General features: G+C 43.0%; 5 protein-coding genes across 7 annotated transcripts; 3 read left to right on the forward strand and 2 right to left on the reverse strand.

Annotated features, from left to right (window-relative positions):
* The first annotated feature begins 3,039 nt into the window (after positions 1–3,039).
* On the forward strand, positions 3,040–17,387 carry stip1 (stress-induced phosphoprotein 1). The gene is made up of 15 exons (XM_063203461.1): positions 3,040–3,070; positions 3,412–3,525; positions 5,180–5,389; positions 7,959–8,100; positions 9,510–9,651; positions 10,273–10,438; positions 10,701–10,827; positions 11,430–11,532; positions 14,247–14,367; positions 14,730–14,826; positions 15,531–15,655; positions 15,792–15,828; positions 15,945–16,048; positions 16,406–16,578; positions 17,037–17,387. Exons 2-15 carry the CDS (start codon positions 3,517–3,519, stop codon positions 17,107–17,109), a joined length of 1,629 nt encoding a protein of 542 aa, XP_063059531.1. The 5' UTR covers positions 3,040–3,070; positions 3,412–3,516; the 3' UTR covers positions 17,110–17,387.
* Positions 17,388–21,904: 4,517 nt separating this feature from the next.
* Positions 21,905–33,841, forward strand: im:7154036 (fermitin family homolog 3). Of its 2 annotated transcripts, none has more exons than XM_063202521.1 (15): positions 21,905–21,988; positions 22,752–22,887; positions 24,221–24,454; positions 25,155–25,268; positions 25,742–25,910; positions 26,759–26,861; positions 27,045–27,152; positions 27,729–27,860; positions 29,353–29,402; positions 29,751–29,875; positions 30,202–30,308; positions 30,715–30,930; positions 31,188–31,312; positions 32,084–32,225; positions 32,801–33,840. In XM_063202521.1, exons 2-15 carry the CDS (start codon positions 22,764–22,766, stop codon positions 32,978–32,980), a joined length of 1,929 nt encoding a protein of 642 aa, XP_063058591.1. In that variant the 5' UTR covers positions 21,905–21,988; positions 22,752–22,763; the 3' UTR covers positions 32,981–33,840. The 2 variants fall into 2 exon arrangements, with proteins under 2 accessions (XP_063058591.1, XP_063058592.1); XM_063202522.1 differs by having other exon boundaries at positions 21,916–21,988; positions 22,758–22,887; positions 32,801–33,841.
* A 2,284-nt stretch (positions 33,842–36,125) lies between these two features.
* kat5b (K(lysine) acetyltransferase 5b) lies at positions 36,126–45,294 on the forward strand. Of its 2 annotated transcripts, XM_063203462.1 has the most exons (15): positions 36,126–36,176; positions 36,286–36,352; positions 36,706–36,774; positions 36,960–37,189; positions 38,336–38,413; positions 38,990–39,139; positions 39,534–39,608; positions 40,307–40,369; positions 40,779–41,027; positions 42,026–42,115; positions 42,232–42,372; positions 42,674–42,767; positions 43,080–43,239; positions 43,980–44,061; positions 44,493–45,294. In XM_063203462.1, the coding sequence occupies exons 1-15, from the start codon at positions 36,162–36,164 to the stop codon at positions 44,625–44,627; spliced, it is 1,698 nt and encodes a 565-aa protein (XP_063059532.1). In that variant the 5' UTR covers positions 36,126–36,161; the 3' UTR covers positions 44,628–45,294. The 2 variants fall into 2 exon arrangements, with proteins under 2 accessions (XP_063059532.1, XP_063059533.1); XM_063203463.1 differs by lacking the exon at positions 40,307–40,369.
* On the reverse strand, positions 45,289–53,729 carry LOC134452838 (cation channel sperm-associated protein 1-like). The gene is made up of 13 exons (XM_063203464.1): positions 53,635–53,729; positions 53,223–53,298; positions 52,585–52,677; positions 52,198–52,407; positions 51,403–51,516; positions 49,273–49,426; positions 47,984–48,219; positions 47,673–47,736; positions 47,459–47,531; positions 47,322–47,367; positions 47,100–47,187; positions 45,849–45,963; positions 45,289–45,477 (listed from the first exon to the last, which is right to left on the reverse strand). The coding sequence occupies exons 2-13, from the start codon at positions 53,278–53,280 to the stop codon at positions 45,451–45,453; spliced, it is 1,278 nt and encodes a 425-aa protein (XP_063059534.1). The 5' UTR covers positions 53,281–53,298; positions 53,635–53,729; the 3' UTR covers positions 45,289–45,450.
* Positions 53,730–54,716: 987 nt separating this feature from the next.
* Positions 54,717–56,022, reverse strand: LOC134452163 (insulinoma-associated protein 1a-like). The gene has a single exon (XM_063202523.1). It carries the CDS (start codon positions 56,020–56,022, stop codon positions 54,742–54,744), a length of 1,281 nt encoding a protein of 426 aa, XP_063058593.1. The 3' UTR covers positions 54,717–54,741.
* Positions 56,023–70,883: the final 14,861 nt, after the last annotated feature.

Here is a 70,883-nt window from a genome sequence, read left to right on the forward strand (position 1 = left end):
ATGCATTGCAATGCATCAGAATCAAACTGAATCGATTCAAATCGTATCGTTACCTCCCGAATCGTAATTGAATCGAATCGAAAGGGCAGTGCCGTGCCGATGCACACCACTATGCTACCAACACCAAGATGTTGAAGCACAATATATTCTGTCCTCCTGACAATGGGGGAGTCGAAGGTCAAGCGGTTGCGGGAATCTTCAATTGCTGGGTAATGACTCATCCAATGATGTATGGAGGGCATTAATGAAGTACAGCAGCAGTGCTCATTTAATGTCTGTGATGATTCCCATTCATCCAGTTCAAAGTGTTTATTGAAAACCAACTGGACTTCCTGGAAATTAAAATCTTTAAAACCGAATGTAGCCATATGTGTCATTATATAGTGACTATAAAAGTCTAAAAGTCCCCTGTTCAAATTTAAAAAACATGATTATGCATACCAAATGTTGCAGCACCTTTAGCTTTTATTACACTCAGACTTTTTGGATAGGAGTCTATCAGTGGAGCACATCTTGATGTGGCAATATTAGCCCACTCTTCTCTGCAAAGTGTTGGATTTTCCACCATTCTAACCTTTGCTTTAAAACCATCTCCCGTATGTGTTGGATGAAAATCCTGCATGTTCTTTTTGAAGAAGAGTCAGAGAGCCTGGCATTCATTTCCAATATCCAATGCATTTATTTGCCAAATACAAATAAATTAGAATTAGATTAGCTGGCCTCGACCGACAAGCATGCTGAATCAGATCTAAAGTAGTCTTCCATACAACAGGTTTTTTATTGACATCGTTTTACATTATAATGTTCATAATGGTGTGTCTGTGTGTGCTACTGGAATTATCCAGATCTTCTACAGTAGGCCTATCTTGTCACACGCATCCCAGGGTCTTCACGTCACTACTGCGTCTGGCATCCATTACCTGTTTGCTGTCTGTTAAACACACACATCCACATGACGAACAACATGGACAAACACCCATCCACAGTCTTCTTTCAGCATACCGGGATGGCTGTGCAAAAACGCACTCATACATGGAGACACAAACATCGCCTCATACAACAGGAGTCCCTGGTCCATCCACCCTGGTTCTAGAGACAAGTGCATTAGGTCATCAGGTCATGCATGCACACGCACACACACACACACACACACACACACACACACACACACACACACACACACACACACACTTCTGGTCCTCCTTCACGTGTTCTCGTGCCGGCCTCCATGAGGCCCCATGTTCCTCTGCCTAGTACATCCCCATGTGTGGCCTTGGTGTCCCTCCTAGTGAATAAACAAATGCCTTTAGTGATGTTACATCCACTCAGTCCCTCTCCATCAATGAGATTCATCAGCTCCGCCCCTAGAATAAAAGGTTTTCAATTAGTGTGTTTTTCCCCAATGTGTGTGTGTGTGTGTGTGTGTGTGTGTGTGTGTGTGTGTGTGTGTGTGTGTGTGTGTGTGTGTGTGTGTGTGTGTGTGTGTGTGTGTGTGTGTGTGTGTGTGTGTGTGTGTCGTCTTATTAGCTCATGCTGTTGACATCCCGGTTACATGACCTGTAATTCTTACGTGGCCAATGGCCGCACGTGGTCGCTCTTCATGCCAAGGCAGTAGCCTGCCACCTCGGCACAAGAGGTCCTGTGACAGATGACACTGCAGCCCCATCCATAACCATTTCAACACACATACCATCATGCATACCAGCCAGCCCTGTGATGGAAAAACTCAAGATTAATATAGTTGAAATCAGTTGTGCATATCCCAGCCAGAACCAGTTTGATGTGCCCATCCCAGGCCATGTCACAATGACCTCCTTGCGACCTCTCCCCTGCAGCCTAACGGCTGTCCATCTCGACCCGGCCTGAGAGAAGGTTCATTAGCTTCCCCCCAAATGATAAGACCCCCTCTCTTGAGCGTCCATAATTTTATGCTTACTTTATTCAAAATCAACACACTAATCACCCCACTTGATTTCCCCACCACACATACACTCATGCTAGTGTAACAGAGGCCAACTACTAGCAGAGTGTGGCGTGGAACAGTAATCCTCCCTCCCGAAGCCTCAATACAGTGCGGTAGCGTTGGGCTATCGGACCGGCCCTTTAGCTCAGCGGTCTCGTACTGTGCCTCCCATTCCCGAACCGATGTAGTTGACGAGGTGGCAGGTTCGCGGCCCAGAGGGGGACGAACTGTGCAGGAACACCTCCATCACAGTGGTGCCGTGACCCGGGTAGGAGTGAGGTTTAGGGGGGAGAATGTAACGGAGGCCAGTAGCAGAGTGTGGCGTGGAAACGTTAGTAATCCTCCCTCCCGAAGCCTCAATACAGTGCGGTAGCGTTGGGCTATCGGACCAGCTCTTTAGCTCAGTGGTCTCGTAGGCTACTGTGCCTCCCATTCCCAAACCAATGTAGTTTGATGAGGTGGCACATTCGCGGTCATTCTGAAAGTTCCTCCTCATTTCACGACGGGGGGGACAAAGGTTTTATGCCACTATCACTGCCACTATGGAACTGTGTGTGTGTGTGTGTGTGTGTGTGTGCATGTGTGTGTGTGTGTGTGTGCCTGCCTGCCTGCCTGCCTGCCTGCGCACGTGTGTGTGTGTGTGTGTGTGTGTGTGTGTGTGTGTGTGTGTGTGTGTGTGTGTGTGTGTGTGTGTGTGTGTGTGTGTGTGTGTGTGTGTGTGTGTGTGTGTGTTAAATATGCTATATTAAAATAGCCTACTGTAAGTCTAGCCTAGGCTGTTATTAAATTAAATGTTTAATAGCCCACTTTAAATTTGTTCATTACAATGTACAATTTCAATGTACAAGTTCATTTTGTTATGATAAACATAATCAAATGATTCCTTTATAACTTGTGTTGCCTCTTTTTCATTTCACAGGTGCAATCACAAGCGTCTCAGGTCAGTCATATTGGTTTAGAAATGTTTAGATGCACTACATTTCCCCCATTTGTTTTGAATTTAGCCTAGGCCTACTACTTTATTTTTGGGTTATTTTTAACCCAGCATAGTCTCCAAAAGTCTAGAATGTTCGCAGGACTATAAACCTGCCCAACCTCTGGCCAAGCGTAAGTAGTTCTTTGCTAATAAGACTCGGCTACAGCTCAGCTGATATGTTAAGTCAATAGCGCTTTATTGTTTCTGTCCAAAACTAAGTGCGTTAGAATGCGCAACAGGGAATGTTTAGTCAGTGCGTCCATAAATGTCCAAATAATACAGCATAACGCGTAATTATCGTGTTGCCAAAAATTGTAAGGGGGAGCACGCTGTCTGCGTCAGTGACTTTCGAAACTTGTAACTTTCAGAAAGTTTGATTAATCGATTTCGCAGTCCATAACGTATTGAAAAACTGAACAGGTGCATCGCCTGCCATAGAAGACACAGTGTAAAACTAACTAGAATGTTCTAGTCTGTTGAAGGAAATCTACTCCCATCTGGCAACCGGTTCCAACAGGCAGAGGCGGAGCAGCTCACCGACTGTCGACAGTAGTTTCTGGAACCTCATGGTCGAACCATGGAGAAAGTAAGTACCTTGCAACTTATGTCGGTAAAACTGACTTCTAACTTGGTTTTTATAGTATACATTCTGTGAAGTGACCGGTAACTTCTGATGTTACGCTATTTAAAAATGTAGGCGAACTCTCGTGATAATACACATTAGATGACATATCTGGAAGCTGTGCAGCAGCGGCTTTAGCATGGCATTTATTGTTAGCTAACTAGCTTAGCAAACTAGGTTGGGCTAGCACGTTGAAATGATGTGAATGCATCACCACTTTATTTGTTTAAACATACCTTAGACTTTGACAGGGGTTTGCATCAAAAATTCTGTTTGGACAGGAACGATAGCTATAACTAAGCCTCACCATCTCTTGTATCTGTCGGCAATTCTGAGTGAACAAGCTAATTCATCCTGGCATGAAGCAGCAATTGATTGGCCTTCATTTGCCAACTTTCGCCAGAGACTGTCAAATCCACTGCGGATAAACGCTTTAGCTAACTGTACTGTATTCTTAGACTGTACTGTACAGTTGTGTATGTATTTGCCCGCCACGCTTTTAAGACCCTTGTATTTTTGTTACTGAAATGTTACATGTAGCCACTTGGCCATGATTTTTTTCCCATATTGAGGTGTCCTCATTCATTAAGGCAGTGCAATAGCCTTCAAGAACACAGATATCATTAGCCCAAAGTTAGCAATCTTTTAGCTTGATAGCTAATCTGCTAATTTGATGTAATTAGCTTGTCATTCCTGACCGCTAATGGCAAGATGTTCCGAGGTTTCGGGTCTGGCAGCTAGCAGGCTACGGGTAGCTTGTGTCTTTCTGGAATGGCTCGCTAGGCGAGAGTTTGGTAGCATCTTGGTATGTTTCCTGTATGTGCGAGCTAGGTCAGTGGTCTTGGCTGTCGGCTGGCTGCCAGGTTGTTGGCTGCCAGGATGTGATGATCATTTTTGCGCATTGGGCAGTTCATAGGCTAGAACTACCGTGGTAGCGTCTTCATCTGTTAAAGGTGAACTTGCACGAAACGACTAGTGACACCAAGCATTGTACGTTCGCTTTGAGATTTGCCAAACATCAATTCCACAAACTACACACCCACGCATACATTGTGAAGTGGGGCATTCTAAAGATAGAGCTAACGTGTTTGTTCATAGACCATTTTACACAGCAGGTCAATCTAAAGGCTCATTTGTTTCCACGTCCATGCCTAGCTGTTGAAATTTGTCAGGCACTCGTTGGGGGGATGACTTCAGAACAAGTGTCAGACACAGCTGATCTATAGCGGTTGTTGGACTTAGCAGCTGCTGTCACAAATCAATTGACCCAGAGCAGGTGATCTTGATGGACCTATTTCACCAGTACCATCCTTACCATTGCATTCATTGTAAATAAAATGGTGCATGTTTAAATGCATGTTGCATGTGAAATAAAATGTGTTCTGCAGGCAATTGGATGTAGATACAGATTTTACAAGGTTGTACTTAGTCTTGACACTGGTTTAAAATCATACAAGCTGAAATATTGCATATGCCCACTCGAATTCCCCCGTGATCCACACCCTCCACCATCTCTCACTCTCCCCATCTGTTGTAGTAACTTCTCGCCCCTAATATTGTCCCTGTCTGGGCTGTCCTCTGTCCGTTCCTCCCTCCCTCCCCCTCCCCTCCTCTTCAGGTGGCAAAGCTGAAAGACGAGGGCAACAAGGCGCTGAGCGCCGGCAACATCACGGAGGCGGTGCGCTGCTACACAGAGGCTGTGGCCCTGGACCCCAACAACCATGTGCTCTTCAGCAACCGCTCGGCCGCCTACGCCAAGAAGGGCGACTACGACAACGCCCTCAAGGACGCCTGCCAGACCATCAAGATCAAGCCAGACTGGGGCAAGGTTGGTGTTTTGATGTCGCAGAGGTTTTCAGTGTTGGGCCTTTTCTTCCTAGCCCAAACATAACCTAGCTGGTGTAGGGTTGGTGTTTTGATGTGAAGTAACACCAGGTATACATGAAGGCAAAATCCTTGATGTGGAGTAAGGGGGTTGTTTAGTTTGGGGTGGCCTTTTTGATAGTCTAAACACACAACCCAGTAGTTCATAACCTCGATAGTAAAACCAGCTTTGGCAAAGTTGGTGTTTTGATGCAGGTTAAGGGCTTTGGGTAGTTTTGGGCCTTTTTCATACTCCACACAAAGCCCAACAGTTCATAGCAAGTAGAGGACTGGCTAGTTTTTGGCTACCGTATTTTTTGGACTATATGTCGCTCCGGAGTTTAAGTCGCAACGGCCCAAAAATGCATTTTGAAGATGAAAAAAACATATATACGTCGCACCGGACTAATCGTCGCACATTTTTGAAAGGTTATTCTATCCATGGAATCTATGTTGTGATAACTGGCGCATGGTAGCCTAAGCTGCTGCTCAAAGAAGGCATTGTTTTAAACCAGCATCTGAAGCAGTGGCAACGCATTCAGAGGTGGTGGTAATGCACCAACTAAGATGGTTTGCCAACCGCCATAAAACCACAAAAAGAAAAAGAGGAAGAAACAGTGATAACGCGCCATGTTGCCCTGTAGTCAGAACAACATTCAATTTTCGGCTTTGTTTTGCGTTTGGACCGTGGGAGGGTTCGAGGCAACTTGTTCCGTCTCCAGAGCACGCCTTTCTTTACCCCCTTTTCTGAGACTTCAGCCCATGACGGTATCAAAGGTGAGGGGGATTTCATCCATGTTGTGTAGCCTATGGTAGTGTCACGTTGTGCTCGTTTGTCAGAAACTCGCGGAAATGACCGATTTTCACCTGGAAGTCGGCTGACTGTCTTTAATAACACAGACGCTCGTTCTCGGATAGAGAGGAGATTGCGTTGCATAGCGCAAATAAATCCACGAGAGGGGATTGCATTGCATAACGCGATACATCCACGAGCTCCCTGACTTCCGCAAAAGTCCTATTCATTTCTTTGGCAATGTCATGGAGCCCGTAACATTTGTCCTGTATTCATCAGCACATTTTCCTCCGCTTTTCTCCAGTCCCCAAACAGTTTTCCATTGCATCCAAACTTTCGTTCAGCTGCCCTATTGCCATTTTCGGCTGCATATTTAATTACTTTCAGCTTGAACTCAGCAGTAGGCTATATTAACTTCTTTTGGGTGGTAGGCTATATTTCTATTCAGTCGTCATTGTAAATGCTATTTTTTGTTGTGGTAGCCTAAGTTGTAACATTTTTTCTATCAGTGGTATTAAGCAACACAACATAGGCCTAGCTGCGCACATAGTGCTCTCCCGTGGAGAAAAAAAAACATATATATGTCGCACCAGAGTATATGTCGCATGTCCAGCCAAACCATGAAAAAAAGTGCGACTTGTAGTCCGGAAAATACGGTATTTGTTTTCATGTTTGTATCTTACTGACTTTTGAAGACAACATAGTTTCACAGATTTATTCCAGCCCTTTCTAAAAACACAGTTCTCAGATTAGATTAGATGAAACTTTATTGTTTGTTACATGAAACAGAAAATTGTCTATGGCATTGCTCCAGTCATTCTCACAGACCTTAGATAAGACTTGACGAAACGGGACATAACAAGACAAGACAATACATGTATGCTGAGACTGGATAGCTGGTCATTGTTCATCTTTTGTTGAGTAGGGCTACAGCTCAGGGGATGAAGGATTTCTTAGATCTGTTTTTGTGTGCCAGTGGAACATAAAGGCGTCGACCTGATAGAAGCAGTTGGAAGGAGTGATGGAGTTCTGGGCCTTTTTTTGTCGGATGTTCATAGCACTGACTTTTGAAGGTCATTTAGGTCACACACATGTTCCAACTATTGTTTAAAGCAGGGGATTTTAATCGACAATTCCTCAGCCAGGTGAATTATGAAATGCTATTGTCAGTATGTGTTAAATGCCCATGGAAAACCAGTCGATTTGAAATGTGTGAAACTAGATTGCAGTGCAGGGGATTTGGAATTTGTGGAACTAGATAATTGTACATTCGGACTCAAGGCTGTCCATCACTGAATGAAGTCTGTTGTAACCAAAGGCACAGCTTGGTGGAGTAGAGGCAGTGCTGCTTTCTCATGGCCACTCGAGCTCCTGTGCAAAGCACTCTGCAGTACCAGACTGAAGTGAATAAAGAGCTCAGTGAAAAGCTCTTCTCTCTATATTCCTGTGAAGTGAATATGTTCTCTATTCGTAGGAACTTTTTCTTTCCTGTGTATTAGGGACGGAAGTGTTCTCTTCCCCGCTCTCGGTTTCAACTTGCTCTTGTAACGGTGTATATCATGTCCTCTCAGGGTTAAGCACAGCCTCCAACGTAGAGCATTGTTGATCTGTTGAGTCTTGTTTGTGTGTGTCTTCTTATATCCGGGTCTCTCGAGAAAAGTGGCGGCACTACTTCCAAAGTAGAGAAGCCGTCTCGATCTGTTGTGAGTGAGTGAGTATTATTTTGTGTCTCCTCACTCAGGGTTACTCAAGGAAAGCAGCAGCACTGGAGTTCCTGGGAAGGTTTGAGGATGCCAAGACCACCTACGAGGAGGGCATCCGACAGGAGCCTAGCAACCAGCAGCTCAAGGAGGGGCTCCAGAACATCGAGGCCCGCCTGGCAGGTACGGAGAGGGGGGCGTGGGGGTGGTGGGGTTGACATGGCTCAGAGCTAGTGCACTTCACCATCACGCCGGGGACCCTGGTTTGATTCTAGCCCCAAGGTCATTTCCCGATTCCTCCCCATCTTTCACTCCCCCTAAAAAAAAGAACAAATACGTTTTTAAGAATAATGTGAAAAAAATGGGTACGTCGGGAGTGCAGCCCCAAAAACCATTTACGATGAAAGCTCTTTGGAGTGTGACTTCAATTACACTGCAAACAGTAGACCCCATCAGAAAGAGCCCTGAAAGCAAAGTTGGATGATGTTTCTATGTTTCCACAATATTGCTTTGGCAAAGTAAACACCATTTGAAGTTGGCTAAATTGCGACGCTGTGACATCAGCCAAAAAAAGTGAAGCTCAAGGAGGTGTAATTCAGGTACTCTGTGTTCTCCTGTTTGTTTTTTGGGAACATGGTCGCTCTGTGAAGTGGAAACAGCCTTGCATATTGGATCATTTGATTGATGGTGCATATTACCATAATAGATTATGTATGACCTTCTTGCATTGCTTTTTGTCGTTTGACATATGCTAATTAGACGTTATTCCAAATCAGTATTTCTGCATTTGACAGAAATAGCCTTCATATGTATATTTTCTCAACTGAGTTACCACAGCACTCGTGGATGCTGTCAGCTGTAGTTTGTTATGCCAAGACAAAACCAGACTTGACAAAGCTTGATTTGCAGACACGATCAGATAAATTATTATGTTGTCCAAAGACAATTCTGGAACTTGCAATCTCAGTCTGTGTGCAAGACATGCAGCAGCAAGCATGCCAAATATCTTGGTGATTTATATGTAAATGGGTCATATTGTTTTGTCAAAAATTACATCATCTGTGAAAATGGATTAGTCATTGTTGAGAATTGTCAGCTCTTTCTCTTCATTGAGATGTGTAATGGAGCTCCAATATGCACAGCTTGTCAAGACATCTTCTCTGATTACAGTGGGTGTGTCCTACTGCTTTTGAAAATGGTCCTCACTCATCCGCCTTGTTGTCAGGAAAAACTCCTGTTGTTTTTCGCATAGGAATGAATTGCTTATTTTGGCCTGGACATATTTTCTGCACTACATAACATGGCATTGTTCCTCTCATCCACCTTGTTGATGAGGAGAAAATCCTGCTTTTCTAAACATAGACATGGATGGCTTTTATTTTTAGCATGGGAATGTTTTCTGCGTTGCATATCGTAATGTTGAGCAAAGGCCTTAAATTGCCCAAATGTTTAATGAATGTGCTATACAAAGATGAAGATGATGATTATGCATAGACAATAAAGGCTTTCTCATGAATATACAGTATATATTTGTTCTGAATATATTGGGAAAGCTGTTTAAAGGTCTTGCATTTTGTGGTGGTACTCTACAGAGAAGAAGATGATGAACCCATTTGCGATCCCCAACCTGCATGAGAAGCTGGAGGGAGACCCCCGAACCCGCGCCCTGCTGTCCGACCCCAGCTACCGAGACCTGCTGGAGCAGCTCAGGAACAAGCCCTCCGAGCTCGGCACGTGAGTATGCACATGCATACAGTTACAGAGTGCACCTCAAGCCCATTACTTATTGCCCTTATTAAATGCATATTAAAGCATACTCATTGATTGGTTGGTAGTCATTGTGCGTACGTCATTTCCATTTATATGCATACATTTACTAAATGAAATGCATATTAAAGAGATAATTAATTCATTAATTGGGTTATTGGTTGGTGGGGTGGTTTGCTTATTCATTTAATTCAGTTTGTCCTCGGTGCATAATTTCATGCAAGTGCTTATTCCTCTGCGCTCATACATTACATCCACACTCATTTACACTTTTCTACAATTTTAGTCGAATGTAAGAGTCCAATACACTATGGTTGATCGGAAACACTTAACCTTTTTCAAGGGTCTGTTGAGCATGTCGTATTTAACTCCCCATCTCTTCAGCCTGTAATTTACTTCCCATTGCATTTAGCAGCCGCTTTTGTACAAAGCGGGAGGATATACCAGTAACTACACTTGCCGATACAAAGTGCACAGGAAATAAACAAAGGTATAGGTGCAAATGCTTTGTGGGGTTAGTTAGTTATGAAAAGTACATTAGCACACACGCCCACTCACCCCCATTTGTCCCTCCTCCTGCTCCACTAGGCGGTTGCAGGACCCGCGGGTGATGACGACTCTGTCGGTGCTGCTGGGTCTGGACCTGGCAGGCATGGAGGAGGAGGAGGAGCCCACACCACCCCCACCCCCTAAACCCAAAGAGACTCAGCCACCCCCGCCCAAAGAGGAAGACCTGCCCGAGAACAAGCGACAGGTACAGCTCAGAACTCATTAGCTCACTACAGCAGTTCACCCTTTCCATCATTGTATTCTTGTGTCGAAGATGTTGGCCGTTAGATTGCGGATTACTATAAATCTTGGTTGCTCCTCCATCACTCATGTTGCTTGTACATTACACAGGATGTAGACATACTGCACTGGTGACGAAGATAATTAAAATATGCATTGCAGATGCTGTCATCTCCTCTCCATATTGTGGTTAAATATGATGTGTTTTCGCTCCTGACCCCCTTCAGGCACTGAAGGCTAAAGAGCTGGGCAACGAGGCCTATAAGAAGAAGGAATTTGATACTGCACTGAAGCACTACGAGGAGGCCATTAATCACGACCCTACTAACATGACTTACTTGTCCAATCAAGCAGGTACGTTATTCATAATTATCTAATCACACTGTTCCTGTTAAGCAACAATTATTACTTGCTTTGCATCTGTGGGGAATTCTCTGGGTTGTAATTGTGGTTCTGTATGCAGTGAGATTATTTTCATGGTTTCTTTTTGTAATGTGTGCAGGGGGATAAATAGACCTGAGTACATGGCCCTAGGAACATTCCCTAGAAAGCCTTTTGTGAGCCCGCTAATGTAGGAAGTAAATTCCAGGATCATTAATTGAAAGTCTTTGCCCCCAAGGCTTGATGTATGCACTTGCACTCGCTGTGCTATAAACATAGTTCTTAGCTCCTGGCAAGGCAGCCCAGCTAATTGGAAAAAAAATGATCCACACCTTTTTTGAATCCTCAGGCAAGAATATGATTGCCTTCTAAATATTAAAATGTGGAAAATGTGCATAGTTCTAAAGCTACAGGATGGTTGGAATGCAGCAAGGCAAGCCTTTTTAAAAGTCTATGCCCCCCGCCCTTTCTTTTACAACTTTTAACCAAATTCATCTAGCATTGGCCAAGCGGACAGGAGGTTGCCATTTCTGATTGCACTTGTTTTTTCTCCGTCTCTCCTTAAAAACTTGCAGCGGTGTACTTTGAGAAGGGTCAGTTTGAAAAGTGCCGAGAGCTTTGCGAGAAGGCCATCGACGTCGGCAGAGAGAACCGTGAGGACTACAGACAGATTGCCAAGTAAGTGGATGGATGCTTTTCATTTCCCTCACAAAGCTTAACCTAACATTTTCTAGCAGAGTAAAATACCCCAGGCCCCACCTACCCAATGCAAATGAGTGTGCTCAAGTTCGGTCTCCTAAGGGGGCGTTGCCCCCACCTTCTTCCTCTCTTTTTGTGGCGTTTTGTGATGGCTTGCATAAGAGGTGCGCTACCACCACCTGCAGTGGTAAGAGAACGCCATTTATTCTCAACCTCAAGTCTCCAAAGATCTCCTAACAGAAGGTCTCCTAAAGGGTTCACCTGACGTCACCTGGATCCAGGAAAAGTTCGGCCTTGACGTATCTTACTCTACTAGAAAGTGTTTGGCTTAACGTCATCGCTGACCTCTTTATCCACCTTATTATCCACAGTTGCAAGGCTGGTGCTATTTTTATTTGGGTTGCAGTTGCTAGTGCTGAATCATTCAGAAGGGCTATGGGCAGCCTAACAGGAACTAGCAGACAGGAAATGCCCTGGGAGCGCAAACAACTTTGAAATGGGAGTGGTGGTAAGGTGGACACAATTCGTTTTCATTGTAGATCTTGCAGATACATAATCATTCAAAAGCTAATGTCTCATTTGCAGTCTGGATATTGGATGGGGAGAGAAGCCCCCAAAATGCCCCTCTGTGCTGCTCGACAGTGGGGAACCCTTCCACAGTAGTATACCGATACCAAGTCGCAAGGCCGGAGTAAAACGATTGGAGAAGCAACATTGACTTGCACTTAGTGCCCCACTGCCTCCTGCGTGCTGGAAATATGCCCACTCGAGCCACATGGTGCAGAGAGCAGCTCATTTTGTGCCCCATTACTCCCCAGATTGGAGCTAGCACTCGTCCTCTCGTCCATTTGTGTGAATGCAGCATTTAGAGTGGTAACAAGTATGGCATATTGGAGAGGTGTAATGTCCTTCAGCCTGTGCGAGACCACCAGGATGAAATCATCATTTTTTTTAATGTGAACTGGCCTAACATTAGTTGCATCGCTACCCCCTCAACTGGTTTCAGTATTCTTAACACATGGAGAACGTCGTTGGCATTACTACTACCTTTTGTAAAGAGTCTCCTATTGTGCATGCATTAATATAACTGTAAGACAATGAATTATGAAACGGTTTGGGCTGCGTAATGGCCTCTTCACCCCCTCTTGTGCCGGCCTCCTGTAGAGGTGCTCCGATCACCATTTTTTGGCCCGATCACCGATACCGATCACCAAAAATCTTTATCTGCCGATTACCGATCATTGCCGATCACAAAAATGATTTCCTATTTTTTTAATAGCCTATTAATTATCCTTATTGAATACCATTTCTGCCCATAAACCAATCAATCTTAATTTGCACATGTCTATTATTAGGCTATTATTATTATTATTATTTTTATTATTATTATTATTATCTTTCAGACTAGTGTTGGTAATACAGTCTACAGTATTAATCAATATATAAGTTATTGCATAGAATAACTAAACTATTTAAGATTGAATTGAAACTGAAACATTACATCAAATAGTCTTCCACATACGAGAAAAAAACAACCTGTCGCTTTAAATGAGCAGCCTCGTGAGTAGAGCCCCTCCCCTCTCTGTCACCGTCCACAGTTGCAGTGCTCCACTACCGTTCTGAATCTCTCTCTCAAGTTTTAACCACATCTGTCGCCGTTTGGTGTTTCAGCGACTATCAAACTAATCGACTGACTGCCAATTACAACTTTGAAAACAATAATTGACATGTTTGTGCTGACAACGTGAAGTTGTCGCGTGCTGACCGAGGCAACTACACAAGTTATAACGTAAAATGGCTCACTTGCGAGTACTCAATCGCAAATTACATTGTCAGGTAAACGGCGCATGGATCGGAAAATCAGATCATTGTTGATGCAGATATGGTTATGAATGGTGGAAATGAAGGGGGGAATGGCGAAAAGTTATGAACAAGCAAAGATGCCTTCTTTTGGTGCAGTTGCAGCTGTGCAGAGCCAGCGCCTACATGCAGCGCCAGGTGTAAAGGCAAATGGTTGCGTGAGGAATTTAATATCTCTCGATCGGTTTTTTGATCGGCATGTTTTTCCGATCACCGATCAGGCTATTTTTGGCCATTATCGGCCGGTCATGATCGGCAGCCGAGCAATCGGAGCACCTCTAGTCTCCTGTGTAGGTGTGCAATGCTAATCTGGTGCGCTTCCTCTCTGACTCATCTCATCCTCTCACACTGCTTTGTCTCTGTGGCTGCATATCAATACATAATTCCTCTGTCCTCGCATCCTTGGTTTCTTGTTTGTTTGTTGTTTCTTGGAGAAAAGGAATCAAGGGAGGATGGAGGAGTCGAGCACGGGGTGCAGGACTGCTCCTACAGCATAGCATCTCACCTCCCTCCTCTTTCCTTGACCTCCCACCTCTACGTCGATTGGGCAGAGGTGTATAAAATAGAAGTACTCTTATGTAATCACAACACTAGCACATGGTCTTATATGTTGTATATAGGTTATCCCACTGTAGGTAATGAGGTCAGATGCACTATAATAGCACTTTTACTGTATACACCTCAGGGTTTGACGCATCCTTGATGACCTTGTGGTGCCAGGCCAGAATATGGAGGGATCGACTGGAGGTGGGCTTATTGTTATGTAGCCTGTGACTCATCTCTTCTTCCTCCTCCTCCTCTTCCTCCTCCTCCTCTGTGTTTCTGTATTTCAGAGCCTACGCCAGGATCGGCAACTCCTATTTCAAGCAGGAGCAGTACAAAGACGCCATCAATTTTTTCAACAAGAGCCTGGCAGAGCACCGCACGCCTGACGTGCTCAAGAAGTGTCAGCAGGTAAGATCAGGCCTTCCTCCTCCACAACCTGCACACACCTACACTACTCATTGTGCTCAAAATCATGACCGTGGTTTTTAAAAAAAGGCAATCTTGGTCATAAGACTCGGCCATATTTTAATCAAACCCCTTGCATAATGGTGCTAATAAATAAGCTGTGTTGCTGTATAATTTGTTGACGAAATTCTGAGATATTTATGTATCTTTGAGTGACTGGTTTCAATCCACATGCAGCAAAATTAATATGCCTTTTCCAGCACTTTCAATAGAACCCTTCTGATAATTCCTGTAATGTAATATAGTGAAGCTTTGGCATAAAACTGGCATAATAGAGTGTCTTTGTTTCCTTCCTTCACCCACAGGCAGAGAAGATATTGAAGGACCAGGAGAAGATAGCCTATATTAATCCGGAGCTTGCTCTGGAGGAGAAGACCAAGGGAAATGAGGCCTTCCAGAAGGGTGAGTCCCAGTTAAGCACCTCTGGCCAGCCTGCATCTGAAAACCAGGATTGTTACGATAAGGTGCAGGAGACTCCACTGACCTAGAGGCAAGCCCATGCCACTTAAGATGACATGAAGAAGTGGTCCTTATCACATCTGAGAAATGCCCTTGCACACATTGGGGTTCGGAGTAGATGTGAAACACTCGGAGCATGAACCCTGAGATTAAAAAAAAAAATTTTTTTACAGAAGACAACACAAAACTGTGGACGGTTAATAGCATAAATGTTGATTTCCTTTTTATTTATGTGCCCACTTAGTGTGAACGCAAGTGAATTATTTATTTGTAATTTAGAAAAACTTAATTTGCCCACACTGAGCTATTCATGTCACACAGATTTAGACTGAAACCTTCGCAATAAAGATAAACGGTAAATGAGAGAGTTTTGCATTAAATCACCAAAATAGGTGCATAAGTAACACAGAGCGTAGTGAAGTCTGCATGCTCATGCTTTCAGATTCCCCAGCTCAACCTGCCCCAGTAGCATATCAGGAGGCATAGACGAGGGACTTCTTTTTGGACTGAATTTTGATTTGTTATTGGAACTCAAACACCCGGCAGACCTCGCGTCCTCGGGCATGATATTTACTTTGGAATATTCTCAGTCAAGAGCGATCGCCTCCATTTCCGAGTTCTTACTGTCCTGCCCTGTATGTCCACAGGCGATTACCCCGCCGCTATGAAACATTACTCCGAGGCCATCAAGAGAAACCCCAACGACGCCAAGCTCTTCAGCAACAGGGCCGCCTGCTACACCAAACTGGCCGAGTTCCAGTTTGCCCTCAAGGTAATGGATGCCCTTGGTTGCTGTTTTTACGTTCTAAACTTTTTAGGTTCGGGTGTGTTTGTTTGGTTTTATAATGTGAAATGTTCCCAGAAGAGTTTTAAAGTGCTGACTATGTCTTTTTTTCCCCTCCTATCAGGACTGTGAAGAATGCATCAGACTTGAGCCAGAATTCAGTAAGTATTTTTATTTTTGTATAGTATCATAGCACCGGGTAATGCAGTGTAAACCTATTATTGCAAATGGCATTTGGTTCTGCTGTGTAAATGCATGGTGTGTGTTTTTTCTGTAGTAAAGGGATACACACGCAAGGCAGCTGCTCTGGAGGCCATGAAGGACTTCACCAAAGCCATGGATGTCTACCAGAAGGCCCTGGACCTTGACTCCAACTCTAAGGTAAAGTCACAACTAAACGCCAGGGGAGTAGATCTTCCTACGGTACCAAAGGGAATTGGGTGATTTTAATGTGACCTTGGCGCTCCTTTAATGTTATGCCTTTTTGATTTTTCCTATGGAAACTCCCTTCCTCTATCTCTCTCACTGTCTTATACACTTTCTTTTCTTTCCCTGTGTTTTTGCCTTTTTTCCCCCCTCACACATCTCACTCACTGTTGTTCTCTTTCTCCGTCATTCTCCGTCTCTGCCTCTGTATGTGTGTGTGTCTCTCTCTCATGCTGTTTCACATACACTCCTTTTCTCTCTGTGTGTCTCCTTCTACCCCACACTCACCGCCATTTGTATTCTGGCCTGCAGGAGGCGACGGAGGGTGTCCAGCGCTGCATGATGAGCCAGGCCACGAGGAACGACAGCCCGGAGGACGTGAAGCGGCGGGCCATGGCCGACCCCGAGGTGCAGCAGATCATGTCGGACCCCGCCATGCGCATGATCCTCGAGCAGATGCAGAAAGACCCACAGGCCCTCAGCGAGTACGATAGCTCTTTTTTCCCCCTATCTGTCTCTTTTTCGCTCTTGCTCAATGTCTGTCTCGCATGTTCGGTCTAGTGCTCTCTCACTCACGCACATGTATTAAAACCCAAGCTAGTGTGACCTACCCCTTGGCCACACATATACTAAAGAAACCTCAGGGAGTAATACAGTCACAAACACTATGGACATGGACAGTCACATCAGCCAAGTGTTGGTATAATGTGAAAATGAGTGGTAGATTTAAGACAAACGATAGTAGTTTTATTGTTGACTGTTGATGGATCTTTTCCATTTGTCAGTGACTGATGTAAAAGCTTCACCTTTTGTGTTTACATCTTGATGTTTTCGCCCTTATATAAGACATGGCTTTAAAAAGGGAGGGTAGTTTTGTATTCATCATTGTCTTATGTTCTATGCCAATACGGTACTTAATCTGACTTTTTGTCTCCCTCCTCAGTCACCTGAAGAACCCGGTGATCGCCCAGAAGATCCAGAAGCTGATCGACGTGGGACTCATAGCCATCCGGTGATCACCGCCACTCGGGGAAGCAAAGAGAAGGGCAGCAGCCCCCACCGCTGGAGGAGGACGCGGATTGTAAAGCAGAGACAGAAGAAACACGCCATGATTCCCCCCCTCTCTCTATCTCTCTTTCTGGACAAGGACTGACTCCATATCCCTCCATCATTTTATCTGTCCTCCGCTCTTCAATCACTCACTCCTTCACTCACCTTCTCCCTCCCCTTACAAACGCATATTTGCTTCGGTTCACTTAACACAGGCACCCCCTTCTTTCTCTTTCTCTCCTTCTCTCCTCTCTCTCTCTCTCTCTCTCTCTCTCTCTCTCTCTCTCTCTCTCTCTCTCTCTCTCTCTCTCTCTCTCTGGCTCTGTTTTTCTCTGTTGATGATCACTTCCTATGAATCTAAATTTGGCCTTAAACAAATTGCGCAGCGTTTTTGCATTTTCGTTATCTGAAGTGTTGATCTCGTATCACTCCTGACTGAATTCATGGTGTATTTCACCCATGCCGCCCCTCAAGAAACTCATTTGGATATTAATACCTTTTGTAGGTTCATGTCAAAAGGTTTTTTTTTTCATGACACGTTTTGTTTTACTTTTCTTTGTAGATTTTGAAATTGATGTCACCTTCTATCCAGAGGATCTGAGGATGGATATAATGTTTCTGTTTTTTTTTTGTTACTCTGGGGGTTTGTTTCTGGTGTATTCCCGATGGCCAATGCCAGCCTCTCAGACAGGATAAGATAGAAATCATCCAGGTCGTACCAATCTGCCCTTACTACAAAGTCGTCATGCTTTTTTTTATTAAGAAAAGAAAATGAAAAAAATAATTATCCTTCCTCAGTCAACTTTGTCTAGTCTTTACAGGACAACAAAGCATATCAGTTTCAGGTGAGGCTGGGTTAGGCAACAATATATATTATATCTGCTTCATGCAGTTCAGGGACACCTTTTATGAAATGGCACATGGACTGGACAGGTGCGGGGGTGGGGTGGGGCCATCGGTGTACTCAGCCAGTCTCCATTGAGTCACTGGGGTCCATTAGGGCTGGTGTGGTGAAAGGGGGCAGGTGGCTCTACTGACATTGAAGCAAGCTCATGTCACTTGACGGACACAATATTTAAATAAAAACAACAAAAAAGTGGTCCACATCTTAAAAAAAAAAAAAACGCCCTTGTAAAGCTGACTCCCCTCTGATATGTAATGTTATATCACGTTCCTGTCATGAAAATACATATGAATGTATTTCAGTTCTCTTGCCTTCGTGTGTGTTCTTGTTTCCAAGGCTGTTTTGCGTTGTGTGCTTCAAAACCAGGTCAACAGACATAGTCATGTGCGAACTGATTTTCCAACCAACCGATACGCTTGCATGCGATTAGAAACATGGTTTATGTATCCTGTGCAACGGAAAGTGTTATTTCATTAAAGCATCTAAGTACTGTCTAATTCTGACCCAGCAGCTAACACTTGAAAGGACCAGTTCAGTCAATTTCAATATGCTGTTGTATTGCTCACGCTACCCTTGACTTGTCAGTACCTGGTGATGCCACATTTTTCGGCTAAGCCCTTTCGGAGATATGAGCTATTCTAATGGGGGTTTGTTTACATTTTTTTTTTTTTTAATTAAATGAACATAGGCCTACTCCAAATATTTCCCCAAAAGGTACCAATGTTTGCTAGTTGTCTGTTGATGTTGCATAACCTTTCTGATGTTTTTGGGAATAAATAAAACATTTTTTTCGAAATGTAAACAAAGCGCTGCCCCCATTACATTGACCAAGATCTCGGAAAAGGCTGAAGAAGAAAAAAAAAACCTCAGGTACTGACAAGTCCAGGGTAGTGTGAGCATTACACCTGCATGTTGAAATTGACTGAACTGGTCCTTTAACTCTGTGCATTACGCAAACAACTTTCAGTTTCATTTCCCTGTGTGTTTAGATCATGCTTGCTGCTGGCCTGCTCTTCAGACTTCTTTTCCCTACAGACAGTGCATCAACATTTATTCAGATGCAGCATGCGTTTGAAGCGGGGGGCGGAGACTTTTTGCATTCAAGGCGCCACTTCAAATTTTATGAAGTCCACCAAGGGCCTTGCTGCGTTTTGGGCCTATATTTTAGGGTGCCACTTTTACAACAAAACTATTCATATTTCATGTGGAACTGTGTAACATTAAAATTAAATTGGGGGCCAGATAAGACGGCCTCGAGCTCGCATACCATAGGTTCCCCACCCATGATTCAACGGTAGAAAACGTCGGATTGTGACCAGAGTAGGTATTGCAACTCTGCTGCTCATACCCAAATTCAGCCTGTGATGAGTTTCCCAAAACATTTAAGTAGTACTTACTTAAGCATAAGTAGTAGCAGTATGAGGTGCCACTAGGCAATTTACAGTACATCACTATAAGTTTACACATACAATATTTTTTGGTCTACATGCAATCTCTTTTTGGCACATGCTAATAACATAGTTGCCCAAAGTCGATGTGCTAGGTAAAATAGTGTATTTACAGTATAAACTTAAAGTGATATGAGACCTATTTCTGATATACTGCCAAGGGGGCACCTGATACTACTTGGGGTTTTTTGGGGGGAAACAACCCAGATATCTCAGAATTCTGAAATGAACACGGACCTTTGAGACACAAAATCTGTGGCAGTTTCACTGATTTGGCCAAAATTCCGTGTTGGGGTAACGGAAATATTTTCTGTGATTGACACAGAGAAGTGCTGTCTCTCTTCCAACAAAACTAACTAAGTCTATCATTAGGAACATGACCATATGGTGGTGAAATGGCCTACATTTTCCATTCGGTCTTTACCTCAACAAAAGAATGATGTGCCTAGACCAAAACAATCCCTACCCACTTGTGCCCAGACTAAAACAATCCTTACACTCTAATCTCTCAGTAAAGATGGTTTTTTTTTTGTTGTTTTTTTAAACATTTTTTTTTATAAATACGTTTTCCACTTGGTGGGCTACCAAATTATTAACAAAAGAATGCTAGCAGTATAAGCAGTGAGATATTTTTTTGTTTTGTTTTATTGATAAATGACACCTTTGAAAGGAGAATAATTCTGAGAACGTAATTGGAACCTAAGACTGAATGAGACCCCATAGCGGAATTTTGACTAAATCTGTTAAACTGCCCTAAATTTTGTGTCACAATGGTCTGTGATCATTTCATAGAGTTCTGTACGTTCATGTAGCCAAATTTGATTTTCGTTAATCTTCACTAAATAAAACTTAATATTAACTCGTCTGACCAAGTATAGTAAGTTTTGCAGCTGAAGATTACTTTACTGGAAATTCAAAATGATGGACAGAGAAGATCACATTTTTATGTATGGAAAGTGTATTTTTTCTTCTTAAGAAATTGATAATGATGGAAAATACTCTCCTCATTATCTTGAATTCTAAAACTATTGTGGACATGCGCATCTTGTCAGCAGGCTAGCCAGACAGCCGTTTGGGGCCTCCTAGCCCCTAAATGGTGAATAATGGCTCACACAGAGGCAATTTTGTTTCAAATGTTCATTCCTTTGAATTTTCGCTTGGGGCCCCATCTGGCCCTAGAACCGCCTCTGTGGACATGGTTGGATATGGTTTAAGTGGACATGGTTTATTTGCACAGTGCAATACAGTAGGCTATCAGCTCTGAATTCTAAAACTATTCATGAGGCAGAATTAACATGATTTATTTGTACAGAGCAATGCAGTAGGCTGCTGCACAGGTAATATTATTTTTTGACAAATAAGTTTAAGCATGTAAATAGATGTCAGTAACTTTGAAAAACCGCCATTTATTTTTTAATTCTTCCTCATGCCTTTCCAAAAAGGTTCCAGTGCCAGACTCCATAGTTATGAAAAGGCCAACAGTGACCATTGCAGAATGCATAGGCCTACTCAACCTCTTGCAGCCTTATTTCTATCATATGGCACTATTTTATTCATTTTCCAAAGCATTTCATACCCAGATTATTATTAAGAGTTCAATAGTGACCACTGTCAAATACTAAACCTCTTGCTTCCAGGGCTGGATTAGGATGCCCCCTAGGATATAGGTTGTTTTTCAGTAGGCCCCCGCAGAAGGGATAACATGTTTGCTTGCAACTAATTGGTCTGACAAACTGTTGAACACATTTAATAATTTGTAATTTAGTCTAAACCTTCACAATTCTGAAGTGTTACCTCTCTCCTTTTGCCAACTGGGGAACCCCTTGCATCAACCGTATCTAGTCTGTGCACTAATGCAGCCTTTTTTGCTGACTTTCTAACAGGAGTAGTCTCATACACATCCACAGGGGAGCGCACTACTCTTGAAGTGAGAGACGCTGACAAGCTTGTGAAACTCAGGAGTCATCATTTTTCTTACATAGTGATCTCTGCTTCGGAAACAAAAGTGATTCTCTTTTTTATATGCTTGTCTCACCATAGCTCTTGCTGACTTCTGCAATAATTAAGTACTCTCTAAAAAGGCCCAGATATTTTTTTGCCTGAGTAATGAAAATGCACTTTCAAAAAAAGTGTTTTTAATGTAGTATGTTTAACAAACATCTGATCATCTTTGTTTTTTTATGGCGTATGATTTGGTGGGAATTCTCCCCTTTAAAAAAGGTCTTAGTAATTTCTAAGTTCCTCTATCTCCCTTTCAGAGCATAAAGACTGTCGGAGGAGCAAAGAGGAAGTGTGCTTGCTTCATGTCTGCATGTGCTCACACAGGAGGAAATCTAACCAGCAGCAGCACATCAAGTGGCACAGAGAGAGAAAGAGAAAAAAAACCTGAAGAAGAGGAAGTGACTGTCTCTCAACGCTGACAAAAAGGAGATTGTCACAGTGGTGGAGACAAGGGCGTTTTCTGTTAAATACTTTTTTGGAACCGCACACAAGGTAAGTCATAAAAAGGAGAGTGTACGAGGGAGGGAGGCAGGAAGGGTGGGGGAGTGGAGGATGCTACAGAGATGCTGGGGTAAAAGAGAGGAAAAGAGGAGAGAGAGCAGAGATGAGGTTTTTCAAGTCTTCATGTGAGACTCACGGGCAATGAGACACTTATCTTTATATTCAACTAGATGGGTTCGACTATGACTTTTAAAAGTTTCTTTAATTTTTTTGTTTGTTTGTTTCAGTGTTATGCCATATGTAATTAAGATACTAAATAACACATTATTGTAAAAATGAAAGTAGATTCTGCTCTTCCTGAAAAATATGGTGTTAGTTAGCTACAGTATGCTAGTTAGGTTCTCAAGAAGAACCATTTTATGAATGAGTGAATAAGGGATTCTCCAAAAATCACACATTTCTTTATGCCACATGTGAACTGTCTCTGGGACACATGTGCAAGTGTTGGCCATCTTTTCATATGTGTGGGTTTTTGTTTTTTTTAAACTTCTAATAGAATATCAGTAAGACCTCATTTTCTCTTCTGTGTTGGCGTTCTAGTTTAAAACCAATATACAGAACCTCTTTAGCTTCTTCAGTGTCATAGCTAATGCAGGCCATGCACGTGTGTGTGTGTGTGTGTGTGTGTGTGTGTGTGTGTGTGTGTGTGTGTGTGTGTGTGTGTGTGTGTGTGTGTGTGTGTGTGTGTGTGTGTGTGTGTGTGTGTCTGTGTGTGTCTGTGTCTGTGTCTGTGTGTGTCTGTGTGTGGCTTCAGTAACAGGAGCTCATGGCTGCGTGGGACCTGAGCGTGGCAGTGGAGGAACTGGGCCCTGAGGCCCCTCCCCTTAAAGTCAGCGTGACCTCTGATCTACACATCGGGGGAGTCATCCTAAAGATAGTGGAGAAGACACGTAAGTTTGACCTCTCACCCACACGTTTCCAAGTATAGGCTTTCTTATTGTGTCCCACTACAACACTGTACAATGGCTACTGCCTGAGGCCTGGTGGTTAGGGAGGTTGCCTTAAGATCAGAGGGTTGCGGGTTCAAATCCATCCATGGCTGAAATGCGCCTGAGCAAGGCACCTAACACCACAATGCTCCGGGAACTGTGACCAATTCCCTCTAAGTACCTAAATGTAAGTCTCTTTGGAGGAAGTTGTCAGCTAAGTGTAATGTAATGCAATGTAATGGCTGAAGATGCCATGTGAACTGACATTTAGTACAGTAATGGTAATAAAGTAATAAATTCAGATTGTTCATTTAAACTATTTTAACTATTTAATACGCTTTGATAAGACAAGGTGCGTTGCTTTTCTTGTAAGGCCTGCATGGGACTTTACCTGAAATGCAACAGTGATACATTTGATCCATAAGAGGCGACTTCACTGAAAAATGAGTCTTGAGTGGTGCTATTTCAATAATAATAATAATAATAATACTTTCGTTTTATATAGCGCCTTTCAAAACACCCAAGGACGCTTCACAGAGTGTTGTGTTGGAAAGTGTGAGTGTGTGTGCGCGTCAGTGTGTGAGCATGTGTGTGAATGCGTGAAAGTGCTTGTGGAACTAGCAGCCATAAGCCTCCAGGAGGAGATGTGTCTTAAGGTGTTGCTTAAACATGGCCAGTGAAGGGGCATTTTGGATGTGGTCGGGCAGATTGTTCCAAAGAATGGGAGCAGCAACATGGAAGGCTCTGTCACTGGTGGCCTTGAGCCTGGCACGAGGGACGATCAGCTGGCCCTTGGAAGAGGACCGCAGGGATCTTGAGGGGTCATAGGGGTGAAGGAGGTCAGTGGGGTGCCAGACCATGGAGGGACTTGAAGGTTAGGAGGAGGACTTTGTAGGTAATCCGTGACTTGATGGGGAGCCAGTGAAGCTGCTTGAGTATGGGGGTGATGTGCTGCCAGGGTCTAGTGCCTGTTATGATCCTGGCAGCAGAGTTCTGGACATATTGCAGTCTGTCTAGGGCCTTGTTGGGTACCCCAAGCAGGATGGCATTGCAGTAGTCCAGACGGGAGGAGATGAAGGAGTGAGTGAGCGTCTCCGTAACTGTCTTAGAGAGTGAAGGCCGGAGTCTGGAGATGTTTGGGAGATGATAGAATGCCGATTTGGTGACAATCAGACGGCTAGATGACAATCAGATTATCAGACGACCAGAGCTGGTTGGATCAAATGTGTGGCGGCTTTTTCTTAGCATTCTGAACTCCATGATTGACCTCTCCGTCTCTTCTGTAAACCTCCAGAGATCAAGAAGGACTGGTCGGACCATGCGCTGTGGTGGGAGCAGAAGAAGCAGTGGGTGCTGCGGGCGGCCTGGACGCTGGACAAGTGTGGCATCCACGCGGATGCGCGCCTCAACTTCATGCCCCAGCACAAGCCCCTGCGGCTGGGCCTGCCCAACGGGGCCACCATACGCCTCAAGGCCTCCTTCTCAGCCCCCGTCTTCCGCTGCGTCATGGGCATCTGCCGAATACTCAGTAAGTGAAGGAAGAGGGAAGTGTGCGGGGAAAGTATTAAAAATCACTGACAAGGGATATCATTTACTGCACATGGACATAAATACTGTTGAAGGACACTATTATTTTTTTCTCTTTCTCTGGCTTTAAATCAGATTAAATTGTTCCAGTTTAAGATGATTCAGGATTATTAAAATTATATGAAATTATTGCGTCATGGCCATCAGTAGAATACTTAGTGAGTCAAGGAGGAGGGAAGTGTGGGGGGAAGGAATGGGTTAAAAAAAAACACTGACAAGAAAGGGAAGTCATTTACTGCACGTGGACATAAATACAGTTGAAACCAGAAGTTTATATACACGGTATGTTAAGACAAGATGATGCAAATAACATACAATGCACTCTACAAGCTCCTTTTCACTCAGGTTATAGTTATACTGCATTTTCATTGGTTAATTCATGGGAATATCATTCCTTATCAAAGATGGCATTGGATATACACGTGAGCATAGTTCAAAAACTTTTTAAATGTGTATTTCATTATTATTACATTTTATTCAGGCTAAAATTGAGCACATGCAACCCTTTCCCATCTTTGCACAGCTGAAGGCATCTTAAACAGTTTGAAGCATGTGTCCCCAGACATTGTATGGCAAAGATTGGATTCTTGCTCTTACTCTCCTTTCTTTTGGGGGTTATGTCCTGTGCTTTCTGAATCCAGATCTCCGACACCCAGAGGAGCTGTCTCTTCTGAGACCCATGGAGGAGAAGAAGAAGAAAAAGGACAAAAATCCGGAGGAGGTGTACGAGCTCACCGATGCCTCCCCCAACCCAGGTGTGTTGTTATGGAGCAGCGCGAGGCTACAAGGCCACACACAGGCTGGAGCAAGAAACAATAGCAGTAGACCTTCAGCTGTGTTGGGATTTTAAATGAATGTATCGACCGTACTGGTACCTCAGCCAACCAAGTAGAAGCCATACAAGGCCATATAACACAATACCCAAGACCAAAAAAACAGCCACAGACACACAGCTGTTGTGGGATTTCAGTGGCTGGTGAAATAATTTTACTCTGTGTGGAGCATGCGCCAATTTTGTCTGTACAGTATCAACTACCCAAATGCTTTACTGAACAGAATAGAATTGCTGGCTTGATATAATTCAGTTGTAACCTTAGACTCTTCTTTAATAGCATCACTCAAACTATCACTCACTCTTTCAGCGTTCATCACTCAACCTTTCTGTTGTAAACATCCTGTCTGGATCGAAATAACAACATAGCTCGTTTACTCATTTAAACTGTTGCAGCTTCCATGCTCACTCTGTCGAATGGGATGCCTGCCCACTTCGCCAAGTCTGCAGAGCACGAGGCGGTATACAAGATGCTGTCCATCAGCCAACCAGCTCCTGCCCCCGAGACCATAGCAAAGACATATCGACCCGCCAACGTTGTGGAGAAAGCCGAAGTGAATGGCAGGTTGGTTACTTATTAATGAGCATGTTGTGAGTGTGGGCAGACATGATGGATGTGTGCGTTGTGTAAGGCAGGTATGTTGCATCTATTCTTAGGCGGTAATGAGCTTTACTCCCTCACTCACAACACCAATCGAATTTAGTTTGTTCAACTCTTGGACCACGTCTGATAGAAAGTTGAAAAAATCATTTGCGATTTCAATGTCCATGACAGCACATTGAAGTTGAGGCTGACCATTTCTGGTGTGAGATATGATACCCATCAGACATTAGGAAGCAGAAGTAGAACAAGTTTGTCATTGAACGAGCACAACCAGATGTCAGTTTTGGCAGGGCATGGACAGAGTAGGAGTAAAACAGAAAATTGATCAATTTTAACATAAATATAGCCTACTGAAATTGATAACAGGCTCCAACTTAATTATGAATCATAAGTTTTGATAGATTTGATAACATCAACATCTGTCTACATTGTCATGCTGTTTAAATCACAGCCAACACATTTTCCAAAACAGAACACCAGAACAACGTGTATGTCTACCACCACAAACCACTGCAGGATATGAGTGAGCATGCAGTGACTGGTGGATGCACTTCATACGTAGGCCTTGGAGCGCTCTACATGTAGACTCAGACTGAAGAGTTTCTCTGTGTGTGTGTGTGTGTGTGTGTGTGTGTGTGTGTGTGTGTGTGTGTGTGTGTGTGTGTGTGTGTGTGTGTGTGTGTGTGTGTGTGTGTGTGTCTGTGTGTGTGTGTGTGTGTGTGTGTCTGTGTGTGTGTGTGTGTGTGTGTCTCTCTCTCTCTCTGTTTCTCTGTCTCTCTCTCTCTCTGTCTCTCTCTCTCTTTCTTCAGGTGGTTGGACTCATCTCGCTCTCTGCTACAGCAGGAGATCAATGAAAACGACAAGCTGCTTATACGTTTCAAATACTTCAGCTTTCACGACATAGAGCCCAAGGTATGCCAAGGACCACACAGCACTCAATGTCTCTCCCCTGTGCATTTCAAGCCCTGTAGACACTATCCCTACAGAACTCACAATTTTTCCTCCAGTAAGCGTGACACAAGCCTATGTGTTTGTTTCTTCACGCCGTGTTGTAGTTGAAATTGGATTTGAGCAAAGTGTCATTTTTCTTCCCAGCATGACGCCGTGCGTCTGACGCAGCTGTACGAGCAGGCTCGCTGGGCCATCCTGCTGGAGGAAATCGACTGCACAGAGGAGGAGATGATGCTTTTCGCCGCGCTACAGGTAGACAGCACGCAGTGGCAGTGATAAAAAATATACCTCAAAGTCAAAATGTACGTGTAAAAATGCACCAATTTGTATGAATGTGCAATGCACTACTACTTGCAATTTCCTATGTGAGAGGTGTTTCATGGAAGATAAGAGTTTCACCAGATGGAATCAATAACATGCACGTATACACAAATCAAGAATAAAATAGACCACACACTTGCAATAAATAAATACAGATAGACAGACGGACAAACACACACACACACACATATTTATTAAGGATATGTTTTGTATTTAATCCCCTTGCGTTTTCTGAGCTTACAAGTAGACACATGCATACAGGCAGTAACAGGAGGAATACAATTCAAACATGAAACCTGAAAGACATTATATTTTTCTATATGTGTGTGTGTGCGTGTGTGTGTGTGTGTGTGTGTGTGTGTGTGTGTGTGTGTGTGTGTGTGTGTGTGTGTGTGTGTGTGTGTGTGTGTGTGTGTGCGCGTGTGTGTGTGTGTGTGTGTGTGTGTGTGTGCGCGCGTGTGTGTGCGCACGTGTATGTGCGTGCATGTGTCTGTGTTGATGGTGTAGTACCACATTGGGAAGGTTTCTCTAGCGGAGCCCCAGATTACATCATCTCCTGCCATGGATGACCTGGACTCGGCCCTGCAGTGTCTGGAGCTCAAGCTGGATGAGGAGAGCAGCAGCGGGGCAGACATGCTGGTCAGTCACACATGTACACACACAAGCATACGCACACCCACACAGACGCATACACACATGCACGCATACGCATACACACACGCACGCATACGCACACACACACATACATGCACACACACACGGAGGTGCACACACACGCACACACGCACACACGCGCACACACATACACACACACATACAGCGCCGCCAGTTAGTATTGGCACCCTTTCATTTTATTTACAAAATGTGCAATATATCCTGAAATAAATGGAAATACAAACAACTTTTACCAACATGATCATTTCATTGAAGGTCCAAAGATATTTAAAATAGAAAAGTATTTTTTTTCGAAATGCATTTTGTAATTTCAAGCAAAAACATGAAAAAGAGCATGTCCATGAATATTGGCACCCCTCCTTAATGGGTTGGTTTCACACCATTAGACAGCAATAGCAAAAACTACCCAAAACAGTTCATAGTTGACATTCAGGTCTGTAGATGTTAGATCCTGTGGTTTGTCATTATTTGCACTGACTTCCACAGGCTTCTATCGTAATTTCTTCCCTTACCCCCACATCCAAGGATATTTTTTACAGCTCTACGTTTGGCAGATTGTTGAATAACACAACACATGTGTTGGAAATGGTATACCAGGGTCTTTTGAGATGACCTTTTATTATTTGGAGGTCTTGTTTTTGCTAATAACAGCATTTCTGGTGTCCTCAGGCAGCTCCTCTGTCTTCACATTTCTCAAAGACGCACAAGATGTAAGAGGTGGCTATTAAAAACATAAATATAAAAATTCCTTGCCTAATTCATGTCCTATGGGAAAAAGCAATTTGACAAAGGTGATTCCCATTTGTTATCTACCATTTTTTGAGTCAAATAAGGTTTCCACAATGGTATCCAGTAAAGGGTGCCAATACCAGTGATCCCAGAAGCTTTACATTCTTCAAATTTTCCCTCTCGTAGTTTAGTATTTAATGCTGTTGATAATACAGTTTTTTAGTGTTTTTTACATTTAGTATCAACCACACGCTATCTATAGAAAAATCATGGTTGACCTTATTATTTGTTGTCTGGAGATATGTCCCAAAATGTGCTTAAACTTCAAGGGTACCAATACTAACTGGCAGCGCTGTATACACAGGAGGGCAGGAGCAGGGCAGACATGCTCACATACGCATGCATACAGGCTCTCTCTCTCTCGCTCTCTCTCTCTCTCTCTCTCTCTCCTTCTCTCTCTCTCCTTCTGTATCTCTCTCTCTCTCTCGCTCTCTCTCTCTCTCTCTCTCTCTCCTTCTCTCTCTCTCCTTCTGTATCTCTCTCTCTCTCTCTCGCCTTCTGTATCTCTCTCTGTCTCTTTCCCTCCCTCTCTCTCTCTCAACCTCCTCTCACTCTCTACTCATCTCTCTCTTATTATTTTTTCATAGGGCCTTGTCTGGCCACAAGGTCAGACTTTAATTGGAAAAATGAATGCTGAGTTAAATTTAGACCTTTCATGTCTTTGCAGGAGACCATGATGCCAGCCCCTGAACTGCACGACTACTTGAAAATCTTCAGGTACAAAACGTGATGAGTAGTACTAACTCCTTATCAGCACTTATTAAATTGCTGGTATGTTTGTATTATATTGTCTGAGTTTGTTGATAACGTGAACCAAGCTGGAATACTAAAATGTCTGCGTAGCAACTTATTTTTTAATGTCTTGGTTTCATGTGGTTTGGTTGTACATATAAGATATAAATGCATTATTCACATTCTGTTATACAACGTTGCTTTGCGAGGATAATAATGACAGGTAGACGTAGACGCAGACTCAGACATAGACACATAATTGAGTTTTGGCCCCGAGGGCGTCGCATCCACTTCAACAGACTTGCCAACACTCCTCTCTCCTCAATAACACAGGCCGAAGAGACTGACTCTCAAAGGCTATAAGCAGTACTGGTTCACGTTCAAGGACACGTCTATCTCCTACTACAAGAGCAAAGAGGAGAGCTTCAGGGAACCCATTCAACAAATGAACCTGAAAGGTAAAACCGTTTGATGTATTATGATATGCAATGATCATCATGAATTCAAATGAGAAAATGTTAAATATGCATGTAATCATGTATGTTTTCCCCTTCACTATTGGCTGAAAATGCTTAACTATATAATAATAACTTTGGTTTTACGTTACCGAGAGTCTTTAGTAACAGTTTAAGACATGGTCATTACCATTTTGGTGACAAAAATGTTATAGTCGAGGCTCTACATGAAAGGGTTAAAAAGACATTCATGCTTAAAACGGTGTAATGAATTTATACTACATCTGCGTGTGTTCATACTCATTATTGTGTTTAAATCATTTCTACAGGCTGTGAGGTGACCCCTGATGTTAGCATTGCAGGCCAGAAGTTTTGTATCAAACTGCTGATCCCGGAACCTGATGGGATGAATGAGGTTTATCTACGGTGTGAAAATGCAAGTAAACTTTATTTTTAACCACAACGAATCCAAAGGATAGCACAATGTCAGGCTGCACCTGATTAAACTGCCTGCCTGTATTTTATATTGTATCAAATTAACAATTGTGCTGCACATACTCTAGTGTATAGTCTTACGCTATGTGTGGGGTTATTTTTGTGAGGATTCTCCTGGGGTATGAAGAACTTGGGATGCTTTATTTGTATTTCATAGGCATCTTACATAGCCCTTTAGTGTTTACATCCAACTATGCAGTGCTGTTGATGCTCCACACATAATGGTGTTGGTCTTTTGTCAATGACGATGAATACTGGAATCTGAATCTTGAGTCCACACCAATGACATGCCAAAAGTAGGCCTGTTGCTCTGGGTCGTGTTAAGTGGGATCTCTCTCTCTCTCCAGGAGCAACAGTATAGCAAGTGGATGGCAGCCTGTCGTCTGGCCTCCAAAGGGAAGACCTTGGCAGACACCTCCTACACCAGCGAGGTGGAGAGCATCGAGTCCTTCCTAGCCATGCAGCGAACCAATCCTGGCACCGCCTCCGCCCAGACGGACGAGAGCATCAACACACACAGCCTAGTGTCGTTGCGATACCAGAAGAAGTACAAACCGAAACAGGTATCTGTTTATTTATAGCCCTCATGAGTTTCAGATGTTTTTTGCACACTCACACACACACACACACACACACACACACACACACACACACACACACACACACACACACACACACACACACACACACACACACACACACACACACACACACACACACACACACACACGCACACACGCACAAACTCAAAACGAGTCACTATACTGTATGTATAAAGTTGATGTGTCTAAGTTGATGTGCCACATTACCCTCTCCCCAGTTAACTCCCCGCATCCTGGAGTCCTACCAGAATGTAGCACAGCTCTCATTAACAGAAGCCATTCAGAAGTTCCTCCAGATCTGGCAAGCCTTGCCTGACTTTGGAGTCTCATACTTTGTAGTAAGGTGAGTAATTGACCAAGAAATGCTTGGGGGGTTGCTGTGGTAAAGTGCACTAAGCCCCTGACATATGGGCTTGCATGCGCATGGGGAACCAGGTTTGAGTCCAGCCTGGGTCAGGTCCCAACACTGCCCCATCCACTCTCTTCCTGTCATAATTTCAACTGTCCGATTAGTTAAACACACAAGTCTTTAACAGAGAAAGAAATGCATACGCAAATAAAAGGATCCTACAACCTAAAAAGAAAGGTTTTCATGAAGGCAAGTAGCAGTCATGGGTGAGTGGTTAGGGCGTCAGACTTGCATCCCAGAGGTTGCCGGTTCGACTCCCGACCCGCCAGGTTGGTGGGGGGAGTAATCAACCAGTGCTCTCCCCCATCCTCCTCCATGACTGAGGTACCCTGAGCATGGTACCGTCCCACCGCACTGCTCCCCATGGGGCGCCACTGAGGGCTGCCCCCTTGCACGGGTGAGGCATAAATGCAATTTCGTTGTGTGCAGTGTGCAGTGTTCACTTGTGTGCTGTGGAGTGCTGTGTAACAATGACAATGGGAGTTGGAGTGGAGAGTTTTCACACTCCGAAGTCAGAAACAATGAGGTTTGATGTGATTAAGTTTTTGCAACTGTGACTTTGCTCAGATCATGAATTGGCATGAAGCAAATGCCTTTTTGAACATTTACTCTATAACATTCACAACAATGTGTTGTTTTATGAAGGCACCTTGTATTTTTTAGACCTTAATGACAGTGTTCATGTTTTGCCTCGATCACTCACAGATTTAAGGGCTGTCGTAAAGACGAGGTACTTGGAGTCGCCAACAATCGGCTGATCCGCATTGACCTCAGCGTGGGAGACGTGGTAAAGACGTGGCGGTACAACACCATGAGACAGTGGAACGTCAACTGGGACATTCGACAGGTGAGCACTATGACATTAGCTTGGTTCTAGCCAGACCTCTCTGTGTGTGCTCTGGAGCCCCCTGGTGGAGCTCACAAAGCTGTGCGGAACTACAGGTCGGGCAAGAGCCAGGCAACTATGACATAACATTACATTACACTCAGGGCCTACCTAATTCCAAGGCCACTTACAGACATCACCAGCATTGGTTACAGTCCCTGGAGAAATGTAGGGTTGCCGTTATTACAGGGTATTGGTTACAGTCCCTGGAGTAGTGTGGGGTTTGGTGCCTTGGTCATGGGTATTTCAGCCATGGATTAAGTGTAGACACAACATACACATTCACACTTCAGTGCATTCAGTGTGGGATTCGAACCTTGTGATCCGAAGAGCACCTTCTTAATCATTACCACTACGGCTGCCTGTACACGGCTGAATGAACTACACCATGCAGGGCCACTGGCAGTTTTTGACAGGCCCGGAACAAAGTCATCTGGAAATTCCCCTATCTCCATACATGCAATGACATTTAATTAAATCCATACTAATACCTAAACCTATTTTTAATATCTCTTCCCTGTTTTTGATTGCACCAGGTTGCTATTGAGTTCAACGGCAATGTAAACATCGCCTTCAGCTGTGTGACTGCCGACTGCAAGATCGTGCACGAATACATCGGTGGCTACATCTTCATGTCCACGCGTAGCAAAGAACCTACGGACACGCTGAATGAGGAACTCTTCCACAAGCTCACCGGAGGTCACGAAGCGCTGTGAAGCATCTGATGTGATGGACATGAGTAGTGTTCACCAGCACAAAATACCAGGGGGGTGTACTAAGAACATTGTGAAGTGATAAACCAGAATTAGTTAACCTACAGGAAGTGGTAAACCTGCTAATAGATATACCTGCAGTCATCAGTTATTAAAGAAAATGAGGACTCAAGGCTCTTCTATTAGATGATTTACCTCTACCACAAGGTTAACATAACCTGGTTTACTACTTAACCAGCTTCTTAGTATACCCCCTGGGTGGTATTCCAAGATCATGGTTAAGGGATAAACTTGGATAAGTTAACCTACAGGAAGCAGAGGTAAACCTGCTAATAGATAGCCCACATGTGTCATTTAGTAACAGAAAATGAGGAGTCCAGGCTCTTCTATTACATGATTTACCACAACCTCAAAGTTAACTTAACCTGGTTTACTAATACTGAGCCAGGTTCCCCTTGTGTTACTATACCATATCGCAACTGTTTGTTGTAATCGATGTAACAATGTCACACCATGCCTGTGTATTGTTATCAGCAGATCTAATGGCAGTCAACCTCAGAGCAGCCATACTTGGTGTTTTACATTACGTGTACTGAAGTTTTATGAAGTAAATTCCCATCTGAAACATTTACTTTTCTATGATGAGTTGAACTTTCTTCATCTTTCAATAGGTCCACATTACAGCACATATTAAAAAAAACTCATGTAAGGCAAAACAGTTGCCCATAATGACAGTATAACGCAGTTTCTATAAAGCTCACACGAACACATTCTGAATATCTGCACTTTTTATATTTCCACTATTTGTACTATTACACTAGTATGACTTTTCACTCACTTCCTTCAATGTAAATAAATATTTCTCAATACCCAACCACAGACGCCACCAACAAACGCCGACATCCTGTTTCTTGCTGACGAATGTCTGGTTTGCAAATGACAATCCTTCACTTTAAGGTTGGAAGGACATCCTTGGTATTCTCTTAGCCTGGGAAATCCCAAGCCGCTTTGCACAATCGTTCCGATCTGAAAGACAGCATCGAGTCTACCATCAGAGAGCAGGGTGGCATGGAAAGGCAATGATTGCAGTTTGTTTGAATACAACTGACACGATTGGCTATGGTATACCTAACCTATGCCAAACAATACACATCCATAACGCCCAATAAACGGCCGTCATCCACTTCAATCCACACACTCCCTGAGGGATTTACAGTGAGCAGGTCCCCAGACCTTATCTCATTTGTGATCAGGGCTTTGAACCGGTTCAAGGAACGAAAACGAAAACCAGAAACTTTTTGTATTTTACAGGGAACAGAAACGAAACCGGAACCGTTATTATTTTTTATGTTCTGGAACGGAAACACTTATTTAAAAATAATGGTAACCGGTTAATACCGTTCCTCAAACAAAAAAAAAGTAATTATTTTCCTGTGACATTCTCTGACTGAATGGAGAGAGAGCTGTGGATTACAAAGTCTCCACACCACATCTTAAATAAGAGAAACCACTGTCATACAAAAGGGCAGAGTTTCCATTGTATCAATGTAAGCTATTGCAGAGAAGCGCGTGTAAAGCGCAATGAGAATGTGCAACATCATTGGGCATCCATGGCTGCTTCAAGTATGCACAAACTCACAATGTCCATCATAGCGCTCCCCTGACAGCGTGGAGCACGCATTTTCATCATTGAGGTTTATTCTCCGCTTAGGTCGTCCCTGAACGACAAAATTCTGGAGGATATTCTTTTCATCCACTTGAATAAACAGTTTGGAAGTAGGCTGACTCATTTGCACTTCCGTCTTCCGTTAATTACGTCAGTTAGGCCTATGGGGAGTAATCAGCTTACAGGAACGAAATTAACCGTTCCGGGAACAATATTTTTTTGTTCTAACCGGTTCGGGAACGTCAATTTATTGGTGGAACTCATAACCGGAAACGTTATAATTCCGTTTCTGTTCGGAACGGAACGTTTGGAAAAAAATAAAGGTTCAAAGCCCTGTTCGTGATTAGGTGTGGTGATAACCAGGCAAGTGTTTTGTATGCCTACTGTTGTACATCTTGAACAGAAATGAAATAATATAGGCCTACTGTATCTGCACGGATGGTTATAGAACACTACAGGGCCTATGTATTTTATATCCCCACAGTTTATTACTTGCTTAGATACAGCAAATCTGCTGTATGATGCTGACTCAGACTCAGGGCCTAGCATGTCAACCTTCATCTCCTGACAATGTTTCATCTTAAATTAAATAGGTTTTGTGTGTGTGTGTGTGTGTGTGTGTGTGTGTGTGTGTGTGTGTGTGTGTGTGTGTGTGTGTGTGTGTGTGTGTGTGTGTGTGTGTGTGTGTGTCTTTGTTATGCTGTGTAGTGATAAACAAGATTTGTACAGGTTTTAATTCTTGCGAGAATGAAAAGGCAAAGACGATAGTGAGACATCCAAAAAGCCTTATAGGCCTAGTAGAAGTAGGCCTATTTGCCAGACAAGGCCCTATGAAAAAATAATAAGAGAGAGATGAGTAGAGAATGAGAGGAGGTTGAGAGAGAGAGGGAGAGAGAGGAAGGGAAAGAGACAGAGAGAGATACAGAAGGAGAGAGAGAGAGAGAGAGAGAGAGAGAGAGAGAGAGAGAGAGAGAGAGAGAGAGAGAGAGAGAGAGAGAGAGAGAGACTGTATGCATGCATATGTGAGCATGTCTGCCCTGCTCCTGCCCTCCTGTGTGTGTGTGTGTGTGTGTGTGTGTGTGTGTGTGTGTGTGTGTGTGTGTGTGTGTGTGTGTGTGTGTGTGTGTGTGTGTGTGTGTGTGTGTGTGTGTGTGTTATGCTGTGTAATGATAAACATTTGTACAGGTTTTAATTCTTGAGAGCATGAAAAGGCAAAGACGATAGTGAGACATCCAAAAAGCCTTATAGGCCTAGTAGACGTAGGTCTATTTCTAATTTCATGTAGGCTATAGTCTACATTATGACTAGCCTATAGGATTACGTAAATGTATGTTAAATCAGCTTCAAATGTATCAAAACGTTGTCTAGCGTCTAACTGATCAATTACAAAACAAAAACAAAAAACAGTTTTAGAGAAAATCTTTGTATTCAAGATGCGCTCAAGCAGCGGCTACCAGAGCGCCTCTAGTGCGCATTCCCAGAAGCCCTTGCGCCATCAGTTACGATAGCAGAACAACAATGGCGGATACATCGGTAGGTTCATACGGCTATGCGATTTGAAATGTGTTTTTCTTCGATATTGTGTGATTTGTTAGAATACTAATCCAACAATAATACTCGTAACGGTGTTATCTGTTCATAGGTGGATGTCGTAGAGGGCTGTCGTCTTCCTGTCCTCCGGAAAAATCAGGAAAATGAAGACGAGTGGCGTGAGTACATAAGCTAGCCGGATGCTAAATGGTTAGCTCCATAGTAAAACAACTGTCATGGCTGCCTATCTGCCATGGGTGAGCCGTAGGCAGCTGTTGTCAGATTGTAAACAAAGCTTTAGTAGCAATTTATTTGTACGCGACGCAAGTAATGACACTTTCATTTTGCGACAAGCTTCTCAACATGTCAATTAGCTGGTTATGTTACTTGGAAACGTTGTGAATTATAGTTTAACCAGACCAGACCGCATCTTTAGGCCTACTCATAACGAGATTATTTTCATAATTAATATGATCTAATGCACTCTCTCATACAACGCAGTAACTGAACATGCAACACTTTTATTCCACAGCCTTGGCTGAAATTCTCAGTGTCAAAGACATACCCGGGAAAAAGCTCTACTATGTCCACTACATCGATTGTAAGTACATTATGTGGCAACATGTCTGTTCCCAAGTTGTGTTTTATAGCAATTGGATTCATTGCATGACAGGTCTGTTGCTAGTGTAGATACTTTTATGTACAATCTCATTATGTAGCGCCCTGTTGCGGGTGTCAGTTCTAAAATTCCATGCTGTGACTTCTTGCCCTCCTATGTTCAATAAGTTAATAAGCGTCTGGATGAGTGGGTCATGCCAGACCGACTTGACATGAAGAAGCTTCAGTTCCCGAAGAAAGAGGCCAAGACGCCCACCAAAAATGGGCTCTCGGGATCTCGGCCCAGCTCGCCAGAGAGAGAAGTCGTAAGGCCCGGTAGACCGGACGTCCATCCTCCAGCCACTCTCCCAACTGTAACGCCAGCTCCCGCTCACCCACCCACACAACCTCAGCCTCAGGTTTGACAACGTCTTATCCTTGCTTTACCCCACTGTTTAAATTCCATTTCCAGTTGAAATTTACAATCAAATGGGTGACCTGCCTAGGGCTGCACAATTAATCTAAAATAATTGAAAATCGTGATAAAGTCGTGAAATCGAAGTTGTGATTTCAATCGTGATTTAATCGTGGCAATAGTGACCTACCTTTGAGAGCGTCCTTGAGGTCAGAACATACTGACAGGCTGGTGTTTCTAGACAGAAATCTGTCCACCTAAGTTTCATGCTATTGCCTTTACGTAATTATTACAATTCATTTTATTTTGCTCATCCCGTATATAATTCATTCTTTTAAAAAATAATCGTGATTATGATTTTGACCAAAATAATCGTGATTATGATTTTGACCAAAATAATCGTGATTATGATTTTGACCAAAATAATCGTGATTATGATTTTTTCCATAATCGTGCAGCCCTAGACCTGCCCTATCCTCATGACAGATGATCACCAATGGGGATTATATTTTGTAAAAAAAAAAAAAATATCAATGGGGTCTTGTAACTGTAACTTGTAACTGTACACAGTAAAATCAACTTGGTCCTAATAACACTTAATTGGTTGACCTCTTTTTACAGAATGATGAAGGTGTTATTGTGTTGGATGAATTTATGTATATTTATGTATATTGTGTAATTTATGATTCTTGAATTTTATAATGCTCGGAACGCCTGCTGCGTATTTGCGTTCTTGTTGATTAGCTTTTCTGAAAATAGACTGTGGGCTTGCCTCTGAAATGAGAGCATAATGTAGACACAGATTTTTATTTTTCTCTATATCAGTGCTCAAAATGGTTTCATCTATTGCATTATAACTCTGTAATAAGAACATCACACCCGTGTCAAATCACCTTCTCTGAGTTTGCAAGAGTGACTGGCCTAGTCTAAATTGTGATCTTCAATTGGACTCTAAAGTCACTGGGCTGGTGTGTGACAGATTGACTGACTGATTGATTGATTGCTGTCTAATTAATCTAACTGTGAATTAATCCTATTCGAATTAATGCATTTATAAATGTTTGCTTTGTTGGAGGTATTGAAGTGTGGCTGTCCTTTTATATTTATCATGATTTCCCCCCTTCCTCTCCACCTTTGTGTCCAAATTCAGAGGAAGAGTCTAGAAAACAACAACAACAACGCTCAAACTCCAACAGCTCCTTCCAGAGGCAAAACCCTTCCCACACCGGTACAATATCCACCTCAGCCATCCTGCAGAGCACACTATGCCATGACCAAAAAAAGAGAGAGATCCAGATTGGGTGCTATTTCAAATGTCTAAAATAAATACATGACCATTCTGGGAATTTCGAATTCATATGTGAACTTCCTAGGTCTTTCTCATTGGCATTCTATTTTGAGATTATATAGAGTTGAGTTATATAGACACACAGTTGAATTGCTTATAGTCATTGATTTTGACGATACAGTTTATACTAATGAGGGGAAAAAAAGAAATGAGGTGGCAAATATGGTGGAAATAATCTGTCAATGTTTGGATAAAAGTATGTGGAGGGCTTCCCTATTCAAGATTATTTAAATCCTTTGATGGCTGTATGTCCCTTGTTTGCATCTGTCAATATGCATATGGTTTCAATGTTGTTTTGGAAGGAGTAAATTAACCATTTGTATATTTTCCATGTACATGAAATGAAAGGAAATGAATGAGACTTTAGAATGTTTGAGGTAGCTTTGAGATGGATGCATATGTTTGTTGTCTGGTTGTCATGTCTTGTGTGTTGTCTGCCTTGTTGTTGACCAACAGAAGAGGAAAACAGAGTCGGTCTCGTCTTTGACATCCCAGCCGTCCCCAGCAACGCCGGCGTCCACAGAGTCTCCACAGCCCTACACTCCCGCCAGGGAAACCTTTACGCCCAAATCAAATAACAGAGAAGAGCACGAGCCACTCACTACAGTACAGTCTTACCCCTTCAGTCATTTTTCATTCTTTTTAGACCACTGTTACATGTCGGGAGTATTGCAGTTTCAAATGGATTTGGCAGTGTTCGTTTTAAAACAATTTCTGGAGTATTCTATTTACATGTGTGGAGGGCCGTTTTGCTACCAGAATATAGGAGACGGCCATATTCGGAATGAATAACAATAACAAGTTTAAATGGCGCATGTGCAAACCAAATACTGCCAACATTCCGTTTAAGTTCCGAAAATTCCCTGCATGTAAATGTGCTCATTATTGCCTGCTTGTGCCTGTTTGTGGGCGTACCTGCTTATATAAACCAGTCTGATTTTATAGGCGTGTAATACCTGTATAATAACCTTTCATATCCAATGTCTCGTGTCTTTTTAAGAATGGAACAACGCGGCGGCTCATTCCATCTCAGCCTGGGAGGAAGAGGAAAGCCAACTGTGGAGGCACGGATGAGGTATAACTTTTTTCTAACATTTTTCTCACTCATCTCATGCCTCTCATCACTTTTCACATATCATCTTATCATATAGCCATTTGATTGCATTAATTTAAAAAAAATGAAAATAGTTTTACGCTAGCACAAAATCTGTTGTGTTCTATTACATTTCAAATCATAATCTCTTTTGTTTTGCTTCACTAATTCCTCTGAATTGTTCTGTTATACCCATAAAAAACAATTTGAGCACTGACATTTTCACTCACTCTCAAGTCTGCTGTAGTTTCAGACTTTAACAGGCTTTAGCTTTAACAGGCTGGTCTTCTTGGGCTTCAGTTCAAAAGACGAATTCATGTGACCAAAGGTGCTGAAAGGCTTTAGCTGTCTATGACATGGCAAACATGAGCAGTAACAATATAAAGTGATTTTAAGAATTTATTTTTCATATAAAAGGATGTGTCTTTTTAAAAGAAATATATGTTTACAGGTCACAGATCAAGATATAATCTGAAAGTGCACCCAAAATACACTTGTAACACATAAGTTTCCGAATAATATTTTACAAACATTCATAAACTGATTTCTAAAATACAGGTTACATGCATATATTTTCATATTTTTTTGGAGGGAAAAGTAAAACCTTTTAAACCCCCCCCTCCTCCCCACCTTCAAAAACCATGTCCAAAAGCCTGCACTTCCTGTGTTTTTCCTGCTAGATTATAAAGGTTTTCCAGTATAACAGCCCTCGATGTCCCAGTGTCTTTCTGCCGTCAGGAGAGGTCCGTCTGATTTCCTTGTCATTGCCTGTTTTTGCTGTGTGTCTGTGAAAGGGCACAGGCCCTGGTGTGCTTTAAAAAGGAGTCAAGAGTCTCCAGTAAAAGTCAGTGGAGACTGTGACTACCTTCTAAGCCCTGCAACAAAACAAAAGCTAATGGTCTCAGTTGCTCCTTCTCACTTGGAGGTGTTGCTTCTTCTTGCTGCAAATAATTGTCACTTGCCCAACACCTGTAAGGCATTCTGTTTGGGCCAGCAATTTTAGGGCTTTGAAATGCTAACAAAGTAAAATAAAAAATATGCAGAGATTTAAAAGAAAAGGCTTTAGTTGGATGTCATAGTCTTTAATTGTGTAACAACTGGCGTCTCTCTACTGCTGCCTCTCTCTGACTTGACACTGCCGACGTGTTGTAGGACTCGCAGGACAGTACGGATGGCATTCCCTCGGCGCCGCGCATGACGGGCAGTTTGGTGTCGGACCGCAGCCACGACGACATCGTCACGCGCATGAAGAACATCGACTGCATCGAGCTGGGCCGGCACCGGCTGAAGCCCTGGTACTTCTCGCCCTACCCGCAGGAGCTCACCGCCCTGCCCATCCTCTACCTCTGCGAGTTCTGCCTCAAGTACCTCAAGAGCCTCAAGTGTCTGCAGAGGCACCTGGTGAGTTGCTGTCGTCATACTGCAGTGCCCGCCTCAGAGGAGCATTCCAAGAACCTGGCTCGGTAGTGAATCAGGTTAAAGTAACCTTGAGGTAATGGGAAATAGTTCAACAAGCTAGTCATCATCCAATCATCTGGTCCTCATTTTCTAACTAAATGATACGGGTGGGCTATCTAGCAGGTTTTCAAGTCCCTATTGGTAAACTCATCCAGGTTAATCACCATGTTCTTGGAACCCCCTGCCCTCTAACCCCATGGGTCTTATTATTAACCTTTTTTCATAAAGCACCCTCTTACCCGTTCCCAAGATAAGCCGCGCACCCCCATCCCAAACGTCTACACGTGTATACGCACTAAAAATGATTTAAGTGATTCTTTCCTTTAGACATTAATCAATACTTTAATGACTTTACATGGGGACCAAAGCATGTTTTAATTTGGTTATGATTTTGCCTAATTATAATGTTTGGAAGCAGAATTTTGGTCAAACCTCAACACAAACAAAATTCTGTGCACCCCCTTAAATCTCTGGCTCACCCCCAGGAGGTGCCTGCACCCCAGGTTAAGAACCACTGCTTTCATCTACTCTGGCTTTGCCATACGCCAATTACGTTACAAGTTAGTACGCAAGCATAGCTGTACTCGGGTTGAAAGTGTTGCAGTACGCTGTTCTGCCACAAGGTGGCAGTAGCAAACAACAAAGCGCTCAAATGTGCAGCTTTGGTGATGTCTTTGTGTTGTGATGATGTATTGACAGATGACTTTACACTGTGTTGCTTGGTACAGCTGAAAAGGAACGCTTAATCAACTTTTACCTTAATCACACACAGCTGCATTAACAGTAGTAAAACTTATACATCAGTGTAAAACTTGCACATCAATTCTACAGTAGTAGGAGGGGAGGGTTTTTTTACATCTTTTTTTAGTGGAATATATTTGGTTTCCTACATGCTGCTTTTTTGTTGCCTTCTAAGTCAGTGGTTGTTGTTCTTTTTCCAGACAAAATGCAACCTTCGGCATCCACCAGGAAATGAGATTTATCGTAAAGGGACCATCTCCTTCTTTGAAATCGATGGCAGGAAAAACAAGGTGATTTCATGAGAAGAAACATTTAATTGAGTGCGTACATGCTTGTGTGGTAGTGAGCATGCATGCTTGGGTAACGCGCCAAAGCTCATCCACGGTTGTGTCATCTTTACTCCCAGAACTACTCCCAGAACCTGTGTCTACTGGCCAAGTGCTTCCTGGACCATAAAACGCTCTACTACGACACAGACCCATTCCTCTTCTACGTCATGACAGAGTACGACTCCAAAGGCTTTCACATAGTGGGGTATTTCTCAAAGGTACAAGATTTACTTACGACTTTCTCCTCTAGGGTTAGATGAATGTAGCTTTTCTGAAAATGTTCTTCTGTCTTTCTTCAGTTTGGAAGCAATTTTTGATTATTGAGTAGTATAATTAGTGTCTATGGTGCTTAGTGCAATGCCATTTCCATACCCTGTTTTGATATCAATTGCATCAAAATAGAGGCATCACTGAATAGCTTCCCAATGCCATTGAATGGGTTACATTAGGAATTATATCACACCAACACCACAATAAAAATTGATTTTCCTCTCATACATTTCATCTGTCCTTTACCAGGAAAAAGAGTCTACGGAAGATTACAACGTGGCTTGCATTCTGACGTTACCGCCGTACCAGAGGAGAGGCTATGGCAAACTGCTCATAGAATTCAGTAAGTCCGTCCATGTTTTCCAAGCATTCCCTGTCTTCAGTACACTATCAGGGATAAGGATTTAGTGTTGTGAATGTAATTTAGTTACTTCACCCACCACAAAGTATGTACTTTTAGCGGTTTCCACATCATATTTCATTCGAAACTGAACAACATGGCCTTTCCAATGATGATGGCAAAGTATCTCTGTTACTGTCCAACCCCCCCTCCACCATATTGAGAGACACGGAGAGAGACATGATGAGCTGTTATTGACCCGTGTCCTGTCCTGTCCTTTGTCTTCTCCTCTCCCCCTGCTGCTGCTGTCCCCAGGCTACGAGCTGTCCAAGGTGGAGGGCAAGACGGGGACGCCAGAGAAGCCCCTGTCGGACCTGGGCCTGCTGTCCTACCGCTCCTACTGGTCCCAGACCATCCTGGAGATCCTCATGGACCTCAAGTCGGAGAACGGGGAGCGGCCGCAGATCACCATCAAGTAGGCCCCTGCTTTGGTTTGGATTTGGTTTGATTTGATTGTGTGTGTTTTGATTTGGTGGGGCAGCCGTGGCCTAATGGTTAGGGAGGTGGTCTTAAGATCAGAGGATTGCTGCAGGTTCAAATCCCACCCTGACCCCTCCCTGCAACTTCAGCCATGACTGAAGTGCCCCAGAGCAAGATGCCTAACCCCACATTGGACCAGGGACTGTATTCAGTACCCTGTAAATAACCAAGTCACTTTAGACAAACGCGTCAGCTAAGTGTAATGTAATTTGATCTGGTTTTGTTTGCTTGCCTGTTTTGATTTCCTTTGGTTTGGGTTGGTTGTGAAATCCAGGTAATGGGCAGACGCGTCTCTGTGACCAAGGAGTAGGCCATTAGGTCAGAAATCTCAACAGTGGGGCAGCTATGGTTGGGCTGAATGGGTAGGGAGTTGGTATTTTAGATCATAGGGTTGTAGGTTCGAAGCCCACTCTGACTAGCATTTTCATCCATGGCTGAAATGCCTTTGAGCAAGGTACCTAACTCTACATTGCTGCAGGCACTAACCAATACTTGTACCTCAATAACTGATTTGATTTAGATGAAAGTGTAAGCTCAATGTAATGCACCGGTATTGTAATATGTAATCATGCATTAATAAAAATTGTTGTTGTTGTTAATAATGAAACATGCTGACGATATGATTATTATATTGCCCTGATTGCACTGAATGTTGTGTTTTTGTCTTGTTTGTAGTGAAATCAGTGAGATCACCAGCGTTAAGAAGGAGGATGTCATATCTACACTCCAATACCTCAACCTCATCAACTACTACAAGGTAAGCAACATGGTGGTGGAAGACTAATGTAAGGCTTTGGCAAATGGCTGTATGCTTAAAAGTGCTCCATTTTTTTCCATGGCCTGAATGAAATGGCGAGTCATTTTTGGTAATGTCGTTCATCGTCCAGTAGGGGTCTCCTCCAACAAGAGAATATGGCACACAGACATGTTATGTCATACAGTATAGTTTGTTGTGAATTTACGTTGTTGGACTTTGTTGTATAAATCACATTGCCTCTGGGATTTGATGGACATTGAGGTGTGTGTGTGTGTGTGTGACCGCATGTTTGCATATGTGTGTTGGCACAATGTGCCATCAATTAAAATTCTTACCCTAATTTCGTTTCATTTTGATTTTTAAAATTCTCCCCCTAATTTCATTATGCTTCGTGTCTGTTCCTGCTCTTTCTCTCCCCAACCGACACACAGGGCCAGTACATCCTGACTCTGTCAGAGGACATCGTTGAGGGCCACGAGAGGGCCATGCAGAAACGACATCTACGCATTGACTCCAAATGCCTCCACTTCACCCCAAAAGACTGGAGCAAGCGAGGGAAGTGGTGAAGCATGGTGCACTCATACAGGGAGGCTGACGGGGAAGGCCCAAGAGGTCATTTGTCCCAGGCCCATGGAGAGAGGAGACCCTTTCAGATGACTTTGTCTAAGGCCCGGCCAAAACTGTCAGCGGCTGTGCACACGCTAACACACACACACACACACACACACACATACACACACGCACACACACACACAGAAGTCTGCATTCTCCACATGCATTACTCTCCTTTCTCACCTGCGTCGCTCCTCCTTCTTCCTGGATTGTCTCTCGTACAGGGCAAATAACAATCTCATATCCAGCAAAGCAGTGAAGAAGCAGAAGCTTCAAAAGTGTTCAGAGGTATTAGTACATTTTCAGCTCTTTCTTTGTAAAGGTTTTTGTTTTTTTCGATAATGTTGTATTGAAAAAAAAACAGTGGCAGTTTGCTCTTTTTAAAACAAGAAAAAAGCCATGAGTCTACTGTTACAAGAATGTAAATTTGGGTACTTTGTACAGCTGTTCTGTCTTTTTTTTATCTGAATGTAAAACTATGGTAATTGTCAGGCACAGTGGCTGTGCTTATTTTAAAGCGTATCATTTCCTTGTAAAACTGTGTATTAACCTTTATAGTTGTAAATGTGAACTAGGAACCCCAATCATGCCTTCACCCTAATAAATGTATAGTCATTGAAATCTTGACTTGTGCATTTTATTTAGCTATAATAACTGATATAACAGCGGGCGTCTCTGCAGATCCCCTCCAAATAATAATAAATGATCAAAACTAGAAAATTAAATTTCTAATGAGTTTTCTCATTTCCATTGAAATAAATCAAAAAGGTATATGCTTTAGTCCTCTTCAACCTCGTCGCCAGCCTGCAAGAGAAAATGATATAGATATACATGTAAAAATATAATTAAGTATTAGTATTAGTCATGGAATGTCTACCACACTTCATATGATCAGTAATTTGACTAATTAGCCTAGGATTTAGTTGCTGATGAGTATTTGAGAGGGTAATAGTGATTGGCAACCTGGATTCATTAGTGTCAGTCTAGTGCCACATCCAAATGACCTGGTTTCTCCTGTCCAATTCAGCCAGGTGATTTCCTGGTTGCATGATCACCTGGGTTAATTTGGCAGGCAAAGCCAGGTCATTTGTGGTGTGTGACATTGGATCGTAAACTGAATGAATCCAGGTTGCCCTTCACTGGCAACTAATAGCATTGCTTTACGATGACCTTACATCAAAGAAGGCGTCTGTGAATCTGTCCATCACAGCAGCTTGGGACCAGAATGTCTGCTGGCTCTGTTCAACCGCTGTCAGAAGCTTCAGATAGTTGCAGATGCATTCCACCTCCCTGTAGCAATCACATCAGTTTCAGAAAACATGATCTCACAGAATTCCGTGAAATGAACATGGAGCATTGTGACAAAATCTGTGGCAGTTCCACATATTTTGAAGAAATTTGGGGATGAGGTCAAAAGCTCAAAATGTACATATTATTCATGTAATTGTTTATGAAATTTAAAAACATTTACGTTCATATCGATCTGTCAAAACTACAGCTCATTCAAAGAACATGTCTACTGTATGTTGTCATAAGCCGACATCATCGAGTGCCTTTCATCTCTGTCTCACACTAGCCTGGGCCCACTCATACGACAAAGATTCATTTCTCAGAGTAGTTTGGCCAGACACACAATCTAGAAAATATAAAATTCTAACAGAATAGGGCTCTTGATGCGGTGATGTTAAGCCAATGACGCCCCAGTTCCATTCATAGATGAGTGAGGGAAAGGGTTGTCCGTAGCTTCAACCAGCGGCATACAATGGCATTTCATGAACACAAGTTATGCCAGGCATACACAGCTTTTTTTGAGCTCAACTTTGCCACAATTCGTCAGTTACACGACTTTTCGGGAATTGGGCCAATGTTTTTGTCCAATCGTAGATCAATTGTGAGAAAATGAAAACTGTTTGAAATGCTGGTCGACCCTCATGAGTGAATCGCACATTTGAAGCAGTGCTACAACCCGATTTTGACACTAACCATGCACAAAAGGCACGAATTGCCAGGGCAGCCCGATTTGCTTTTGAACACATCCTCGCCACCATTAGGTTGACAACTCAACTTGTCAGCAGTCATGATAGCCAGCAGTCATGATAGCCAGGCTACTCTGAGTGCATTACAATATGCGACCTTGCCTCCTCCACTTGTGCTTGTTTCCTCGTACCATGAAGTAATATGTCATGATGACATCACTGACAACAGCATTATATTTCAATATCTTGCCAAAGCTGAATTGTAAAGTCTTTTTCTCATTTGCAATTGGGATGGTGAATGAAAAACAGTCCCTGAAAAGTTGTGGCTAGGCTGACAGCTGGGTAACTATCGTTTTCTCCACAGAGGAGGGGCCAGGAGGCGGGGCGAGGCCACAAGCACAAGTGGAGGAGGCAAGGTCGCATATTGTAACGCACTCTCTGTCAACTCACCTTTGAGCGTTTTTGTGGTCGGGGTAGGCCAGCGCCAGGGCTTCCTGATAAAACTCCTCATCAGTTTGAGGTGCATCATTTTTCTTGTCTGACGAAAAAGATCAGTAATGTCACAGATTGAAAAGATGGAACACATTTGAGGTGGCTGATTATGTTACTTGCTCTGATTTGTGTAGATAATATAGTTCATTAACAGTTATGTAGTCAGTTGTCATTGCTTACCTATTCTTCTGACGGACTCCAACTCTTCCTCAAACGCATCCTGAAACTGAAATCCAATACTTGTCTTAATATCATAGTCTTGTGTAAATTACAGTGATAGTCAAGTAGCACTAAAGTACTATAAAGAGGGTGAATACCGCTTGAAACTTGGTGAACATTCTCTTCTTAATCTTCAGCTGGAAATTGTCTACCAACACGGCCATGAACAAACTAAAAATATAAACATTAAAAGAAAAAATTAAAGTGTACCGCAATTATTATTATTATTATTATTATTATTATTATTATTATTATTATTATAATAGTCCATTACAAAGAACTAGCCAGTGGATACTTTTTGAGGCCACTTACTTGAGGAAAGTGAAGTACTCCACCACAATGTAGAGGATGAGGAAGATGATGATGTGTGGTGCTCCTGCCATTTACCATGTGAAGCATGAACAACCATGTGAGTACACAAGACAGCCATTGATTCAAACCAGGGGTTGCCCCTTGAAATTATGGCACCAACGAAAATATAACTTTCATATCATATATCATGTCGATAATGCTGTTAAGAGGACAAGGGTGTTGGCATTTTATGGTAGAGGTGGCATACATGTTATCCACCTCACCTTCACCAACCCTTGGATTTTGCCCACCCCTACCCGTGATGTCCCTACCTCTGTCCCTGCTGATAGAGTATGTGAAGGACCAGTCGTCTAGAGTGAGCAGCTGGAACAGAGTGAAGATGGTGCGGAACATGCTGCCAAAGTGCTCGGGGTCCGTTTGGCTGAACATCTCGCGGAAGATGACAGCAAACATGAGAAGGAAGGTGAACATGAGGATGATGATGGCCCCCATTGACTGGAAGGACTGGATGCACGTAGAGATGATGGTCATCAGGCTTTGGAGAAATCTGCAAGGGTTCAAAACACATACGTGTATTATTAGATCATTGACTGTACATTCTATGGACAAAGGCTAGAATTTTTTAATCTTATTTACTTTTCCTTCCTTTATCGAGTGGGCAATTCTGATTGCCAAGTTTTTCGCTTAACCATATTCTTGGAACACTCCCATGGATTCATTACTTAACAGTCCAATGTCACCAACAGTCCAACAGTCCAATTGACCAACAGTACCTATTTTTTCCTGTCCATTTCAAGCAGGTGATCATTCAACCAAGCAATTGCTTTGTTGAATTGGACACGTAAAAAAGCAGGTAATTTGATTTGCAATATGCAGCACTGCACTGTAAATTAACAAATCCAGGTTGCCCATCACATTTTTTACTTTGTGTGCTCCAATGACTGTACATTTCTGTGGACACAGCACAGATTTGAACTTAAAATGTTGAAGCATTTTTAACTGGTGATTTATTATCAGAACAGAGGATTTCCTGGTTGGAATTGCCAGTCAGAAGCACTCTCCATCTTGTGCCCTGTCCTGATATCGTGTGGGTGTTTTCGATTGGCAGTTCCAGTCAGGAAACCTGTGGGGTATTCCAAGAACTTAGCTTGGTAGTAAACCAGGTTGACTTGAGGTAGTGGTAGAATCGTAGTAATGCTAGTGGTAAATCGTCTAATAGAAGAGCCTAGAGTTCTCACTCCTCCTGACTAAAGGATGCATGTAGGCTATCTATTATCAGCTTTACCACTTCTTGTAGTTAACTTAGTTAGGTTTATCACTTAACCTTGGAATACCCCTGTTTCTCTGTTGAGTTTGTGAGCCATATGAGGAATGGCAAGTGTAGGTTTGTAGAAGAAGGTCAGTGACCCACATGCTATGTGAGTAAGTGCCAAGAGTTTAGGATGCATTTTTTGCTACAATGCATCAAGCCTGACTCTGTTGCAGTGCGTACATGATATTGTCCTCGCTGACAACATGATCAACCTGTTGTCCATATGAATGAACATGGGCATAAATCCCAGACAATTACTTAAAGCAGAGAGCGTGCACAAGTGCTTACTTGATGGTGCGGAGGACTCGGAAGGCTCGAATGGCGCGACTGGCTTTGAAGATTTTTAAGAACTGGAACACGGCCGCGGCTTGATCATTCAAACTTCCAGTTTGAATAAATGGCAATGCAAAATCAATCATGCTGATGAGGATGATGAAGAAATCTGTGTGGGGGACAGAGTGAGGCAGAGGGAGACGCTGATGGACAGGCATGACAGAAATATGAAGGTTTGGGAAATTAAGCGGAAATTCAGCTTTCAACATGCAGTGTGACTGACTACCCTTGACTTTTCAGTAACCTTTCCAGCAATTGGCAAGCCATTTGTTGACATATTGTTTAAAACATCTTAAAGGTGCACTGCGGAACATTTTTAGTAGTTTATTTCCAGAATTCATGCTGCCCATTCAAAAATGTTACCTTTTTCATGAACACTTACCACCACCATCAAATTATTCATTATGACTGGGAAAAATTGTAACCTGGTTTAAATCATCTGGCTGTGTTCAGCAACTACACACGGGGGCGTTCCATTCCCTCCGGTGGAACGGCAAACTAGAGGGCAAGAGTCAGGTAAGGAAAATTGCCCTTTTCATACATGAAAAGGGGGATCTTCTCCATGCTCTGCCATTTAGAATTTCCAGAAATAGACATTGTTTAGCTGTAAATGTAGCTGTAAATATTTTTTATTATTTAGTAAATATTTATGAAAGGATCAAATTTGTCAGCAGACATCACCATTTCAATGAGCAGCATAGTTGCAATACCTACTCTGTCCACCATCTTACACAGTGGTCCTTTAACATTCTCCAAATATCCCAAATGTCACTGTTGTCATGTAAGGTGTCTGCTGATGTTGCAGGCATGAGAGGCCTATTTGGAGTAGGTTAAGACAATTTAAAAAAAATGTGCAAACAAACCCATACCCCAATTAGCTTGGAAAGATGGGAACAAAAAAATGCTGCTTCTTCGGGCACTGACGAGTCAAGGGTAGTGTGAGCAATACAAATGCATGTTGACATTGGCTGCAAAGACATTCTGGACATGTTATGAGTAAGGCTTAGACTTTCAACCAGTGGTCCGTGGTAGTATTACTGGTGGTCCGTGGCTTGCTTTGCCGTTTTACTACTAGAAATATATAAGACCTGCCATTCAGCTTTATGGATAGGCAAGCACCTTAGTTACGCGGCCCCTGGCACTTGAGAAAAAATAAAAAAGCAACACGGGAGCAGTGTGCGGACATTCTTCTTATTTCTACAATACTTTGGCAAGCACCTTACACATCATGGGTTCTTTCCATTATCTTAACTCCCATCCTCAAACTGTGCTTGTGGCCTTGCGCTTAGCTGATGTCCCGCCACCTTGGAGAAAACAACAAAGTCTCCCTGCTGTCACCCCAGCACAAGTCTTTAAGGGGACTTTTCCCCATTCAACATCCCACTTACAAATGAAATGATACTTGAATTTCGCTTTTGCAATATATTGAATAAAATTTCTGTCGTCGATGAGATCTTGCGACGTCATTACAGGGTCACAAGCGCAAGGTAGGATGGAAGTTAGGATAATGGAAAGAGACCCTTGGGTACCCTGTCCAGTAGTTGCAGTGACCTTGCCTGGCTATCACAACTGCAAGTCTCAGAGACTTTCGTCTGGCCAAGCAAACCATCTGCAACATTTCCCCGTAGGAGATGCAAAGGTCGTGTCTAGTTTTCATTCATGGAATGTCTCCGCATGCTACTGGTTGAGGCTTCAAACAATTAGACCATACATTCACTCAGCTGTTAAATGATCTGGTGCGTCCTTGCCTTAAACACACCCCATCAAACAGTTGGAAATTGAAAGGGATAACCCCTTGAGATGGGCCATCTCATTTTAAAGGCCAGTCCCCCCAAAAAAGAAACCATAACACACACACACACACACACACACACACACACACACACACACACACACACACACACACACACACACACACACACACACACACACACACACACACCACCACCACCACCACCACCATCACTGCCGCCTGCCCTAGAGATTTGCACAGCACAGTAAATTTTGTAATATGGTATGTATTGAATATCATAGGAGAAAACCTTTGTTTCAAGTTTAATGCATAGTTTCATTCATATTACTTACCTATGTTATTCCATGTATTTTTGAAGTATAGAAAACCCCAGACCATAAACTTCAGTACGAACTCCATCAAGTAGATCGAAATGAAGGCTCCATCCAGGGCTGCCATAAACCATCCTATGAGAGAGCAGGGAGAAAATAAATAAGTGAAATGTATCTGTATAGCACTTTTCACAGAATAAAACACTTATGCAGCACATGGATTAGTAGGCAAAGAAGAATAAGCAGTGATGGGCAACCTGGAATCATTAGTTACAATCCAGTGCCACATATTTCAAATGACCTGGTTTTACCTCATCATTCGACCAGACAATCATCAGGCTAAATTGGCAATTACACAGTAAATGTTAAGGTGCTAGTTCAACACTTACAGCAAGATCAAACCAACACTATCAATGTTAAACTTGACTCGGAGTGTTGAATTAAAAGTGTCAAATGTACACTACTGTGTACATTTGTACTGAGACAGGGCATACAAACATCAGGTTATGACATTCCCAGTGTCAATCACCCGCTGATTCACTCAGTCATTTTGTCGCAATTTGCTTTAGGTTTTATGCACTATGTCAGTGTATCCACATGTAAACTAACAATGTGTAAACATGTAGCCTACTTACGCTGTATCATACCCAACCCTAACCCTTGGGTAGCCATCAGTGAGCATACAGTGTGTGATGCCAAATATCGCCACACTGTAGCGTACAGTAAAATAGAGTCTAACCTAATAACATATATTAAGGCACCTGTCTGTCTATGATACAGCATGTACAGTAACTGTCTTTTGTCTCCTCTTATTACCTGTCCTGATAGCAATGCTTTGGTAGGTCTGAGCCACTAGGAGACCGGTGTTGAGCAGGACGACAAAGAGAATGAACTGGTCAAAGAGGCGATGCTCAGTGAAGGTGAACAAGATCCTATAGAGATTACGGTTCCAGGACAGCATCTTGCCTTTTGCTCTTAAGTACTTTTTGTCTGACCTGTTCAGTTCACTGATTACCCTGTCCTTATCTGGGAAAAAAATCACATGAAAAAAAAACATAAATAGTATGTATGTATCTTTGTACTGTATGTATGTATATATGTAGGCCCTATATGTATTTGTTTATTTATTAATTTAGGTCCTATTGACCAAGACCTGTAGGCCTATCTACAGACACTTGAAATTGGATTTTAAAATAAGATTACCCAATTGCAGGAGCGTCTGTAGCTGGTCTTGAGTGACATCACCACATGCAGAAAATACTCTTCTAGGTGCCATCTTTTTCCTGCCTCGTCGAGCTAAGAAAAAAACAAAAAAAACAAGCACATCTGTCTCAATACCATTGAGTGCTGGACTAAATAAAGAAAACTAGAACAATAAAAATTAAGTACACAACACCAGGATCTCGTTTCTCTCTGATTAAGTTAATTTACTGGAAGTGGTAAACCTGCTAATGTTGTGTAGCCCACAGGTGTCATTCAGTTAAGAAAAGCAGCACTCCAAGCTCTTCTATTACATTAGTTACCACTACCTCACTTAGCCAGTTTAATAATATTAGTTTAATACTAAGCCAGATTCTTGGAACACCTCTCTGGTGTTATGGTCTTTGTTTTTGTTGCTCCAGTTATCTCTCTCTTGCCTTCATTTCATTTAAAGGACACTACTACTCAATGCAACCATTGTGACAACAAGTAGGGGGAGGAATGATAGTTATAGTACGTAAATATTCTCTGAAAAGAAAATGTAACTGGCCATTGACAACCTTACCATCATGTGCATACAATACAATACAACATGTATTTACATGTTCATAAATCAGTGATCTTGCTCTTGCTCCCCTTACCAGAGTTCCCCCCCATCATCTGCCAGTGGGCCTGGGGGTGGCCCCCCCTCTCGTCCATATCCCTCTCTCAGGTCAGCTATGATCAATTCAGAATAGAAAAGATGAAAATATTAACAATAGTGTAATACAAAAAAATGCCAGGTGATTGACACAGACCTTATACACTGTCAAACGTTGCTTATCCATCCAGATGATGATTTGAATTAGGCCTATCAATTTAAATAAAATAATGAAGTCAAGGAGGACGAGTAGCTGTGACAATGGGGATCCAACAAATAAACAAATAAGGGGCTATTATAAGCATCGGATCAAAAGTAGGCTGCTGTGTCACTGTCTTTCTTAACTGTAGCCTACACAAGTCACTTGCATTGACTTGGGCTTTTATAAAAACCAGAGGCAGCAGACAACTTACCTCTCTTCTGCAGAGGGTCCCTCAGCAAAAAACGTCAAGATGTAATACAGAGTAGAAATGTAACATATCTACTAGGATAATCCTACATCTAGCCATTCGTGTTTGTAGAGTTTTACGGCATTCTCTGTGACGTCACAAAAGCTATGTTTCTCCTAAAGCTATCTGCTTCTATTTCAGCCTCAGTGCGCACTGTTCTATTGTCCATGTTGCATTCCCCGAGCCAATCCAATCCAAGTAGGAGATTACGCTGTGTGTTTAGGCATATGCCGGATAGGCCTAGGCTACTGGCCGCACATTTTACTCAATTTCGTTAATACCCATTGTTGTTATTGATTGTTTAAACTGCAGGTGTGTGTGTGTGGATTAGCCTATATTATAAAATCGTTTTCACCTCTATACAGTGAAGCTCGGAAATCTCTCTCTTTCTCTCTCTCTCTTGTTCTCTCTCTCTCTCTGTGTCTCATTAGTTCTACACGTAACTATTTAGGCCTACCAATAGTTCAGCGAGGTGGGTGGATAGCAGTCAAGGTCAAGATCCTATGACGAAATGCCCGACTGCGTGTAGCAGACACCCACGTACGCACAGCCCACTTAAAACACAGGACAAGTTTCCAAACCCCAGACAACCTTGCTGGGTGAACTGTAGCATTCTAGGCTACAGGTATTCCTCTTTATATCCAATTATAAGTAAGGCTCGCTCTTAAGTGTCTTGCTGCCTCTTATTGGCGAGGTGCGGTAATAACGACAGGTGCGATTGAATAACCTCCATTGTTTTTTTATTATTATTATTAAACACTGACATGTAGAAAAATATGGATAGAAAAAACGTTTGCCGCTTTTCTACTTTTGATTCATACAAAACAGTGACTAATGATTCAGAGCACATGAATACAAGTCATGCTAGACAGTAAATACTGGAATAAATAATATATAAATAATGCAAATAATAAATAACATAAATAAATAATTAAATAAATATATCTTATGAACACAGGCGCATTTACAAAAATATGAATAACATGCATCAACAACAACAACTTCATATTTACATTTTCTTAAAAAATAAAAAATAAAATCCTCTAAACAGCTCTATTTTAATTTGTCACTTCAAACTGTCCGAGACAGGAAGATGACTTGTCTCGTCTCCGTGGGATGAAACTTGTTGATGTGTCTGGTCAGCCCAGGGGATGAGAAGAAATTGTCTCCACAAAATCTACAGTTGTAGGACACGCCGCCTTCCCGCATAGACATGTGATCGGCAGCCAGGTTTTGAACAGCAGCACCGTCTGATGTAGCGTTCCCCACTTCGGATTTATCCCCGGGACTTTGCGCTCTCAACGGGACATCAGGAGACAGCTGCTCCTGTAGCTGGCTGTTGGCTTTTCTGCTGTGGAGAGCCAAGTGCTTTCTCAGATAGGCTTGCCGTCTGAACTTCTTTGCGCACAGGTGGCAACTAAAAGGCATCTCGTCTTCAGAAGCCGAATCTGCGATGTGGGGTGGCGGCGTCATAACTTCTCTGGTGCTGGACACATGGCCGGGTTCTGTCGATGACGACTTGCTCTCCTCTCGTTGAGGGGAAACGCTTTCCCCTTGTGCGTTCCTGGGCTTGTGCCAGCGCCGGTGAGAGGCGAGGTTGGCGGGGCAGCTGAAAACTTTGTCACACTCGGTGCAGCGGTACTCGACGCGCACTATGCGTGAGCACTTGTGGTGCGCCAAGCCGAGCGGGTCTTGGTAACTTTCTTTGCAGAGCTGACAGACAAACCCACCCAGTGGACAAGTTGCAGTTGAACTCTTTCTCGCGTCCTCACCTGCGTCTTCTTTAATACGCAAGCCCAACACCGGCGACGTGGTGACTTCATCCCGGGTGACAGGGCGCTTCTCTTGATTTGGAGAGCCCGTGGACTTGCGCTTTTTGGAGGCGCTCAGATTTTTCGCTGTTGCTTGAGCAGGTCTCTTCCCTGACGCTCTTGGCTGCTGCTTCACAATACACTCCGAGTTGGAAGTCATTTCTGGTAGGGAGGGGGATGCTGGCGAGCCATTGACAGCGAAGTTGCCCAGAACCGGCTCGGGAAAGCTCTCCGGTAAAGAGGGAGAGACTGTGTTGCGACTGGGCTCCGTCTCCGTGGGGTACTGATTGCTGTCCTCACACCTGTCCGGTCGAGTGGGGCTTAGAGACGGAGCATAGAATGATTCGGGCATCCCTCCGAAGTAAACTCTCTCTGGGGTTCTTGATGGTAATCTCGGCGCTTGCATATTGTCCGTGAAGAGGTGGAGGGTTGACGCACCGGCAACGGCGAGGAAACGTTGAATCGGTTCAGCGTCGTCGCGAACCCGGTACGATGCGGCGCCGGCCTTTTTGGACCGTTTCACAAGAAACCCCTTTGGCATGGTGACTCTGATGTGGAGTCCAATAAGTTATTATTGTTGTTGTCACCTTGAGATCAGATGTGTTGACTCGGGAAAGGGGAGAAAGGACTCGTGTGCCCCCCAAACACTGCGACGTGATTCCAGATACTGACGCCCCTCTCGCCCGACTCGTCCTTTTAAAGCCTCCGGGCGGGCATTGTGCATCAGTTAGGACGCAGATGGCCCAGGTCCAGGCATCAATGGTTGGGGGCCCGGCAACATGATCCACCCGGGGTCTCAGATGAGTGGAGTGGCAGATGTCACACCCAACCCACCCCACCCCAACTCCATCTCAACCCCCTCCCTCTCTCCTCCGCCGCCCCCCATCCATAGCACGCCTCCTCGGCCACTTGCCCCGTCCTTGACGGTCCCTGGCCATTATGCAGATTGCACCATGCCACACTCTAACCTTATCGGCCCCTTTATTCAGGCCTGCTCCTAGGGGACTCCATTCAGAACACACGTGCCGCATCCGTTCATCAAAAACTGGGGAAAGAAAGAAAGGGGAGAAAAGTGCGTTTTCGGAGAGGAGGGGAGGGGAGGAAGGGGGGGGGGGGGGGTTGTCTTGGTGAGTAAAGATTGTGTCAGCATTTAAGCAAAGAAAGAGAGAAAGAAGGAGAGAAAGAAAGAAAAGAATAGCGTACACAGAATCCTCTACCCACTTAAAACAATCACATCCATGCAAGCAGACCAATTCCAGAATTGTGTCTAGCCCATATTAATAGCTCATATAACTTTGAACCAAGGCCTATGTTTATTTGCAATATTGTGGGCTATAGGCTATATTCTGGTTTGGGCAGTTTTGAGTGTTGTTGTTAACCCTCCACGGAATTCAACCCCACCTCCTCCTGACGTCTGATCCAAACAATGGCAACAGTCTGGCATGTCATTGTCATCGAAATTAACAATTTTCATCACACGTCCACAATCTGGCGCAAAAGACATCACATGCATCCCCGCTGCTTTCATGAGGGGAGACCTGTGAGCGCACGTTGATCGATGCGCCTGCCTGATTGTAATAAGAAACAACGTTAGGCCTAAGCAAACAAACTTTTTGTCTCAGTTCTCTCGCCACACCACCCCTGATTAATTAGGCTACTGCATCCCTAGCTCATCAACATAGGGGAAACAGTTTGTGCCGTTGGTCTGCTTTTATGGATGTGTTTGTGCCAGGACTAAAAATAGGCCTATAATAACGAACCTCTCATTTAACAGTTGTCATTTATTGATTAGGCTAAGCCAAACTAACATAGATTATTATTGCGAGTATGACCCAAATGTTCTGACAAGGTTCACTAAATAAGACCATTTATTCAGTAGGCCTAATGACAAAGGCCGATAAAAACACCACTGCGCATGTAGGCTACTGACAAGAACTGTTAGTTTTCCACAGGCTAAAATTTGAATGCTCAACGGGGGTGGTTGCTCTTACTTTTGACTTTTGGCAAACAAGCTCAGCAATATTTTATTCCACATGCAAATTACCTAACGACCCACAACAACTTTTTTAGTTCTTTGTTTTTAGAATGCGCTGTCCTGTCAGAAACAGAACGCAGCCGGCGAAATAAATAGCCCGTAAAAACACTGAGAAGTGTGTAATGACAAATGATGGCAACGGCACTTTGATTTGGTATTAAAACAGACGTTGCGCCCGAAAGCCATCAGAATACATTAAATGAATATACATGAGACGAATGTGACCACCTCCTTCGCTTCTCTTTGCATTTTGCCATTGAGACGACACACACGGGCTGACCCAACCCTCTATCCCCCACGCAACCCGCAGCCGTTGTGCGTGTCCCCCAACCGGTCTGTTGTCTCTGGGGAAAGCTGATTGTTATTGGATTTTTTTTCTCCCTCTAGGGAAAAGAGGACAAAAAGGAGGGTAAGAGCGCGAGGCGGATTGCGGTATGGAAGGGTGTGGGGGTGTCCTTCCCCCATTCTTTTACTTTCCGCCTTTGTTGGAATTGGAAGTTTGCGCGTGTGCCTTTTGGAGCCACAAGCCACGCGCCCGCCCTGACCCCTCTGACACGATATTTGCATAAAGCTGGAAAATTGTATTCAGCCTATTCTTTCATCTGACCTGCCCGACATGGCCCATTACCACCGTTTCAAAAAGGAGAGAGAAAAATAAAGATAAAGAATAGATACAGATAATAACTTTTTATTCTAAAATATATGGCTATATTGCTAACTTTTTATTTTACAAATGCCAATAGTGCAATGCGGTTGAAAGCGAATGATGGTGGGGAGTGGCTGGGCTTTTATTGACAGACTTCTGAACTGCCAGACACGGCCCATGAAGGACACGAGTTGACCTGAACCCTGCAAAACAGTCTGTAGCCTAGACCTGGAATTAAGCAAAGCAAACTGTCGCTCCAAGAGAAAGAGGTTGTCTCTTGGTTGGATCCTTTTGTTGGAAATATCATGGTTAAAGTTTACGAATAGGCCTACACTAAAGTGGAAAAGTAACTTGTTCTTAATGTAATGTTGAATTAATGTGTTTTGGAGAGAAATTACGCACAGCAGACCATTGGCGAGGAAAGAAAACAACAGTGAAGATGCCATCCCATAAATCACTTCGCCTTAGTTTTGGCATAGTAGGCCTACATGCTGTAGGGTCCACGCGCCAAGTCGATGGTAATGGTAAGGATGTTCTGGCGGACAGGTTAAAATGTGTCTTTTGGAACACAAACTCTTATCCCAATTTTATTCTATGGTGCACCGCAGCACGTCACTAAATAGCGCAATCCATTCTAGGACTCTTCCTGACGCAGGCAGACAAACAGACAAACAGACAGAACAGCCGTATGATAATGTGGACCAGTGTATGGGCGCTACATCTTGTTGCTAAGGGGATTGACGCTGGCATGTCCGTGATTGGATGTTGGAGCTCGCGAGCCATGTGCGACCTGTGCAGTGTGTCTATTTGCATACAGCTGTACAGTACTTGCTCTGGACGTGAATGCGCTCGCTGTGTAACAAAAGAAGAGGCGAACTTACAGCCACAGCCACGATTCATTCCTTAAATCCCCCTTTTTCAGCTGCATACAATCAGATTAAATGGGCCACGGTACAGAAGGAGGGGGAGAATTCTAAAGCCGCAAATTGTGATCAATTAGGATGGGAGATGACAGATAACCCGCACGTTGCCTCGACCCCTGTTGAGGAATTCTTTTTCCGGATTCCTTCAATAAAAATATGACAGAAGGTTGCACAGTCCTGAGGAAAATGTATGTGCCAGGGTGTTAAAAGTCTGACGCATGATGACAGCTAACTGGGTTTGCACAGTTGTTAACCTAGAGTAAGTAAAGAAAAAAAAAATCATTTCCGCAAGAAATAGTTCTTGTTTTGATGCTAAATTCGATAGCATTCATCCAGCACGTGCCACTCCTGAGGAACATTTTCAGCCCCTAAAATCAGTTTAGGGCCAATGTCTGGTCAAATAGGCATGCATTTCTGAATGTAGACTAGGCCTACGGGATGTCCAAACCAAACTATTTTCTGTATACAATAATAACGCAGGATTGTTTTGAATGTTTTGTTGCAGGCCTATTTTCTATAGATGAGCTGAGTGTGAGAAGCTGACCAGGTGACAGTTATTGGAGGTAGGCTAGGTCACATCACAAGCAATCACAAAGTGTAGTGAAGATATTGATTGTTGTAGAACTAGGATTACACGCTTAGGCCTACTGCATAACTATGAGGCGCCGCCTAGCCAATATGTCAGGAATTGCATACACATCACCGCTAAAAGCTTGCACGTACCTTACTTTTCCTCGCACATCACCGCTAAAAGCTTGCACGTACCTTACTTTTCCTCGCACATCACCGCTAAAAGCTTGCATGTACATTACTTTTCCTCGCACATGCACCCGAAAGGTTTGCACGTACACTGTTATTTGCTTGCACTCGAACAGGAAAACGTTGTGCATACGCCACATTTTCATGCACGCAGTAACAAAAATCTCACACACAAACTACTTTGACCTCGCACACACACCACTTTTGCCTCTCACACATACACACATTACACTCATACGCACAATACTTTTATTTGCACATGCACGCCAAACGCTCACACATAATTAGACTTTACTTCGCACATATCCCACTTTTCTATGCACATACACCCTTAAAGCTCGCACACATACCAGTGTTACTACGCACATGCTTGACTTTTCCCTCACGCACATACCACTTTTTTCTTACACATCACTACCATTCAAAATCGAGATTTCAGATGGTGTTTATGACAGGGAAATGGTATGTGTGCGACGAAGTTAGTGTTGTGTGTCTCTGAGAAAGTGGTGTGTGTGTGTGTGTATGTAAGTTGTAGTGTGTCACACAAAAAGTGTTGTGTGTGCGAGCTAACATGTAAATTAAGGGCCGAGCTCCGCCCAGCTGTGGCCTAATGGCGTTTTGAGGTCTGGATGGCAAGAGAACAGATGCGGTCATGAGAACATTCTCAGTTCAGTTAAACCTCACATCTTGGCCAGAAAATAACACGTTATACAGGTCCTTGCCATATAATTCAGTGTTTCCCGCAGGAAATTGCTTAGTCAAGGTGGTAAGCTTTCGGGGCACAAGATGGCGCAAGGGGGTGGAGGGGTTCGCTGCCGCCGCGAGGGGGTTTGGTGCTGTCGCTGCCACAACTATCCTTCATCCTCTATCCTTCAATTATTGCCTACATACAGGGCTCTACGCTTAGCTTTTTCAGTAGGAGCACATGGGCCCCCAAGTGAACATTTTAGCACAGATTTAAAAAAGTAGGAACACAGTGTGATTTCGTGACGCAGCTTCATTATTAACTCGGAAATACATACTATACAGAGAAAATACTTTTTCCACACACAAATACACATTCACCAGGGGTCATGCTACAATTAAAATCACTGAGGGCCACTTTTCCAAATTCGTCCCAGTAAAAGGACTGAACAATATATTCCACATTTATATCCATATTCAGTCATTTCTACATGCAGCCCTGGTGTTTCAATTAAGGCCTACACAGGATCTGGCAGGGGTGCCAGGATGAAGTTGGTCAGGGGGGCAGATTTTTTAAACGGAGACCAGGGGGGCAAATTACACTTCTGGCCTGAAAATACAATGACTCACACTTGCTGTATGCTATGCATTATCCAGGAGGGCCTACACATAAAAAAGAAATGGCATTTGGTACCACAATAACAGCAACTCCATAGTAATCTGAACAATATTACCCTTTGAAAATATAACACTGTTCTCTCCATGCATTGTAGAAATTAAACAAAAAAGATTGGATGCCAACAAAACATTTCCTCTTAATAACACTTTGGCGATACAGCATTGAAGGCTTGCATTCAGCTCCATGGCATGCCTGTCTATGAGGCGCCGCCTAGCCAATATGTCAGGAATTGCATACACATCACCGCTAAAAGCTTGCACGTACCTTACTTTTCCTCGCACATCACCGCTAAAAGCTTGCACGTACCTTACTTTTCCTCGCACATCACCGCTAAAAGCTTGCACGTACATTACTTTTCCTCGCACATGCACCCGAAAGGTTTGCACGTACACTGTTATTTGCTTGCACTCGAACAGGAAAACGTTGTGCATACGCCACATTTTCATGCACGCAGTAACAAAAATCTCACACACAAACTACTTTGACCTCGCACACACACCACTTTTGCCTCTCACACATACACACATTACACTCATACGCACAATACTTTTATTTGCACATGCACGCCAAACGCTCACACATAATTAGACTTTACTTCGCACATATCCCACTTTTCTATGCACATACACCCTTAAAGCTCGCACACATACCAGTGTTACTACGCACATGCTTGACTTTTCCCTCACGCACATACCACTTTTTTCTTACACATCACTACCATTCAAAATCGAGATTTCAGATGGTGTTTATGACAGGGAAATGGTATGTGTGCGACGACGTTAGTGTTGTGTGTCTCTGAGAAAGTGGTGTGTGTGTGTGTATGTAAGTTGTAGTGTGTCACACAAAAAGTGTTGTGTGTGCGAGCTAACATGTAAATTAAGGGCCGAGCTCCGCCCAGGTGCCAGCTCATTATGCAAATGCAGACCGAGTAAAGAAAACATTGAATATTCTGACCATTCTGAACGTTACCCTTCTATTATGTAAAATATATATATATATATAAATAATAAAATGAATGGTGATACAGTTTCAGAAATAAAAATATTAGCGTCCACTCAAGACAGGAAGTGAAAAAACAACAACCGGAAAACCAGCCCAACCCACTTTCTTTACCTGAACGTGGGTTGCTCGCACATTTAACGGACTGACGAACGGACTTCGAAATGGCTGCGCATACCAGGGACAGGGACGCCATGTTAAATCAGGCTATAGGGCTTTTAAACACAATTATAGATTCTCCTGGAAATTCAGGCGTTAACATCCAGGCAGGTGTTAACAATTTAGCTCGTTCTAATAATTCGACACCAACACCATCAGCAGACTCGGTCCAAGATGAGGTCAATGCACTCTTCAGAAGATCCACTGGGGCCACCACCTCTGAGTCTGCTGATGGTGTTGGTGTCGAATTATTAGAACGAGCTAAATTGTTAACACCTGCCTGGATGTTAACGCCTGAATTTCCAGGAGAATCTATAATTGTGTTTAAAAGCCCTATAGCCTGATTTAACATGGCGTCCCTGTCCCTGGTATGCGCAGCCATTTCGAAGTCCGTTCGTCAGTCCGTTAAATGTGCGAGCAACCCACGTTCAGGCAAAGAAAGTGGGTTGGGCTGGTTTTCCGGTTGTTGTTTTTTCACTTCCTGTCTTGAGTGGACGCTAATATTTTTATTTCTGAAACTGTATCACCATTCATTTTATTATTTATATATATATATTTTTTTTTACATAATAGAAGGGTAACGTTCAGAATGGTCAGAATATTCAATGTTTTCTTTACTCGGTCTGCATTTGCATAATGAGCTGGCACCTGGGCGGAGCTCGGCCCTTAATTTACATGTTAGCTCGCACACACAACACTTTTTGTGTGACACACTACAACTTACATACACACACACACACCACTTTCTCAGAGACACACAACACTAACGTCGTCGCGCACATACCATTTCCCTGTCATAAACACCATCTGAAATCTCGATTTTGAATGGTAGTGATGTGTAAGAAAAAAGTGGTATGTGCGTGAGGGAAAAGTCAAGCATGTGCGTAGTAACACTGGTATGTGTGCGAGCTTTAAGGGTGTATGTGCATAGAAGAGTGGGATATGTGCGAAGTAAAGTCTAATTATGTGTGAGCGTTTGGCGTGCATGTGCAAATAAAAGTATTGTGTGTATGAGTGTAATGTGTGTATGTGTGAGAGGCAAAAGTGGTGTGTGTGCGAGGTCAAAGTAGTTTGTGTGTGAGATTTTTGTTACTGCGTGCATGAAAATGTGGCGTATGCACAACGTTTTCCTGTTCGAGTGCAAGCAAATAACAGTGTACGTGCAAACCTTTCGGGTGCATGTGCGAGGAAAAGTAATGTACGTGCAAGCTTTAAGCGGTGATGTGCGAGGAAAAGTAAGGTACGTGCAAGCTTTTAGCGGTGATGTGCGAGGAAAAGTAAGGTACGTGCAAGCTTTTAGCGGTGATGTGTATGCAATTCCTGACATATTGGCTAGGCGGCGCCTCATACATAACTGCTAGCCTACATATTAGCAAAAGGCTTTTGGGTCATATGGGTGAGGGTTATGCCATGATGCAGTCTTACACTTACAGCCAAGTTGTTCAGTGCTCTGATGTTTTTTGAAGGGGGGGGGGGGGGGGGCATTTCATGCCATTAGTGATAGTGTGTGTGACAGAGTGACAAGGAAAGTAGTGGGAGATGGGGAAATGACCTTTGTTGCACTCCAACCTCACTCTTTGAATTTATGGTAGGCCTACACAAAGGTGTAGGTTTGGCTCGAAAAGTGGTGTGGACATGTTAATGGCAAATTGTCCGGATATGCTGTTTTTGCATTATATTTGTGAAAGAGTGATGGGGACAAGCTAGGTTTATCTCAAAAGTGGTATGGACATGTCGCCCCCATCCCTCCCTAAAATTACGCCAATGGGCCTACATGTGCGCACCCTAGCTGACTGAGCGTCCATGGCGTCCCTGCCATTTTCTTGTTGAGGCAACATCTATGAGTTTACCACTGAGAATGAGATAGTTATCTAATATGTTTTATTCTCCTCAATCATAATCCAACCAAAATAAATAAATAATGAACTGTAGCTCTGTGCTTGTTCACAGTTCTGTAACAATAAAATGAACAAAAAGACACAAACTGATCTGAATATGATACAGGAATATAGGAATGGAGGCTTGTTATCAGAGATTTTATAGCCTAACAGAACACTATGCAGTATACTAGTATCAACTCTGTAGCAACTGTCTTGGTCTTGAGATTGAAATATCAGGTCTATTCCACAATAGCAAACTGTGCTGCTCCTCAAAACATCCCTAGAATCCAGGAAAGCCGCAGGGTAAATTCTGATGTACAAATGTATCCTTTGTTGCCACCGAAAAAGCTACAAATGGTTTTATTGGATAACATTTCACAGGACACGGAGTGGCATTGTGTGTTGGAGAAGGAGCCACCGATTCGTATAACCCCGGGGAAGCAGTGAACACACTCTCCTGTGAAGCAAGAGGGAGTTAGCACCATGCGGATCAACATGCTGCGGATGTGAGTTTCACACAGTAATTAGCTCTTCAGAGACCCCCATGCATTGCAGATATTATTTTATTTGTCTTTTTAATCATTTGTGTCTCTGATTGTGTTCCCTCTCCCTGTATTAAGTCCCTATTCATGTGCCACACATGAGTCACACACGAGCCCATAGGACTTTATTTTTTCTTTAGTGTTCCTTGTTTGAAGAAGTCATGCAGTGCATAACATTTAGTTTGGTATTGTTAGCGGCGGCCACTGGCCATTAACAGTGAATATGTAGCAGATGTCATGAGGATATCCACTAAAAGGCCGTTCGGGGTGCTTTGATCCCACTCCTTCATCAGGGTCCTTTTCTTCTTTTGAAGTTTCTTCATGTTCTTGTGTCAAAACCGTATGATTATGAACAGACACTAACGGGTTGCATTACATTACATTCCATGTAGTTGACTTTTTTCCCAAAGCGACTTACAGTTATTACAGGGTAAGGGTTACAGTCCTTTTAGGAATGTGGACTTAGGTGACTTTGTAACGGATGCCAACTAGCAGAGTTTGGCGTAGAACGTTAGTAAGCATCCCTCCCAAAGTCTCATACAGTATAGGTTATACAGTATATAGCGCTGAGCCATCAGTCTGGACCTTTATCTCAGTGGTATCATGCTGTGCCTTCAAGTATTGGCAGAGGACGCGCTCAACTTCTTGGAAAAACGAAAGTCTTTGGGTGCAAGATAAAAAGCGTCAACTTAAGGAAGAAAAATCCGCACTCACAAACTGCGTCTCATTATTTATTTATATTACCACCATGTCCAAAAAGCAAACGCGTTTCGGCTAACAAGCCTTCATCAGTGCGTGGTCGACGCAGTTTGTGAGTGCGGATTTCTTCTTCCTTAAATCATGCTGTGCCTACCATGCCCCAACTGGAGTGTTGACTGGTAGGTGGCAGGTTCGAGCCCCGAGTGGAGAACTAGTGCAGGATCACCTTGGTTACACCTCGCTCAAGGGCACTTCAGCCATGGATGGTATGGGATTTGAACCTGGAACCTTCCGATTCCATCACAAACCTCTTAACCACTAGGCCACAGCTGCCTCACTGGTTATGACCAGTCATGGGCAACCTGGATCCATGAATTCACAATCAAGTTTACCTGTCCAGTTCAACCAGGTGGGTAACACTTTATAATAATGTTCCTTAGTAAAGACTCAGTAAATAATTAACTAATGATGAATAAAACATTAACAAATGTTTTTATTATTAACTAAGCTTTATTAATGCTTTATAAAATATCTACAAATGATATCTGCAAGATTTTACACACCTTATAACAGAGTATTTTATTCATTTACAAGCAACTTCTAAATGTTTAATAAATATAAAATATTAACATAGCATTTCCTAGTCATTTACAAGCATTTGTTTACATTTCCTAGTCATTTACAAACGTTTGTTAATGTTTTGTTCATCAATAGTTAATTATTTATTAAGTATTTATAATGCTTTTTTGCATCCATTATTCTAAAGTGTATCCAGTTTGTCCATTACTGGTCATAATTTTATGTGATCTGTAACAATGGAGTATAACCATGGTGAACAGATCAACCTGGTGTAATCCAGAATTAGCCATAACCAAATAGAAGAGCAGGCCATTCGTTTAGTTTTTATAATAAAAAACCCAATAAGAAACGTTATTTTAAGCAACTTTCAAAATACCCTAGGTCTCTCCACATAAAAATAGATCATAGTAGCAAGTATAAAACAAAAGCATCAATTTTACATCACATCAGAAATTGGAATATAATAAAGAGGGAAGAAAAACAAACAAGTGTTGTAACAGTTATATGGATACAAATAAAAGGAATATCTTGAAAACAGTATTGAAAATAAATAAATAGATAAATAGAACTGTAAACTGTAGGCCACTGTGAGTGCATGTGTTGGAGGTGCATGTCAACTGACGAAGGGCGAGCGGGAGGGAGCCTTTTCAACTTCCAACTTCAACATATTCCTATATGTGGGCGGTGGTGGCTCAGATAGGGGAGCCATTTGGCAACCAGAAGATTGCAGGTTTGAGCCCCGCTCCGCTTGACCCCATCGATGTGTTGAGCAAGATACTTAACCCCAGTTGCTCCTGGTGGCAGAGTGGTACCCTGAGTGGCAGCCACTGCCACCGGTGTGTGAATGAGAGTGTGAATGGGTAAATGTGAGGCATACAATGTAAAGCACTTTGAATGCTCGAAGGAGTGGAAAGACGCTATATAGATGCAAACCCTTTACCATTTAACCAAAATAAAGATGGAATGCATCATGTCTAGGTTTATCCAACTAGATTTTCTCAGATGGATATGTAGACACAAGAGCATGGGACACCAAAGATTGTTAAAAACTAAAAAGATAACCTCTATTATGTTTCTTCCAAAGGCAAAAAGAATGAACAAAATCTTTAAAGTACTTTTGTAGAACACAATAAAGGAAAGAGTATCTCATCAATATGGGCTATTTGGACTGTGTTGTTGTAACGGTTAGGGTCAGGAGTCGCTCTATGGACTGGAGGGTTGGGGCCCAGAGTTTGAATGCAGAACAGGGACAAAAGGTTCTTGCGGGAGAGCTTTGTGCATCGTCTTTCATGGCAGAAGTGCCCCTGAGCAAGGCGTCTAACCCTGCACAGTCGATTTTGCAGGATTAATTCAACACACAGTGACTCATAAATGTAATGCTCTTCCAATTGACTAAGTGTTGATTTAACACTAAACAATTTACAGTATATTGTTCCAGAAGGACTCCACCTAATTCACTCAAAGTGAATCTGAAGAAGACTGTTAAGGTCGAAACGTTATCCTGCCATGAAAAAATAAAACACAACAAAAAGGATTCTAAGTGTGCGGACTCCTCACTCTGAAAACTACAGTTGACCTTCGTCCTGCACCTTTCCCTGGGATGTGCACAATCCTCTCCTTCAACATGATTTCTGTACAGACAAAGGCCCCATTCCCACTGAATGAAGATTTTATTTGTTTTATTTCTTTATTACTGAACGTGAGGGAGTCCCACACTGATTATCAGCACAAGGTGGAATAGTGATTTTCTGCCAGCCTGATGTGCCCATCCAAAGTGCAACGTTCAACTCAAGGTGGAAAATCACCTTCATGTCCCAGGCAGATTTCCAGGAATCACTATATCCACATTCTCTGTGTTCAGTCTGTTGCTAACCAAAATATCAGTAACAAGTCCAAGGGATTTCAAGCAGAAATCCCTGTTCGGTGTGATTGTGGCCACAGGGTGGTATTGCCCCATTCAATTTGTGTGTTTTCGCCGTGCTGAATCAGATCCCAACTCACATGAATAATAGAAGCTGCCATTACCAGACTGCCAGACAGTGCATTCACAACAAGAATAACTCCAATGCGTTATAGTGAAAACACCACCTAAGTGTAGCAGTTTATCAGTCTAAAGCGGTTATGCTGAGGAGTTGAAGATAGATGGCGGTACAGTAGATGGGCCTATACTTCAGTGGCTTCTCATTAGATCTCTCTATAGGCACTCTGTCCTTGATATGAAATGGTCATGACTTTCTTCTTTTATTCTGTTCCATCTACTTATTTTCCTCTTCTATTTCCATTTGTTAATGGGCCTGCATGCTATAAATTCCTTGTGATCGGGACCCAAGGCCAGATCAAAACCACATTTATTTTTACATCTAATAGAGTCTATAGCCAAGTCATTCATTTTCATTTCAAAATACACAACCCGGCATCTGCATTCCTCTAAAATTCAGCAGCCTGAGGGCAAATAAATGGAACTTCCTGCGCTGCGATCAATCGCTTTCCCCATCCAGTGTGTTAATAGTTATTATACTGTATGCATGCAGCACCACTGGATTTGCTGTCGTAAGCACACCTATGCTACCCTCACCTGCCGTACTGTGAAGTATGTAGTTTGCTTGTGTCAGCAATTGTCAGGTGCGTATCCAAAAAAAGTGGCCAATAAAAGAAAACCTGTGACTTCCAGAGAATGAAAAAGCGGTGTGTGTGTGTGTGTGTGTGTGTGTGTGTGTGTGTGTGTGTGTGTGTGTGTGTGTGTGCACGCGTGCATGTGTGTGTGTGCGCGTGCATGTGTGTGTGTGTGCGTGTGTGTATTGGGGGTGGTGGTGTATGTGGTGGCTGTGGAATGCCAGCATCCAGACCGCCCAGTTCAGGCCACATCCAGGCCGGCTGAGACCAGCTGAATTCAAATGAACTGTAAAGGAGCCCCCGAAACCCCCGAGCCCCCAGCTGGGAGGAGAAGAGAGTGTGCTGTGTGCTGTGCGCTGTGTTTGTGGCCACACGGCAGGCTGCCATTAAGGGCCAGAGGCACAACACATTGCCCCAGTACCTGCTGCAGAGACCTGCCTCCCAGTAGCCAATTGTCCGGTCAGGAAAGCACACAATGGGCCACGCTCCGCTGGGGGGGGGTGGGGGGTGGTGGGGCAGACTGGGAGGGAGAACCCAGAGGATGGAATGCCCCGTGGGGGTTAAAGGAGAGAACATAGGGGGAGCGACACTTTCAACAGACGACGAAATCTCGCCTTTGGAATGAAAAGCAGAGCTGCCCCCCTCGGCTTCATTCAAGAAGTCAGTGCTGTAGGCTAGCCGATGTGAGATGGAATGGAATATGAGGAGGAATAAAAGGGTTGGCGACTTTTCAGGTTGGTGTGCCTCAGAAGAATAATACTGAGCTGAAGTGGAGCTGAAGTGGAGATGTTTTATCTAAGCAGCACTTTTTCCAATACTATTTATGATGATGGAGAGTAGGCAGACAAGACCCAAATGATTAATGAATTGGTTTGAGTATGAGATTTCTTTTATATTAGAATAAAGCATAGGTGTACATGAGAGTGAAGGAAAAAACGAAAATCTTTTCTTTATTTTTGGAGGCGCCAATTTAAATTGCCAGAAAATCAACCGTACGGATTCCAGATCTCCCGCTACCAAGACAGGTGTGTTTTGCCAGTTATTCCCCCATGGTAAACAGATGCAATCTCCCAAATTACACACCGGTTGTTCCTTATAAGAACCACCCACCAGAGCGAATGTATAGTACTTCATATAGCCTATAGTGAATGTGAATAGGCCTCTTGCCATAGCTGCATACATGTCGGTGATACACAGAGAGGGAGAGAGAGGGAGAGAGAGCACCAGCTGGTGAAGACAAAGGCCTGTTTGGCGCTTCATAAGACATAATAGGGTTTTCCAGAATAAGACTGGGGGAGGAAGAGGGGGGGTGCAAGGCAACCAGCACAGTAGAATAGCCCAGCCCGGCCAAGAACCCTACACAGGAGAGGCATTGAGATCTGAGCAGGCTGAAGGCCTACACAAGATTAGGCCCCGCTGCAGCTGCGACCCCATGCAGATAATTGACACTTTGTTTTAGAAAGAAGACGTTTTAGGAAAGTCATGTGAAGGATTGGGGCAAGGTGCGTCATGTTATAACCATCCACAGGGATGGACAATAAATACATGTCTAAAGTCTGTTCATCAAAATTAGGAAAATAAGTAAACATTTTTTGCATTGATTTCGTTTTTCCCAAAAAACAGAATTTCATCCTTTCAAGGCCCATTCCAGGCTTCTTTGTATATTGAAAACAATATAATCAAACTGTTCTTGTGAATCATTAAGCATCAGAAACAGAAACAAACACTACAGAGAGGTCAGTAATAGAGGTAATATTACCTGTTGGAGAGATTAGAGAAGTAACAAACATAAGTCTGACATATCACTTCCTATCGCACTTATACTCAAACCCTGCATCTATTTATGATTCTTCAAAAATCATCACTTGATGGTGTATGATTCATATAGACCTAACATTTGTCTGTAACATAGTTGAAAAAATAAACAAACAAAGGTTCATTTTCATTCAAATATTTTAAAAGTAATTTAAGTTTAAGCTTGGCAATTAGTTTGCTCGGAAACTAGCATCTAGGTTATTTATTGACAAAAAACCCTGTATATTTTGACATTTGTTTTCACATGAAATGTACACCTAATTATAGAGTGACTCATATTTTTATATTTCCCTTATTTTTATAGTAGATAGTAGACAGAGGATTTTTTAATCTATTTGAAGTATTGACGTAGAGTATATTGTTTAGCTTACCTTTACTTTTGTGGGCGTC

Source organism: Engraulis encrasicolus, chromosome 7, assembly GCF_034702125.1.
Source record: "Engraulis encrasicolus isolate BLACKSEA-1 chromosome 7, IST_EnEncr_1.0, whole genome shotgun sequence".
Classification (NCBI taxonomy): domain Eukaryota; kingdom Metazoa; phylum Chordata; class Actinopteri; order Clupeiformes; family Engraulidae; genus Engraulis; species Engraulis encrasicolus.

What these genes read in the sequence shown, in the direction of transcription:
- LOC134452163 (XM_063202523.1), bottom strand. Translation starts at nt 56,022, where the DNA reads ATGCCAAAGGGGTTTCTTGTGAAACGGTCCAAAAAGGCCGGCGCCGCA.
- stip1 (XM_063203461.1), top strand. An exon ending in CATCGAGGCCCGCCTGGCAG is followed by an intron (nt 8,101 to 9,509) that starts GTACGGAGAGGG and finishes GGTACTCTACAG; the next exon opens with AGAAGAAGATGATGAACCCA. An exon ending in GACTACAGACAGATTGCCAA is followed by an intron (nt 11,533 to 14,246) that starts GTAAGTGGATGG and finishes TCTGTATTTCAG; the next exon opens with AGCCTACGCCAGGATCGGCA.
- kat5b (XM_063203462.1), top strand. An exon ending in CTATGTCCACTACATCGATT is followed by an intron (nt 36,775 to 36,959) that starts GTAAGTACATTA and finishes ATGTTCAATAAG; the next exon opens with TTAATAAGCGTCTGGATGAG. An exon ending in ACTGTGGAGGCACGGATGAG is followed by an intron (nt 39,609 to 40,306) that starts GTATAACTTTTT and finishes TTTTCCTGCTAG; the next exon opens with ATTATAAAGGTTTTCCAGTA.
- im:7154036 (XM_063202521.1), top strand. Translation starts at nt 22,764, where the DNA reads ATGGCTGCGTGGGACCTGAGCGTGGCAGTGGAGGAACTGGGCCCTGAG. An exon ending in TTCACGACATAGAGCCCAAG is followed by an intron (nt 26,862 to 27,044) that starts GTATGCCAAGGA and finishes TTTTCTTCCCAG; the next exon opens with CATGACGCCGTGCGTCTGAC. An exon ending in TGCTTTTCGCCGCGCTACAG is followed by an intron (nt 27,153 to 27,728) that starts GTAGACAGCACG and finishes TTGATGGTGTAG; the next exon opens with TACCACATTGGGAAGGTTTC.
- LOC134452838 (XM_063203464.1), bottom strand. Translation starts at nt 53,280, where the DNA reads ATGGACGAGAGGGGGGGCCACCCCCAGGCCCACTGGCAGATGATGGGG. An exon ending in AAATACATGGAATAACATAG is followed by an intron (nt 49,427 to 51,402) that starts GTAAGTAATATG and finishes TCCCCCACACAG; the next exon opens with ATTTCTTCATCATCCTCATC. An exon ending in GACCACAAAAACGCTCAAAG is followed by an intron (nt 45,964 to 47,099) that starts GTGAGTTGACAG and finishes TGATTGCTACAG; the next exon opens with GGAGGTGGAATGCATCTGCA.